The 72,089-nt window shown below is 35.6% G+C and overlaps 6 protein-coding genes across 9 annotated transcripts; 3 read left to right on the top strand and 3 right to left on the bottom strand.

The window, feature by feature from the left end:
- Positions 1-10,345: 10,345 nt before the first annotated feature.
- Positions 10,346-12,412, bottom strand: LOC110800931 (glucan endo-1,3-beta-glucosidase-like). The gene is made up of 2 exons (XM_056843211.1): positions 12,166-12,412; positions 10,346-11,638 (listed from the first exon to the last, which is right to left on the bottom strand). Exons 1-2 carry the CDS (start codon positions 12,251-12,253, stop codon positions 10,683-10,685), a joined length of 1,044 nt encoding a protein of 347 aa, XP_056699189.1. The 5' UTR covers positions 12,254-12,412; the 3' UTR covers positions 10,346-10,682.
- Positions 12,413-14,284: 1,872 nt separating this feature from the next.
- On the bottom strand, positions 14,285-16,702 carry LOC130472408 (glucan endo-1,3-beta-glucosidase-like). Its single transcript, XM_056843213.1, has 2 exons — positions 16,538-16,702; positions 14,285-15,709 (listed from the first exon to the last, which is right to left on the bottom strand). The coding sequence occupies exons 1-2, from the start codon at positions 16,596-16,598 to the stop codon at positions 14,634-14,636; spliced, it is 1,137 nt and encodes a 378-aa protein (XP_056699191.1). The 5' UTR covers positions 16,599-16,702; the 3' UTR covers positions 14,285-14,633.
- A 7,952-nt stretch (positions 16,703-24,654) lies between these two features.
- LOC110801100 (glucan endo-1,3-beta-glucosidase) lies at positions 24,655-30,539 on the top strand. 2 transcript variants are annotated; one of them, XM_022006421.2, is made up of 4 exons: positions 24,683-24,808; positions 28,838-28,888; positions 29,028-29,399; positions 29,846-30,539. In XM_022006421.2, the coding sequence occupies exons 1-4, from the start codon at positions 24,712-24,714 to the stop codon at positions 30,421-30,423; spliced, it is 1,098 nt and encodes a 365-aa protein (XP_021862113.2). In that variant the 5' UTR covers positions 24,683-24,711; the 3' UTR covers positions 30,424-30,539. The 2 variants fall into 2 exon arrangements, with proteins under 2 accessions (XP_056699916.1, XP_021862113.2); XM_056843938.1 differs by lacking the exon at positions 28,838-28,888 and having other exon boundaries at positions 24,655-24,808.
- A 5,009-nt stretch (positions 30,540-35,548) lies between these two features.
- LOC110801112 (glucan endo-1,3-beta-glucosidase-like) lies at positions 35,549-39,757 on the top strand. Of its 2 annotated transcripts, none has more exons than XM_022006435.2 (4): positions 35,549-35,697; positions 36,769-36,909; positions 37,623-37,864; positions 38,773-39,757. In XM_022006435.2, exons 1-4 carry the CDS (start codon positions 35,610-35,612, stop codon positions 39,454-39,456), a joined length of 1,155 nt encoding a protein of 384 aa, XP_021862127.2. In that variant the 5' UTR covers positions 35,549-35,609; the 3' UTR covers positions 39,457-39,757. The 2 variants fall into 2 exon arrangements, with proteins under 2 accessions (XP_021862127.2, XP_021862121.2); XM_022006429.2 differs by having other exon boundaries at positions 36,760-36,909.
- A 14,757-nt stretch (positions 39,758-54,514) lies between these two features.
- Positions 54,515-56,424, top strand: LOC110800785 (glucan endo-1,3-beta-glucosidase-like). The gene is made up of 2 exons (XM_022006113.2): positions 54,515-54,663; positions 55,257-56,424. The coding sequence occupies exons 1-2, from the start codon at positions 54,579-54,581 to the stop codon at positions 56,210-56,212; spliced, it is 1,041 nt and encodes a 346-aa protein (XP_021861805.2). The 5' UTR covers positions 54,515-54,578; the 3' UTR covers positions 56,213-56,424.
- Positions 56,425-58,047: 1,623 nt separating this feature from the next.
- On the bottom strand, positions 58,048-60,054 carry LOC110800791 (uncharacterized). Of its 2 annotated transcripts, XM_056843749.1 has the most exons (4): positions 59,165-60,043; positions 58,684-58,707; positions 58,547-58,607; positions 58,048-58,430 (listed from the first exon to the last, which is right to left on the bottom strand). In XM_056843749.1, exons 1-4 carry the CDS (start codon positions 59,210-59,212, stop codon positions 58,243-58,245), a joined length of 321 nt encoding a protein of 106 aa, XP_056699727.1. In that variant the 5' UTR covers positions 59,213-60,043; the 3' UTR covers positions 58,048-58,242. The 2 variants fall into 2 exon arrangements, with proteins under 2 accessions (XP_056699727.1, XP_056699728.1); XM_056843750.1 differs by lacking the exon at positions 58,684-58,707 and having other exon boundaries at positions 59,165-60,054.
- Positions 60,055-72,089: the final 12,035 nt, after the last annotated feature.

Genomic DNA, 72,089 nt, shown 5'->3' with positions numbered 1-72,089 from the left:
CCAAAAAATTGTTCCCAACCCCGCTATTTCGGGCCTAAAATATCGGGTTTTTCGGACCAATTTCAGGGCCGAGCCAAATTTATAACTAAAAAGTGTAGTTTTATGTTCCCCAAATCCGCCTTAAAAAGTTAAAAATTCGGGCCGGCCCGACAGGCCGGGCTCATCTTAATCAGGTCTAAGTCGACCAAAATCATGAGTAAAATTAGTACAAATCAACAAAAACCTCTAAGTTTAGTAAAAATCAAATGAAGAAAACATAGTCCAATTAACATTTGCAAGTTGTTATATTTAGGTCCACTTATAAGTCTAACACAACTTTCACGCTAAAATCACTTGACAATTGTAGATTTGTAGGGGTAAGTGAATAACTGCTTAAGCTTATAATTAGGGCATTACTATTCGACGCCCATTTTTACGCAAAACGCCCATCTTTATTTAAGGAAATGTCCCTTTTGTCCCTCTCACCCCACCCCCCCACCCTCACTCACCCCCACTTCTCCACTCACTTACCCCACTTTCTCTCACTAGAACCACCACCAAATTCCGGCAACCACTATTTTTGTCGGTCCCACCTTAGCCACCGCCATCATTGGCCCGCCAACCACCACCTCAATTCATATCATTGTCACTCCCTCCACTCCGTAAGCTCAACCACCGGCACCTCCACCGTCGCCGCCACCACCACCACCACCTTTTATCGTCATCATCGTGATTGAAGTAAAATTTTGGCCGAGAACATAAATGAATTTTTATTATGTTTGTTTATATGTTGACTAGAACTAAGTTTGTTTGTTGACTATAATTAAGTTAATAATCAGTTAAGAAAAAAAATCGATTGTGTTTATTTGGTAAATGACCCTAAAAAAAGAATCTATTTAATAATACAAAACATAATAAAAAATAATAATTAAATAATAATTACAAATGTAATAAATTTTTGATGAAGAATTAATTCAGGAAAATTGACGTATTAACAAAAAATTACAGAATAGGGCTGACATCCCTATCTTGTCCTAGGGGGGGAATTGGGGTGGGAGCCCTATTCCGTGTTTTATAATGGCGACAAAATAGAAAAAACACGGAATAGGGCTGAGATCCCTATCTTGTCTTAGGGCGTGAATTGGGATAGGAGCCCTATTCGGTGTTTTGTAATGACATACAAGAATGACAAAAAAAACATGGAATAGGGTTGAGATTCCTATTTCGGCCTAGGGCGGGAATAGGGATGAGGTCCCGATTTTGTCCTAGGGCGGTAATAGGGGTGGGAGCCCTACTCCATATAAACGGACAAAAAAAAACATGCAACATATACACGGAATAGGGTTGAGATCCCTATTCCATTCCTAGGCTGGAATAGGGCCAATATTCCTATTCCTACCTAGGAATGGAATAGGGTTCTTAGCCCTATTCCATGTAAAACACGGAATAAGTTCAAGATCCCTATTCCATGTTTTACATGGAATAGGGTTGAAATTCCTATTCCATACCTAGGTAAGAATAGGGCCAATATTCCTATTCCTACCTAGGAATGGAATAGGGTTCTTAGCCCTATTCCATGTAAAACATGGAATAAGGTCAAGATCCCTATTCCGTGTTTTACATGGAATAGGGTTGAAATTCCTATTCCATACCTAGGTAAGAATAAGGATTTCTGGCCCTATTCCGTTAAAAAAAATCTAACATGTAATTCGGCCGTCGACGATGGTGGAGGCGGCATCCCTTCAACTTGACCCGACGAGCTAGCCTTTAACTTTTTCTTGGGACCCTTTTCAAACTCGTTCATGGTGGTGCACCGACGTTGGTGGGTGGAAGTGGTGGATGACGGTGGTGGGTGCCGGTAGTGGTGTCGCCGGTGGAAAAGAGATGGAGATATTATGAAAAGAGAAAGTGATGTATGAGTTGGGGTGGGGTTTGGGGGTGGGGGGTGTATAAGGGTAATATTGGATTTTCATCATTAAAAAAGCAGGCAACATGTATAAAAGCGGGCGACGAATAGCGTGGCATTATAATTAAGTTGATATTTTCTTTTATTTTTTCAACGTGGGATAACTCAGTACAGGTGCGTATACTCGTATAGCCGTGTAACATTGCCCATGTGGTCAGTAGTCAAGCACAAAAAAAAAATATATATATATATATATATTTCCAAGAGAAAATTAATAAATGGATGAGATTACTTATGCCATCAAATCATCAATTTCAATTTCATTGCCAAACAGTATTCCGTACTACGTATTTAATTGGCTGGTGATGCAAATGGGATGACGTCTAATGGGATGACGTCAGTCTATGAGCCATTGAGCCAACATAAAATAGTCTTAACTCTTAAGTTCATTAATTAGTCGCGTAAATGGACTTTTGTTTTTCAATTATATAAGCATGATAACGTACATTGAGAATTAACAAACAAGTTATACATGAAATGTCTCTTATATATGTCACAAAAATTAAAGATTGTCTAACAATAATAAGTTCGTAGTAACGATATATAATTATACGCGTACGCATTCACGCACACGTACATCGATCATAAAGATTATTAAAACATGTCTACTAAGAAGAGGAACGTTCGATAATATTGCTCCATATATATACATATTGCGAACGTGTTGCCCTACGCAATATTATCGACCTCATGTTCTAGTTGGTTTTTTGTCATTGTCGATCACTTTTTGTTGTTGTTTTAATTTCGTTCATGCATGATGTGTACCGTGTACGGAGTATTTCAATATTGATCGGCTAGTTTCCTATAAGACCGTCTTATTACATTTATTTAAGTATCAGACTATGCAAGGTGCGTTGAAAATTAGTGGCATACTGGCATGACATGTGATCTGACGGAATAAATAAGTGTCAGACAGTCTTTTACAAAAATTTGCATTTAATATTTTCTGCGCAAGGACATGGCATGGCATGACATGTGATCTAATCTGCGAGAGTTGAATAATGAGAAATGTCTTCTTTTCCGGTTGATGCAACGTAACTAACTCAAATCAGATTTAGTTATATGGATTGTGATTTACTTTCGCCCTATTTGGTTAGATACTAAAAGGCGAATATCAACTCATCATGTTTGATTAGATATTCAAAGGCGAAAACAGGTCATCCTTCTTGTTTTAATATTCACGCAATCACGCCCTCCTTGCTCTTTATTTTTGTAGTTGGAGTACAAAACTAACTCAAATTAGCTTTAGTTATATGACGGATAAATAATGGTTATGTATTTGTTCTCCATACCTACAAAAATACTTTCTCAAGTCAATTACCATAGTCGTCGGGTAAAGGCGTAAGTACGTACACATTAAAATGACAATTAACGGGATCTTTTACCAAACTAGCTACTTTTACAATTTTATTTACCAAAATGGCTACTTTTAAAATCTATTTACCAAATTAGCTACTACGTATAATTTATTTACCAAAATGACTATTTTCATTTTGTGGCAAAAACAATTAAACTGGTTTTGTTTGGTGCATTTTTTTAGTATAGTTAACCGGCTTTTTGGGGGTTTAGTTATCTTTTATTTTTGTTTACTTTATAATCCCAATTAATCTTTCTTTTGAATTTGCCCATAAATAATATAAAATGTTGCTTTTGATGGTTTAATTTTGATACATACACGATACAGCATAGTAATACTTTAAGTTCATTTTTTTTTACCCATTTTAATATTTTAATTATGTTTACTTTTTGACAATATAAACTTCAATGGTCGGAATTTTTTTTATTATGCATGCTTGTTATGACGCATTATCTTCTCAAGTTACACACTTGCTACATATTTCTTGCTCCAATGATAAGTTAATTATTAATTAATTATTTTAATTAATTTTTATTCAATTCATAGTTTCAACTTAATAATGAGAAATTACAGTAATTTAAAAAATAAAAAATTACAATTGAGTATAGTAAGATAGTGGTCCGACTTGTAGGGATAATAGACGCAAAAATTTGCATTGTTAGACGCATTTATTGCACGCGTTACTTTTCTCCTTCATGTCACTTTCACGCACACGGTTTTAGAGTATGTTAAATTCTTGGTTGATCGAGTTTGCCAAGCAAATTCGTTTAACACAACGAATTCGCGTAGCTAAGAGATCGGATTAACAATATCTGCAACAAGGTTCAACTAATTTCTTTATATTTGTAATATTTGCGAGCAAGTCTTTTAAAAACTTTGAAGTTGCTAAGAGGCTAAAAATATAAGTAAATTGTCAATCGCTTCATTAATAAAAAAAATCATATCGGTTCACTGTGTAAAAAAATTAAACCGGTTAATTGGTTTTAAAAAAACTCAAACCGGTTTATTGGTTTTTAATTGAAAGTAAAAAATTAGCTACTTTTTTTTTGAAACTAATTAAAGAATAGCTACTTTGGAAAATACAATTTAAAACTAGCCGTTTTGGTAAATAAAATTTTAAAAGTAGCTAGTTTGGTAAAAGATCCCAATTAACGTGTATATATATATATGTTCGTTAATTGTCATTTTAAAAATTGGAAACCACATTATACCTCCCAAAATCATGGAGTTGATCCATCTAGATAATTGGCAGACAAGTAATTAATACTTCACTCAACTCTGCTTCGGATCGTGGAGTTTCTAAGTTACTTTGTGTGTTTGTAATTACCTCATTTTTTAGTTTTTTGTAGTTTTTAGTGTACTTTCTTTGTTAGCTGTGCAGTTAGTTTTTTTTTTTTTTTAAATTTTTTAATTTTTTTTTATTAGTGTAAATGTAGTGTCGGGCTTCGGGTTTGTATTCTTCCGGAGGATGGAGCGTCATCATATACCGTTCGGCTAATCGTGTATCTTTGAAGTCTATTCACCAAGTTTTCTTGGAACTGGGGCTGGGGTAGTACGAGGCTAGAGCGTATTTTCATTGTACGTTCGATTTTACAAGAAGTATGTTATTAGCTCGAAGTCATTGTAATTCACCCATTCGAAGGGATGGTGTCAGGTAGTCCGCCTGGGTTTTCTTTCCTTTTAAATACATATATATATATATATATATATATATATATATATATATATATATATATATATATATATATATATATATATATATATATATATATATATATATATATATATATAGGGGAGAGATCCGGTAAGAACACCTCCTTAGGTAAGAACACTTCTTACGGTAAGAACAATTTTACACTCTCCATGTTCTAAATTTGTTCAACCATGTTCAAAATTTGTTCAACCATGTTCAACATTTTTTCAACCATGTTCTAAATTTGTTCAATCATGTTCTAAATTTATTCAACCATGTTCTAAATTTATTTAACAATGTTCTAAAATTTCAAGCTCATGTTCTAAATTTATTCAAGCATGTTATAAATTTATTTAACGATGTTCTAAATTTGTTCAGGCATGTTCTAAATTTATTCAACCATGTTCTAAATTTATTCAAACATGTTCTAAATTTTCAAAATCATGTTCTAAATTTATTCAAGCATGTTCTAAATTTGTTCAACCATATTCTAAATTTATTCAAACATGTTCTAAATTTATTCAACCATGTTCTAAATTTTCAAGCTCGTGTTTTAAATTAATTCAAACATTTTCTAAATTTATTCAATGATATTCTAAATTTATTCAATGATTTTCTAAATTTATTCAATGATATTCGTCAATCTTGAATTGAAAATATAAGGAGGTTCTGGGACTGTTGGCCCGTTGTAAAGGGAAACAAGAAAGATTACGAATAACGTAAAACAAAAACAAGAAATGAAAGATTTTACAGACGGAAGAAAGGAAAGTTTTATTAATCTTGACTGGCCGGATCTTGAGGAGTACATATTACAAAAATACAATTAGGTTATACTCCCTCCGTCCCATAATATAGTGCCTGTTTTCCTAAAATGGTGTCCCTAAATGATGTGCCTATTTCTATTTTAAACCATTAATTTTTACTTTGAAAATTGTATTTTTTGACTTTTATTCAACCCATGTGCTTGATTTTTGTCTTTTTTAGGCCTATTTATTATGTACACACCTTTAATCTCTAATTTCTCTCTCCATAAAAGCCAACTAACATGTACTTTATCTTGAAAGAACAAATAATTATTGTTTTTATTATCAATGTTATACTTTACCTTAATAACCGTGATTTTGGTCAAACGGGCACTATATTATGGGACGGAGAGAGTATGATTAATAGTCTATGTACGATGATTGATAGGTCACAAGTTCAGATCTTTCATCCTTCTACTGGTAATTTTTAATGCCTTATAGCTCATTCACTGAAATATATAAATAAATATTGATTTGGAAATAAAAAGAATCTCGATTTCATTATTGAATCACTACATAAATGTAATTGAATTCTTAAAAACAATGGGTACATCCACTATGAAAAAAAACCTATTACTGAATTTGTACTTTGTAATTAGTCTCTTTATCAATCACACGCACTATTGGTACAAAATTCACGTGAATTTGGAAATTATAAACTCCTTAAAATAAAATAAAATAAAAAGTCACTACTCACTTGTCAATAGCGATAGTGAGATAATTTGAGGATATTTATTTCTTGCATTTGTTATTTTCCTCCTTGTCCTCGAATTATATTTGTCCAATATAATAATAGAAAATGGTTTGATGTGTTTTTTTTTCATGGATGTATAGTAAAAGTACAAAAAATAAAAACAAAACAAAAAAACCTAGTCGGGTTCCAGTGCATGTATAGCGAAGGTTGCGCCTCCATTGTTTGTCATCAGTGCCAAGTTGCCAACGCATGGGCTCCATACTCTGTATTATCTAATCCCTCCATTCCGAACTAGGGATGGAAATATCCAGTGGATGATCCATTAACCCGCGCGGTCACCCGCTATAATTAAATGGGTGAAAACCCGAATTAAATGGATGAAAAGCGGGTGATGGGTGAAGCGGGTGATGGATGCGGGTCGGATGCGGGTGATGTTTTTTTATCCATCACTCGATCCATCACCCGTTTATCACCCGATCCGTCACCCATTTATTTTAAATATATTATTTATATTAATATTTAAACATAAAATGTGTATAAATCCATTATGTATTAATGTTAGTGCTTATTTAATTTTCTTTTTTGGTTATAAGTTATGCGTGATAAGAACTAATTATATGTTTTAGAAATAAGTGAAGGTATGTAACCTTTTTCTTTTCGTAAATTATTATGCATATTATTAGATGGTGAATTTTTAATAGTTAATAATTTTCACCCGAATATCACCCGATCCACCCGGTTCACCCGCGGGTGATGGATGGACGGAATGCGGGTGATGAGTAAAGCGGGTGACGGATGGACCGGGTGGAGCGGATGGAAGCGGATGATGAATGCGGGTGATGCTCCACCCGACCCAAATCCCACCCATTTCCATCCCTATTCCGAACTAGCACAATGTTTCTTTTTCTTTCAAGTAATGGTTGTGATTAATTAAGGATAAAAATATAAAATGGATATCCAATTATCTGATCTATTCGTTATTGATAAATGGTCGAAAATTTGAATAAATGGATAAGAAGCAGGTGATATACAAATAGGAGGAGGAAATTAATTGACTGATGATACAAAGTGGATGACGTCATTATGGTACGACGTCAATGTGTACATTATTTTTTGCTACAATATATCATTCTCCTTATATTTGAAAAAAAAAAAAAAAAAAAAAACCACTATGCTTACGAAAACATAACACTTTGTAAATTTAATAATTGCGGCTCATATTGCAACTTACGTACCTCCTTCACGATCCTCAAGTGGTCGGGCAGTGGGGCCGGTGAGGCGAGGATTTCGCCTTTTAAAATATTATTAGACTAATTACGTAATCAACAAACCGTCATAACTTAGTCGTATGTGTAATTTGTTTAATTCATTTAGCATCGCGATGCTCAAGTGGTAGGGCGGTGACCCTGAGGACGAGAATTTCGCCTTTTGAAATACCATTACACCAATAACGTACGTAACTGTCATAACAGACGCACTTAGAGCAACTCCAATGGTTGGCTAAATCATTTTATAACTTGGAATGCCACATCAACTTTTTAAGCTATACAATTTTCAGCCACTTGTTAATCCATTGGTTAGATACTTCTAAATTATTATTTTTTTGTATTTTATTTACGTTTTCAAGAAAAATATGTGTCTGACATATTTTCAAGCTAATTATCTCTACAAAGCTAATTGGCCAAACAAAGCTAATTTAGAAAATGTACAACAATGGTCGGTCTAGCTACTAGCTTAACATTTTAATATTTGCAAGCTAGTCCTTTTTCTCAACCATTGGAGTTGCTCTTACACGAACATGTAATTGGTCACCAGGGAGATATGCATGTAATTGGTCTATTAATTTAGCATGACAAGGTCGAGTACATCCGGGTTACACACTTACACGAACATACGCACGTACATGCACACCCATCATGAAAACTAAAGCCTGTCTAACGAGATTAGTAACAACAATAATTTTGTTGAACGAGCCTGATCCCCAGTAGTTTATTGAGAGTCTCGATTCATTAATTCACCTCTCTAAATATATATTGTTTCTCATTCTCATCAAACATTGCGAACAAGTACGACTCAATTGGCACCCCTGGCCTCAAAGGACTACCTCCTTTCACATGCTTGATCAAATTGGTGTAGAACGTCTTCGCATTTTCCACCGTCGTAACACCTCCACCGTCCGAAGCACCCGCCGGAAAATCCACTGGACGGTGGTGAAATCCGCCACCCGAAGGGTATCCTCTTTTTGACGACACAATTTTGACCGGACGCTTAACAATTTTGGTGTAATTCATATCATGCGTGATTTGAAATTGTTGTTTGTAATTTACATTTTTTGGCGATTAGTTTTATTTTTGTAGGAATATATGCAACTAAATTTAACTAGTAAACCAAAAACGAAAATAATCGTTAAATAATAAAGTTATCTAATTAAACTAGATTAATTTTTATGTTTTAAATTAATTTGATATGGAGATTATAATGGATAATTTATTTTATTTTTTTGGTAAATAGTAAGGTGGTAGACTAAAGTTTAATATTAAGCAATTAAATATTCTCCATAGCTAATTAAAGTTAGATTTTTAGCCCACTTATATTTTTATTAATTTGTTCCCTAATTATACTACTATTTTATTTTCTTCCCTTTCTTTTACATATATTGTACTACTACGTTGATTCTTTACCCACTATAGATGTTTCCTTAAAAAAATGCCCACCAAAATGATAGTCCTCATATATATATATATATAGGTTCACATGAGAACCACCCTATGGTGAGAACCACTCTTATGGTGAGAACTCTCATCCTCACCATTCATTATCATATATAAGGGAAATATATATATATATATATATATATATATATATATATATATATTTCCCTTATATATGCCGGAATTAAAGTACATGATATAATTGTTCATTATTATTTTCTTTACGTATGAGTTTTTTTTTATATATATATATTTGAAATGATCCGATGATCTTGATATGCTGAATAGTTGTATAACGTTATCAATCAACATCTTTCAGTAACATATGAAACAAAATCATCATCATTTTCACTAATAAAAGATGTCTAGTACGCATCAAAAAATAATATCTAGAATTTTGAATTATTGTAAATAAATTTATGTGAATGTCTGTCTTAGAAAGTCCATAGCAAAGTGATAAGTTGATAACCTACGACCCACTCTCATATTTTAGTCCACAAAATTATGCTAAAAACAAAATTAATACGATGATGTTTGTCTTTACAAAGATTCTTTACAAAGATTCTTGCATTTACTAAGTAAATGACAAAGATGTACTACGTATATAGTAATAATTATTTTTTTAACTATCTGGTTCACCCTTAGGGTTAATTCGGATTCGGGGGGAGTTTTAGGTGGATAGCTAGGTTGCAGACTTGCAGTCCCCTCCCAATTGTTGCGGGGACCGAACACGCGGTTCGCCCTATTAAATTCAGCCTCAATCACTACTGAATTAACAGACAATTGGTTACGTATGGAGTAATAACGGAAGTACTTATTACATAATAGATGGATCACACATTCAAATTCTCCTCCTATATTTGTATGAACTTCTATAACATAGTTACTATGTACGAAGTATAAAGCTGTGTTTAGTATAACTGAACTTGTATGAAATTAACTTAATTATTCGAACTTATTTTTGCAGAAAAGAACTATTTATATGCGTGTTTAATAATATGGAAAAAGCCTTGTTTTTGCTGAACGTATCTGAACTAAATAAGTCAAAATACGTTGAAACAAATAGGGTAGCCCCTAAAAATGCCTCGTTTCATTGGTGATAAAACATATATAGATATTAAAATGAATCCAACAAAAAAAAAAAAGGGGAAACATAACATTTTATATCTCATACTTCAATCTTAAACTTCATTGTGAAATACAAATACATACGTAAAATGTTCATCATAACCGGCAAACGTGTTATACCAATTGATTGTTGGTTCAGTGGTGATTGAGGCTGAACTTGGTAGGGAGGACCCGTGTTCGATCCCCCGCAACAACAATTGGGAGGGGAATGAAACATATCCACTCAGAACTCGCCCCGAATCCGGATTAGCCATAAAGGTGAACCGGGTGGTACACACACAAAAAAAACATTTAATTTTTATAACAAAAGAAAAGAAAGTTGGAATAATTGGGGAAAAAAAAGAGTTCTTATCAACTAAAGTTGAGTTGGCCATATTTAGGATGCTTAGTGGGAGTAAAAAGTCCAAAATTGCGCTCAGTATTAGCCCCAATTTTCTTATCCTCATCAAACATTGCAAACAAGTATGTCTCAATAGCCTGCCCTGGTCTTAAAGGAGTCCCTTGCTCCACATGATTAATCAAGTTCCTATAATAAGTCCCCGCATTATTCACCGTAGCCGCGTCACCGCCGTCCGACGGCCATCCGGTTTCTGACACCACGACGGCCGTGTTCGGCGCACCGGCCTTCGCCAGCGCCGCGTACACCGAGTCTACCATTGCATCGAACAAGTTTTTGTAATTCTTGTTGTTATTAGGGTCGGTAACCACGGTCCCGGGGGAGGTAAATAACGCGTAATTAAGGCTAATATCGCGCTGGTTACTAACGTAAGCAAAATAAGTGTACACGTTCACTAACAAGGGGGATTTATTAGTGGATAAAAACTTTATTATCGGGGCGGTATACGACGACGACGTGTCGTTAAATTGACCGTCGGATGGCGGGTACGAGTTTACGATTAGGGTTGTATCAATTGACGTAGAAACCTTAATTAGGTCTCCTAATTTGTTTTGTTTGAGTGCATTTAGAACATTTTGCATGGCGGGTAAGACCGAGGAGGCTTGTTTATCGGACGGGTGAATCTCGTTCCCTACGACGATGTATTTAATCGACGATGCAAAGGGGACGACATAAGTCGTGACCCATTGCATCGCCGATGATGGATCGGATGACGCGAGGGATGGGACCGTTTCGTTCGGTACATCTAGCATGAGTTTAATGCCCGAGCCTTGTAGGGCTTGGAGAGTTGCTAAGTTAGGACTATAGAGTCTCATTGCCCTTATGCCGTTGGATTTGTAGAGGTGCACTACATCTTTTTCGGTAGGTAAGTTGTCTCCAAGCATTCCATAGCATACTCCAACTTGTGCATCTACAATAAATTGTCAATAGGAATTAGTACAAGCTTTGCAGTACATAAGCAAAGATGCCTCTGGGCCGAGGTACGGCACGATACGGAAACGAAAAGCACGGTCGGATACGGATACGAAAAACACGGCCGGAAATGACATAAATAAAAAAGCACGGTCACAAAGTCGTAGATCGGGCTTAGGTAGACCACATATTTTTTTTTTTTTTGGAAAAAATATGATAAGACATGCATGACACGACAAGCACAATAAATTTAGTGAAATGCACCTCATCTGGTCCAAAACTCTATTTTAAAGGGATTTGGACCGGACTTGGCCGGAAAATAATATTTTTCTCAATCCTGACCGGTTATTAACACCTTATTAGTTATTACCTCTCGCATTTTTATAATATCTTTAATTAATACGAAGTCCTAAAATAATACGGAGTAATACGTAATATGACTTAGCTTGCTTCAACTAAAATTCACAAAACCAGGGTTCATCTCGTGAAAATAGTGATAAGGGATAGGGATAGGGAAAAAGATACCTGTAAAGTGCAGACTAAGCGATACGAATGCCACGATGAACAATGTCGCGGCAATAGCCTTGTGAGGATTGTTGCTTAGGACAGCCATGGAAAAATATCGAAAATTTTGAAGTATTGATTTACTTGATAGCTTAATGTCCTTTGTATATGGCTCTTTATATAGAAGCAATAGCAGTGTGAGAACATAAGCTTGAATTATCAGGTCAACTACCAAGTCAATGGTTCCAAAACACAAATAATACTCATGGACGTACATGGATTGTGATTAATTCTTTTAATTTCCACAAAAATGTTTTAGCAATATTGATCCAACACAACAAGAATTAATATCACTAATGACAACCCAATAACGACAGGTCAAAAATCACGTCGTAAAAGTCTTTTGCGGCGGGAATAACAACCAAATAAAGACGGGAACAACCATCGCAAATGCCTTTTACGATGGGCTAATGACGTGATTTTCCATCAATGGCGGCCCCTTTTTATGACGGGTTCGGGATAGCAAATACCACTATTATTGGCCTTTAGCGACGGGATTTCCAAATCCCGTCGTTAATGGTATAATTTCTTGTAGTGCAAATGTGCAATTTCTTGTAGTTTGCGACGGGATTTTTGACCATTAATGACAACCCAATAATGAAGGGTTAAAAATCTCGTCCTAAAAGTCATTTTGCGACGGGGCTAACAACCAAATAAGGACAGGAGCAGTAGTCGTTTATGCCTTTTACAACGAGCTAACGACGGGATTTTCGATCAATGACAGACCCTTTTATAACAGGTTCGCGTCAGAAAATCCAATTTTAGCGATGAGGTTTCCCGTCGTTAATAGTACAATTTCTTGTAATAGTTATGTACTCCTTACTCCGAAGTGTTGAACAAGTTCTTCAACAAGTAGTGGAAAATGTGTGGAACCTTGTATTGCCCTCCACTTGAAGATCGATGGCTTCCTACCACTTGCATAATTTTGTGGGTTGTGTTTACTGTGTACTTGGGAGTTGGGACCAATATGTCTACTAAACGTCGACGTATAGTACGTGAATGCAATTGAGTTTTTACATACTCCCTCTGTATTTATTTAAGAGATACACTTGTTTTTTCCGGCCGTATAGTATTTATTTAGGATATACACTTGTCATTTTTAGTAACTTATCAACCCCACCATCTAATTAAATAATCTATCTACACCCCAACCCACCCCTCACCCCTAAAATGACATGGTCCCCACTTGTTTTACGTATTAAAATATCTACTCAATCCCACTTGTTTAATTACTTTATTTCATTCAATTTTTTTTCTTAATACCCGTGTCCAACCAAGTGTATCTCTTAAATAAATACGGAAGAAGTATCTTACAATTAATCACAGATCGAACTGAATGTAGTATGAGTTTTAATTTCCTACGTGTTTATATATAACAAGAAGTTTGGTAAGGCATTATTGAAAAGTTAATTAAATAGAAGTATTTGATCTCTTTCAAAATCAAATTTAATCACGTCCAAAGACTACATTCATAAACTTATTCGATCTCCTGCATAAAAATAGGATTTTGTCTTGAAAGAAGACTAACCAGTAACCTAGCCTTGTTTCATTTTATTCTCTAGGTATAGAAGCTTTATAAATTCATAATAGATCAAAGATATCGAAAAATGATAAAGGTCGTAACATGCGACCTTTAAAGCCGTGTCATAATGATGACATGACATGTTTATGTGTCATGATTTAAATTGGAAACTAAAATATTTAACTTATATAATCTATTATATATGTTTCAAAAAAGGTAGAAAAATCTTAATATTATAATTTGTTTCCTTCTTTATATCGACTACCTTATTTACATATTTTTATAGTAAAAATATTGAATTGATAGTAAAAATATTGTGATGACACATAGTCTATGCATGTGGCACCTATATGTACCAATTAAACTGCGACACGTATGATTGTGACAACTAAATGTTGTCGCAACTTGCCACCTTTATCATCACCCCAAAGATATATGTCAAGATGAACGCTATTATAATAAGGTTAAGTTTTCAATAAAGATGAACGCTATTATAATAAGGTTAAGTTTTCAACAAAGATGAACGCTATTATAATAAGGTTAAGTTTACAACAAAGATGAAAATCATAATTTTTTATTTAATTCATCCCTCAACAAAGTTCCACTCCAACAAACATGAAAAGATGTTCTATATATAATACTTATTACATCATATGTCCAATTTCACATACAACACGCACACACGAACACACGCACACATCATAAGTGACATGTTTAGTAAGAATAATGGACTCGCCACATATATGGGGAAACTGTTGGAAACTCACCTTGTGATCCGAAAACAAACCCAACCGAACTCGACTTGTACCCAAATAATAAAGTGACCCGACTCGACATGATCATGACCTGAGATGACCCGGTCCGCATCCAACCTGATAACCTGTTTTGACAGCTCTACTAGCTACTATCAGCTAAAATCAAGTTTTCCATACTTAGGGTGTCCATCATTAGTAAAAAGCCCATAAAACCGCTCCGATTCATCCCCGGGTTTCTTATCCTCATCAAACATTGCAAATAAGTATGTCTCAATTGCCCCTGGTCTCAAAGGAGTACCTTCTTTTTTCACATGCTTGATCAAATTCTTGTAGTATGTCTTTGCATTTTCCACCGTCGTCACAACATCGCCGTCGCCATTTGCCGGAAAGTTCGCCGGAAAGTTTACCGGAAACCTATGATGCTTCTTGAATTTACCGGATGATTGTCCACTTTCGGAAACCGCCTGTTGAACCGGTTTATAATTACTCATGCTCTTTTTATCTTGACAGAGTGTCTTATTGCTATTATTATGACACTCACAAACTTTTTGTGTCGCTATATACATCGCATCATACATCGCATCAAATAAGTTCTTGTAACATAAATTAACCCCATTATAAGTATCATTAAGCACACAATGAGTTTCCCTAAATAGTAAGTAATCAAGTGGAATACTACCTTTTGGGGCATTCATATAAGCAATGTAAGGTTGAATGTTTACTAATAATGGAAAGTCATTCACTCTTAAGAAATTTATGATTGGAGTAATGTAAGTTAAGTTACTAAATTCGGCATTAGACGGCGGATACGAGTTTTTTATTAAGCCCGTATCAATCGCCGTGGATACCTTAATTTCGGTTCCTAACCCGTTTGCATTTAGTGTACGTAGAATATTTTGCATCGCTGGTTCGACCCACGGGGCTTCCGTACTGTTCGGTTTGATCTCGTTTCCGACCGCGATGTACTTGATCGTTGTAGCGTAAGGGAGGACGTTAGTCTCGACCCAATCGTCGGCGTTCGATTGGTCCGACCCGATACACGAAATGTCTTGGTTTCGGACCCCTAACATGAGTTGGATGTTGGTTCCTTGTAGGGCTTCGAGTGTCGGTAAATCGGGTTCGTAGAGTCTCATTGCCCCTATGTTGTAGTATTCGTAGAGGTTAACCACTTCTTCTGCGCATGGTAGGTTATCTCCCAACCTTCCGTAACATACTCCAATTTGTGCCTCTGCATCGGTTAAATTATCGTCATTTGAAGTTAGTCTCTGTTATGTTCACCTTATTTCAGGGAAAATAAGTTCAGTTCAATCACTACAATAATTTGTATCATTAATGACTAAGCCCTTATTATCTTTAACTTATAGGACCTTATTTTCAGATCCTATAAGTTGAGATAAGTTCTGATAAGTTCCAATAAATTTTAATAAGGTGTTATAAGTTCCAATAAGGTGCCATAAGGTCCTATAAGTTCTAATAAGGTCCTATAAATTTAGATAAGTTCAGAAAAGTTCATATAAGATAAGTTCATACCTTATAAGTTGAAGAATGAAGAGAACACACCCTAACCAATAACCACGGGGTAAAAATCCCGTCGCAAAATCCTTTTACGACAGGGCTAACAACCAAATAAAGAGAGGAACAACCGTCGCAAATTCCTTTTACGACGGGTTAACGACGAGATTTTCCATCAATGACGGGCCCCTTTTATGACGAGTTCGCGACAAGAAATCTCATCACTATTGTCCCTAGCGAGGGGATATTCTGTCGTTAATGGTACAATTTCTTGTAGTGAATTCAGATGAGATATGTTTAGGAAAAATAAGGGTTGATCAAGTACAATTTGTAACTAAAATAAGTTTTGTTAAGTTCATATAAGATAAGTTCCTGAAAAATAAGTGAAAATCAGGTGAATAAAATTCACCCTTAATAGAGGATACTAAGGGTATTCTCATAGTTATTGTAAATTGTACACATTATATATGTATATATGAGACCAGACACCCGCATTAATTAGAATGGTCGGCCTTAGACGGAGGATGGAGGAAGAGATATATACCTGTGGAGTGTATGCCAAGCAATAAAAACGCGACGATCAACCATGAGGCAGCGACCGCCATGGGAGGTTTCCTATGGGTGGCCTTAGAAAAGAAATAGATGGAGTATATTTGGTAAAAAGGAAAACAAATACTATTTACTTCTTTGATGCTTGTAAGTTGTAACTCCTACCTTATATGTCCCTTTATATAGAGGGAGCTTTAAACTTTTGGGGGGGTCATTATAAGAAATTGTACTTCGTATTATTAATGATGGGAAATTTCGTCGTTAAAGGTTAATGGTGGCTGAATTTTCTGACATGGATCAATCCGTCATAAAAGGGGCATCGTTGATGTAAAATCTCGTCATTATTCCGTCGTAAAAAGACATTTGCGACAGTTATTTCTGTCTTATTTGATTGTTAGTCCCGTCTTTTACCGTTATTATTGTATTGTCATTAATGATCAAATTTCTAGAAGTGATCAAATTTCTAGTAGTGGACGAATGAGCTAGAAAGGCAATAGTTTGAAGCATATTAGTCATTTAGTAGTCTAGTCAGTATGGCACTTTTACGTACAATTAGTTTTTTTAAATAGGAAGATTCAACAATGCTTAGATGTGACATCCTAACAAAATAATTAAACTCTATCTAGTTGACGAAATAATTAATGTGATGGTCGTCTATGTCTGAGAAAAAAGTTGGGAATTATCTTCTTATACAATGTTCTTTTTTTTGGTCAGAATTCTTTTACATGTATTGTTGCACACTTGCGCACCAAATTAGTTACAATAGGCCAATCTTGAATTGAAAATATAAGGAGTTAAATACAGAACATGGAGATTGAATATGGTTCACTGACAATGTATTAACGCGCTATGTCTATATGTAGAGGAGATAAAAGTTGATTTTGAGAAGTATAGATTACAGAATACAACTAAGCTATAATCTAGAGTGTTTAAATAGTACTCCAAAACAGATAGATGTGAAAAAGTCCAGAAAATAGGCTCCAAAACAGATAACCCTAATTATGTGGTGTTGCACTAAGGCGAATTTGTATCTTTAATGACAATCTAATTATGACGGGTCAAAAATCTCGTGGCAAAAGCCTTTTAAGACGGGGCTAACAACCAAACACAGACGAGAACAACCGTCGCAAATGTCTTTTTACGACGGGTTAACGACGGTATTTTCCATTAACGAAGACCCCTTTTATGACGGGTTCACGACGGAAAATCGCGTCATTAATCAACAATTATTGGCCTTTAACGACGGGATTTCTCGTCGTTAATGGTACAATTTTTCCAAGCCGTCATACCGATTGTTTTTCAAATTCTATCATTATTGAATCACTACATAGAGTATTATTGTTTGATCAATCGATGAAATTGAATTCTTAAAAACAATGGGTACAACCATTATGAAAGAAAACCTTTTACTTTGTTAGTTTGTACTCCACATTGTAATTAGTCTATTTTATTAAGTAGTGGCCTCCTCCCACTATTGCAATTACATCCATTGTGCGCACTATCGGTACAAATTCACGTGAATTTGGAAATAAGTTGAAATAAACAGACCCTAAAAATACCTCGTTTAATTGATTATTAAACATTTATGGACATTAAAATGAATCATATTAGAAAAAAGAAATATAGAATTTTATATCCCATACTTAAATCTGAAACTTCATTGTCAACATACAAATACATATATAGAGAAATGTTCATCATAATTACCAGCAATATTTGTACAAAAAAAACGAAATTATTAGGTTGTGCTCCTCTCACCCAAGTCATAGTTGGTGTTGTTGAGGCCAATTATGAAAATCAGTTTGGATAAATGCATAAATTAAAACATTTTTCAATCAATAATTCAGGATTACTCCGTAAAAAATACACCGATGGATTCGACCTAGACCTGATCAAATGGCAGTGGGGACCGAGTTTGGGCCGGGCCGTGGCATAAAAATCATCCTGTTATGTCAGATCGGGCCAAGATTCGGGCCAAAAAATTGTTCCCAACCCCGCTATTTCGGGCCTAAAATATCGGGTTTTTCGGACCAATTTCAGGGCCGAGCCAAATTTATAACTAAAAAGTGTAGTTTTATGTTCTCCAAATCCGCCTTAAAAAGTTAAAAATTCGGGCCGGCCCGACAGGCCGGGCTCATCTTAATCAGGTCTAAGTCGACCAAAATCATGAGTAAAATTAGTACAAATCAACAAAAACCTCTAAGTTTAGTAAAAATCAAATGAAGAAAACATAGTCCAATTAACATTTGCAAGTTGTTATATTTAGGTCCACTTATAAGTCTAACACAACTTTCACCCTAAAATCACTTGACAATTGTAGATTTGTAGGGGTAAGTGAATAACTGCTTAAGCTTATAATTAGGGTATTACTATTCGACGCCCATTTTTACGCAAAACGCCCATCTTTATTTAAGGAAATGTCCCTTTTGTCCCTCTCACCCCACCCCCCCACCCTCACTCACCCCCACTTCTCCACTCACTTACCCCACTTTCTCTCACTAGAACCACCACCAAATTCCGGCAACCACTATTTTTGTCGGCCCCACCTTAGCCACCGCCATCATTGGCCCGCCAACCACCACCTCAATTCATATCATTGTCACTCCCTCCACTCCGTAAGCTCAACCACCGGCACCTCCACCGTCACCGCCACCACCACCACCACCACCTTTTATCGTCATCATCGTGATTGAAGTAAAATTTTGGCCGAGAACATAAATGAATTTTTATTATGTTTGTTTATATGTTGACTAGAACTAAGTTTGTTTGTTGACTATAATTAAGTTAATAATCAGTTAAGAAAAAAAATCGATTGTGTTTATTTGGTAAATGACCCTAAAAAAAGAATCTATTTAATAATACAAAACATAATAAAAAATAATAATTAAATAATAATTACAAATGTAATAAATTTTTGATGAAGAATTAATTCAGGAAAATTGACGTATTAACAAAAAATTACAGAATAGGGCTGACATCCCTATCTTGTCCTAGGGCGGGAATTGGGGTGGGAGCCCTATTCCGTGTTTTATAATGGCGACAAAATAGAAAAAACACGGAATAGGGCTGAGATCCCTATCTTGTCTTAGGGCGTGAATTGGGATAGGAGCCCTATTCGGTGTTTTGTAATGACATACAAGAATGACAAAAAAAACATGGAATAGGGTTGAGATTCCTATTTCGGCCTAGGGCGGGAATAGGGATGAGGTCCCGATTTTGTCCTAGGGCGGTAATAGGGGTGGGAGCCCTACTCCATATAAACGGACAAAAAAAAACATGCAACATATACACGGAATAGGGTTGAGATCCCTATTCCATTCCTAGGCTGGAATAGGGCCAATATTCCTATTCCTACCTAGGAATGGAATAGGTTCTTAGCCCTATTCCATGTAAAACACGGAATAAGTTCAAGAGCCCTATTCCATGTTTTACATGGAATAGGGTATGTTTTACATGGAATAGGGTTGAAATTCCTATTCCATACCTAGGTAAGAATAGGGCCAATATTCCTATTCCTACCTAGGAATGGAATAGGGTTCTTAGCCCTATTCCATGTAAAACATGGAATAAGGTCAAGATCCCTATTCCGTGTTTTACATGGAATAGGGTTGAAATTCCTATTCCATACCTAGGTAAGAATAAGGATTTCTGGCCCTATTCCGTTAAAAAAAATCTAACATGTAATTCGGCCGTCGACGATGGTGGAGGCGGCATCCCTTCAACTTTTTCTTGGGACCCTTTTCAAACTCGTTCATGGTGGTGCACCGACGTTGGTGGGTGGAAGTGGTGGATGACGGTGGTGGGTGCCGGTAGTGGTGTCGCCGGTGGAAAAGAGATGGAGATATTATGAAAAGAGAAAGTGATGTATGAGTTGGGGTGGGGTTTGGGGGTGGGGGGTGTATAAGGGTAATATTGGATTTTCACCATTAAAAAAGCAGGCAACATGTATAAAAGCGGGCGACGAATAGCGTGGCATTATAATTAAGTTGATATTTTCTTTTATTTTTTCAACGTGGGATAACTCAGTACAGGTGCGTATACTCGTATAGCCGTGTAACATTGCCCATGTGGTCAGTAGTCAAGCACAAAAAAAATAAAAAAAATATATATATTTCCAAGAGAAAATTAATAAATGGATGAGATTACTTATGCCATCAAATCATCAATTTCAATTTCAATTTCATTGCCAAACAGTATTCCGTACTACGTATTTAATTGGCTGGTGATGCAAATGGGATGACGTCTAATGGGATGACGTCAGTCTATGAGCCATTGAGCCAACATAAAATAGTCTTAACTCTTAAGTTCATTAATTAGTCGCGTAAATGGACTTTTGTTTTTCAATTATATAAGCATGATAACGTACATTGAGAATTAACAAACAAGTTATACATGAAATGTCTCTTATATATGTCACAAAAATTAAAACATGTCTAACAATAATAAGTTCGTAGTAACGATATATAATTAACGCGTACGCATTCACGCACACGTACATCGATCATAAAGATTATTAAAACATGTCTACTAAGAAGAGGAACGTTCGATAATATTGCTCCATATATATACATATTGCGAACGTGTTGCCCTACGCAATATTATCGACCTCATGTTCTATTTGTTTTTTTGTCATTGTCGATCACTTTTTGTTGTTGTTTTAATTTCGTTCATGCATGATGTGTACCGTGTACGGAGTATTTCAATATTGATCAGCTAGTTTCCTATAAGACCATCTTATTACATTTATTTAATTATCAGACTATGCAAGGTGCGTTGAAAATTAGTGGCATACTGGCATGACATGTGATCTGACGGAATAAATAAGTGTCAGACAGTCTTTTACAAAAATTTGCATTTAATATTTTCTGCGCAAGGACATGGCATGGCATGACATGTGATCTAATCTGCGAGAGTTGAATAATGAGAAATGTCTTCTTTTCCGGTTGATGCAACGTAACTAACTCAAATCAGATTTAGTTATATGGATTGTGATTTACTTTCGCCCTATTTGGTTAGATACTAAAAGGCGAATATCAACTCATCCTGTTTGATTAGATATTCAAAGGCGAAAATAGGTCATCCTTCTTGTTTTAATATTCACGCCCTCCTTGCTCTTTAATTTTGTAGTTGGAGTACAAAACTAACTCAAATTAGCTTTAGTTATATGACGAATAAATAATGGTTATGTATTTGTTCTCCATACCTACAAAAATACTTTCTCAAGTCAATTACCATAGTCGTCGGGTAAAGGCGTAAGAACGTACACTTTAAAATGACAATTAACGAACATATATATATGTTCGTTAATTTTCATTTTAAAAATTGGAAACCACATTTATTTTAATATATATTTTTTAATTTAGAAAATTTAGGGGAGGGATCCGGTAAGAACACTTCTTATGGTAAGAACAATTTTACACTCTCCATGTTCTAAATTTGTTCAACCATGTTCAAAATTTGTTCAACCATGTTCAAAATTTGTTCAACCATGTTCTAAATTTGTTCAATCATGTTCTAAATTTATTCAACCATGTTCTAAATTTATTTAACAATGTTCTAAAATTTCAAGCTCATGTTCTAAATTTATTCAAGCATGTTCTAAATTTATTTAACGATGTTCTAAATTTGTTCAAACATGTTCTAAATTTATTCAACCATGTTCTAAATTTATTCAAACATGTTCTAAATTTTCAAACTCATGTTCTAAATTTATTTAAGCATGTTCTAAATTTGTTCAACCATATTCTAAATTTATTCAAACATGTTCTAAATTTATTCAACCATGTTCTAAATTTTCAAGCTCGTGTTTTAAATTAATTCAAGCATGTTCTAAATTTATTCAATGATATTCTAAATTTCTTCAAGCATGTTCTAAATTTATTCAAGCATGTTCTAAATTTATTCAACCATGTTCTAAATTTTCAAGCATGTTCTAAATTTGTTCAACCATGTTCTAAATTTTCAAGCTCGTGTTTTAAATTAATTCAAGTATGTTCAAAATTTATTCAATGATATTCTAAATTTGTTCAAGCATGTTCTAAATTTATTCAAGCATGTTCTATATTTATTCAAGCATGTTCTAAATTTTCAAGCATGCTCTAAATTTGTTCAACCTTGTTCTAAATTTACTCAACAATGTTCTAAATTTAGAACATGAGAACCTCGTCCACACATATACATATATACATGTTCTAAAATTTCAAGCTCACGTTCTAAAATGTACAGTATTCAAGAATATATACATCATACGGATAGCTTATTTTTAATTAATCTATATATGTTTGTACGGCTGTGATGTATCTGTTCTAGTATATCCAACCGCCTCCAAAAACCAAACAGAGAAGACAGCAACACAACAATTCGAGGACTCGAAGTCATAAACGAATGAAAAAGAACAAAAAAATTAATTAAATTAATTGAATCTGATTTGAGGAATTGGAATTGGAAATTAGAACATGAATCTGGATAAATTTGGAATTGGAGGAGGAAGGAGGAGACTTCGACGTCGTCGGCGATCTATCAGCGGCGTTGACTTGCTGCGAGCGGCGAGATTGAGAATCCGATTTCGATTTCGAAGAATTGATTGAAATCGGTTTAAATATTGGAATTGAGAAATAGATTGAAATTGATTTTAATTTGTGAAATGAGAAATCAATTGAAATCGATTACGATTTCGAAGAATTGAATGAGAATTGTTGAATTGAATTTGTGTTCACCTGATTCGCGACGAACCACAACCACCTCCACCGCCATTTTTTGTTCGATTTCAGATTCAGCGATTAATGCGAGCAGCGGCGAGTGTCGAGCAACGGCGAGCGGCGACGCGTGGAGAGTGGCGAGCAGCGGCGAGAAGCGAGAAGCGAGAGACGAGAAGCGGCGGCGGCGACGTCGATCAGCGGCGACGATCAGCGGCAGAAATTTTCGAAAAGGAGAGAGAGGGGGGGATGAAGAGAGCGAAAGAGCGTCGGACATATGAAAAAAAATCGTGAAAGAATAATTAAATTTGGAATATTTAATCATAATAATTACGAAAATGCCATTATCAAAAGTGTTCTTACCGTAAGAAAGTTTTCTTACCATAATTTTCATCATATCAGTCTCGTGAAGACTAAAAGACAGCTCGAATTGATCAAGTTGGACTTGTTCAATCATGTCAAGCCTGCTCACTATGTTGAACGAATTATTGCCGTTTCACTCACTTTACGATCGATGCAACCTTCTCGATCACAGACCGCGAAGTTTCCTACAAGCTACGATCGTACGAACCATTTTACGTCAACTTTGACTTTAGTGTGCAATATTTATCGTACGACCCGTGTAAATAAGAATTTGTGAAAACACAAAATCAAAGTCCTAATTCCACGACATTGCTAAAAGAAAGACCAATAATAGTTGACGAGAGATTAAAGTAGAGGACAGTACCGGGGCCATAGTGACCCCATGGCGTACTTTGGAGTTCTATGTAATTGCTCCAAATAAGGCCAAAAGAAAGACTTGTTAATATATAGTCAATCCCAAGACTCTTTAGATTACACAACACCTTAATCACACACAATAGTTTTTTATATATATATATTTAGGAAACTAATTAAACGTACTACGTACTATCTTTGTTTCTGAAAATTCTTTATGCTTTTGGAATATGTGTTCAAAATATGAAAATTTTAATCGTAAATTCTCACTATCATATACGGAGTACATTAAAACGTTACCTGTAAGATCTTGTTAGATTGATATCGGTATATATATTTTCAGAACATTAACTTTTTATAATTTTTTCACACATGAAAATTGATATATTAGTAGCTAAATATTGCATTGGAATTCGTACAAATAATAACTGTAAAGAACCTTCAGAAACAGATATTATATCTCCAAATTTCAGGGTCATGTTTTGTCGCTCACTCTGCACCTTCCCAGAAGGCCAGAACAACCAATGAACCAATAACAAGTGTACCATATGCCTTGAATAATACGGGGTATACATAAGGAAATTGGAAGACTAAACGTCCTAAACAAACAAAAAAAGAGTAAGTTTTGTGGACTAATAATGGACCTTTATGTAAGTAGTCCAAGTTTTTTTTTATCTATATATAAGAACATTATGGAAGGACTTAAAATCTTATCCCAAGTGGTTGATTATATCCTTCATCACTTTCCTCTTTTTCCATGGCTAACCTTAGCAACCGTCCCACGGCTGCCGCCGCCGCCACGGCCTGGTTGTTCATCGTAGCGACCTTATTGCTTAGCTGCCAACGCTTTACTGGTATATCTAATATCTCTATCTACTTTAATTATACTTCCTCCGATTTATACGTAATATAAAACATGGTCTTGTGGGATCTTGTTAGATTCGTCATTAAGTGTATTTTTAAAATATTACTCCGTAACTTTTTATAATTTTTGCTTAAAGAGAATTAAAGATATTAATGATCAAAGTTGTGCATTGACATGCGTGAAAATTACAAACGCTACGAGTAGAAACAAGCGGAAGAAGTATAACTTTTCTTAATTGGTTCTTTTATCTTTAGTACGTATATAATTCAACATTTCTCTAGGTTCCACAACTTATATAAGTTTAGTTAAGTATATGCATTGTACGGCATTTGTAGTTTCTTTGTAAATGTTTCCTTTGTTTTCCTGGTGTACCGTAATATTGACTTTGTGCGTTATTCACATTCTTATATGTGAGAATGTGACCCATTTTTCTATGTACGAGGTATATCTAAAGTAAAAATATAACTATGTGGCATGTTAGTAAATTTATCTCAAGTGATGTTCCATCCTAAAATCAATTGGTTTATAGGAGGAGTAGCCCAAACGAAATCGACAGGTTATCATGACACGTTTAATTGTACATGTCAGGTTGGTGTTCAAATTCTTAACACGAAATCGACACCACTCAAACCCGTAAAAAAAATTAACCAATAATTTAATGTTTTATTTAGTGATAAACCTGTAGTATGAAGCCAACTTTACGGAACAAACACGACAACACAAAAAAATCGAATAAGAAAGTGAAATGCATGAATAAAAATATAAATTAATTACTCCCTTTGTTTGTAAGTACTTTGTTCTTGACAATGCACAAGCTAAGTTTGATCATAAATAATAATGCATGCAAAAATGCACTCATGTATGAGTAAAAACTAATGAAACTGATATTTTTAAACATACATTGAGACTAATTAATCCAACAACATATTACTCCGTACACGTACAATAACATTTTTTAATTTTTACTTGTACGCATGCGTAGAATAATAGTAAGAAAATGTAGCCAGAATTCAAGTATAAATAACGTAAATGTCAAAGTGTTGCAAGTATATTGTTCGAACTAATTTGTCGGTAAGATGAAGAGGATAAGTAGAGGAATAATGCATTCATCTAAGAAAAGATAAGAACAAATTAATCAAACATCTTAATTAAAGACCTAACAAGAAGGGATCAAGAGGACCATGACTCCATTTAATTTAGACAAATTGGTCGTACGGAGTATGTAGTCAGTTTCAACAAGTCAAGAGCAAAACAAAAAATTGTGGAAATTCTCCATCAGACTAACTAAATTAGCTAGATTTGCAATAAATTATAAGTCAACTTTGTAGACTTTTCAAATTTGGAGTGTTCAAGCTAAGGAATACACATTTACACATGGCCACTGGCCACATCTTACAACAAGACGCGTTTAAGGGTGCAAATGAGTCGAGACTCTTAATAAGCTACTCGGGTTTGGGCTCAGTTTATTGCATAAATGAGCTGAGCTTGAACAACTTTTGAAGCTCGTTTAATAAACGAACTTGAACATGAACATAGTACGTATGCTAGTTCATTTATGATCATGAACAAGCCCATCTATATGTATTCTTCATCAAATTTTCTGTACATAATTGTATGATCACAGGTAAAAATCGTATGTTGACTTTAATTTTAAATGTATGATCATAGAATAAAAGTATTTTGAATTTAAATGGCTAAATTAGTGCACATTAAAATTATGTTTTCAAATGGTTAAAGTTTAAAGTGCAAAGCTCGTTTAAGAAAAAAAAGCTCGTTTATGAACTCAACTCGTTTAATAAACGAGACGTTCATGAACCGTTCACGAACACAAATCTCTTAAACGAACCGAGCTTGAACATATTTTTGAACTCGGTTAAAACACTACAAGAAATTGTACTATTAACGACGGGAAATCCCGTCGCGAAAGGACAATAATTGTTGATTAACGACGAGATTTCCTGACGCGAACCCGTCATAAAAGGGGGCCGTCGTTAATAGAAAATCCCGTCGTAAACCCGTCATAAAAGACATTTGCGACGGTTATTCCCGTCATTGTTTGGTTGTTAGCCCCGTCGCAAAAGCCTTTTGCGACGGGATTTTTGACCCGTCGTAATTAGGTTGTCGTTAAAGATACAAATTTTTATAGTGAAAGCTCGGGCATGGGCTTGGGATCGAGCTCGCCTAGCTAAATTAAATGAACATAAACAAAAAACAGTACTCGGCTCGACTCGCCTCGTTTACACCCCTATACTTGCTATAAAATTTCATGCCTTTTTAACATGAAAAACCACAAAAACATCAAAAAATAAAAACTTTAATAAAATCACTTATAGCATCATAATTCATACATTATGAACAATGGGGATTGACCACGTATATTCGTATCAATCCACGTATTGCCAAATATGATCAAAATCAAATTAATTAACCTCCTAGCAATTCATGACTCAAATGGAGTAAAATATAATTAGAGTCATCGAGTATGAAATGACTTCCTCAACCTAATCTAAGCATCCGTCAATTTTCTAATCTTGTGTATAATGATCTTAAATTCTTAATCTTCCTAATCTGCCTACCTTGACTTACACCTCATTGTTAAAGATTTCGACAATTAAAAATGATACTAAGAAGTACGTAGTAGTATATATCGAGTCGAAATCCTCTATCACACAATTTGTGTATCAATTTTTTTGATTGGTTGATATGTGTAATTACATTACAAGAAATTGTATCATTAACGACGGAAAATTTCGTCGCTAAAGGTCAAAGATGGTGGAATTTTCTGTCGTGAACCTGTCATAAAAGGGGTTGTCATTGATGGAAAATCTCGTCGTTAGTTCGTCGTAAAAGTTGATTTGCGATGATTGTTCCCGTTTTTATTTGGTTTTTATTTGGTTGTTACCCCCGACGAGATTTTTGACCCATTATTGTTGGGTTGTCATTAATGATATAGTGTGTTAGTAGATAATTTTATTTTCATATCTAAAATTACATTAATATCTAGTGGCGGATTTTCATTTAGGCCTGAGTGGGCCCGGCCCCAAACAATAAATTATGTAGTGTATTTTATGTTCCGGTCTCCCCTTTTGAATATAATTGTAAAATTTACTGGACTCCTTATAAAGTTGTTCAAGGTCCGTCACCGTTAATATCACTAATGTGATTAAATTAATGGTGGATAAAATTATGAGACAGAAGATTCAATTAATTAAGCTCGTATACTCTCACATATAAACAAATCTATAATATTATTAAAACTCCGAGGTAAGACATGACATACCGACATGTGTCTCATTTTACTCAACATGACATGGCACCACATACGCAAATATGTAGCAATGTGCTTTTAGCTGAATTCCAATTACCCATTCACTTAAAAAAAATGTCTCTAACAAGATTTGAACCCATGATCATCTCTCATAATTAATGTGAAAGAATTACCATCTAAGCAACATATTTATTATGTTAACGTTATCATCTCTACCTTTAATATATTGCATTTCAAAGTTACAAAACAAATAAAGACTAAAATTATGAATCTAAACAATTTGTAAAATATAAACAAACCAATCAATACATTAAATTTTTTGTCACAAAACTATACTTTTAATATTTCAATAATTATGTATGTTTAAAAGTATTAATATCATATTACCAGCAATGACCAATGTTCCGGGGCATCGCCCGGGACAATAATGCTAGTTTTCTAACCCATAACACAAGCTAAAGGGGCTGCTATACGCAAAACATGTTCAACCTTATCATTATTTCTTTTTTAATGCAAATTGAAATTATTGTAGACAATATGACGTCGAGTGTTTGAAATTATGCTACGTATATACCAAGCAGCCATATTAATGGACTTGTTCATAATTGTTTTGATATTTTTGAACTATATTTGTAGACTTTTCAACTATAAAAATTCCTATAAATATTGGCCTTTGAATAATCGTCATTTAATCTACACAAACACTAATCTTAAGTTTCCAAATGGTGTTAATAAGCAAACCTTTTGCAGTGGCTACTTTGCTCCTTCTTGCAATGATCCTACCTAGTTTTCGAGTAACAGGTACAGCTAGCTAGTCTCTTATCATAGCGTCTTATAATTACTTAATTGTCATATCATGTATAAAAATATGCTAGTTGATTAGGAGATGGGTGATATGTTTTGTGGTCTGACAGTTAGTAATCTGCTTCATGTAATGCAGAAGCGCAAATTGGTGTATGTTATGGAAGAAATGGCAACAACTTACCCTCCCCACAAGACGTGATAAACCTGTATAAATCTCGAGGAATAACAAGGATGAGAATGTATGATCCCGGTCCAAATTCCCTCCAAGCCCTTAGAGGAACGAACATAGGGCTAATCCTCGATGTCCCTAGGACCGATCTCAGGTCACTCGGCTCAGATGCGGGAGCTGCAACCCGTTGGGTCCAAAAAAATGTAGTCGCTTACGCGTCTAATGTAAATTTCCGTTACATTGCGGTCGGTAACGAAATCATGCCTGGTGATGCTGAGGCAGGGTCAATACTCCCCGCCATGCAAAATGTCCAAAATGCCCTTCGTTCAGCTAACTTAGGTAGGTATTGATTACTAGCTTCACCTGAATTTCGCTTATATTATCATATCTTATCAAATGGACCTAGAAATTTTGTGAGAAAAACCTTTTGTGTGTTTTTTCTTCTTCAAAATACACCTTATATGCTTTTCAATAAACACACCTTGAGGGGGATTCGAACAAAAAGTCAAGTTTTTGTGCGCTGATTAGCTCCCACATTTTATAGTTGGGGGAAAATGTAAGTCACCGCCGAAAATTTTGATTTTTTTGGCACTAATTTGTTTTTAAGGTGCATTATTAAAAATTATTCACATGTATATAATTAAGGTTTCCTTATAAAACAAAGTTTTAAAAAGTATTTTCTCACAAAACTTGTAAAAGTATTTAATTTCTAACCTGCATTTTATTTATATTATTATCTTATCGTATCGACTATAAACTTATTATCTTATTTTATCTTATTTTAGCCGACAGGATCAAAGTCTCCACGGCGGTAAAAAGTAGCATCGTCGACGGCTTCCCGCCGTCTAAAGGTTTTTTCACATCTTCATCATACATGAACCCAATCGTTAACTTCCTTAGAAACAACAACTCACCATTGTTAGCCAACATCTACCCTTACTTTGCCTACCTCGGTACCGGATCCATTCGCCTAGATTACGCCCTCTTTACGTCACCTAACGCCCAAGTTAACGACGATAACGGTTTACAATACAAAAACCTCTTTGATGCCCTGGTTGACACAATGTATGCCGCTTTGGCTCGGGCCGGGGGCCCGAACATACCAATCGTGGTGTCCGAGAGCGGATGGCCGTCGGCCGGCGGTGATAGCCGTGGTGCCGCTACTCCCGGTAACGCGGCGACGTATTATGCGAACCTGATTGGCCACGTGAGGCAGGGGACGCCTAGGAAGAACGGGCAGGCGATTGAGACGTACTTGTTTGCCATGTTTGATGAGAATCAAAAGGGTGGTGGTACTGAGAATAATTTTGGTGTGTTTAGTCCTAATCAACAGCCAAAGTATAACCTTAATTTCAGAGGATGAATTGTGTTTTTTATAATTTGCTTGTATTATGAAATCTGATTATGTACTAATATGATACACATGAATAAATGAAATGAAATGAAACACCTAATAAATTATGAGTATTTACTTCTTAATTGTATAATGATCTTGTTTAATAAATATTTTTTTTTAAATGATACTTCGTACTATGTATATATCATGATCATAAGTTCATAACCAAGATCTAGAATGCTAGATGAAAATTATGGTGACGGATTAATGATCATTTAATGATCAATGCAAGATATGGCCGGAGTATTTGTTGGAGATTGCCCTCTTGCATATGAAGATGCAAGTCAATGATTGACTAGGTTGTTCTATACTTTCCTTAGTACAAGAAAAGTTTGTTATATTTGTTAGTAGCTTGTATATATACAACACTCCATTTGTATTCATCAGTTAGTTGAAAAATAATAAAACAACACATTTTATTTAGCTCTCTCTCTTCCTCACGTAGTCAAGCCTTCTTCAATGGCTTCCCTACTCTTTCTCCAGGATTTTCTTCCACCTTAGATCATGAAATCTAACATGGTATCAGAGCGGGAACGATCCCGGCTCTTCAATTCCGCATAATATTTTCGTTCAAATCAACTCATCAATTTCTTTTTCCCCAAAATTTGCTGCTCTGAAATTCTGCTCGAATTGGGTCAAAATTCGACGAATTAGGGTTTTAATTCTCCCTAATATCTCATAATTTCTCTCGTAAATTTTCTTTAAAGCCTTGAATCAAATGATTTTTGATTCTTGAGTTTTCCCCAAATTTTAGGGTTCTTGAAGATTTTGTGTGTTTGCAAGAATCTGAAAAATTGTTGATAGATTCTTGATGTGTTTCTGCGTTCTTTGACGTTTTTTATCGAAGGATTTATCGGCTTCTCATTGTGGCATTTTTTGTTAGTGTTTTCCGGTGGTTTTATGGGTGGTTCTCAAAGATTTTCGATCAATTTCATGTGTTTGCAATGGCGTCAGCAGATCTAGCACCACCATCACACCCACCGCGTTCACACACCGACCTCTTCGGTGCCCCAATCGGTGATTCATTACTCTCTCCTGATTTCGAATTCGAGTCCTACATTTCGATATAATTGCCGAATACACACTTCAAATTAGTGATTCAATCCCGAAATATTCGCCGTCGGCGTTATAATATATCGCCGGGAGGTTTTCCAGCAACAGGGATTTCTAATCACATTACTGTTGTTGCGATTACTGTAGTTGTTCTGCCTCAACCCTCTGTATTTGCTTCTGCCCAGAAATAGCTCACACTTGTTGGCGCAGCACCATTGGTTGTAGCACGCAACGGATTCTCAGTAAGATTTACCTGTTTCGATTCAGTATGTGTGGTGTTTGTTCCTAATTCTTGAATGTTGTTCTAAGATGTTGTTGTAGTTTAAGATTCTGGTTAATCTTGGATTTGGGTAGTTCTTGATTAAACATTGAATTGAAGTATGAGTGTTTTGTTGAATGATGGAGGTTGGTTGTTGAATGATGGAGGTTGGTTTATTGTGGCTCATTCTTTCAGACCCATAGAGGTCATTTTCAGACCCACGGTGGTCCTCTTTCCGACCCATAGTGGTCAGTTTCAACCCAAAGTGGTCAATTCTCAAAAGACCCAAAGGGTCAAATTGTTTCTTTTTTTGATCAATTTCTTCCTTCAGCTTTCTTTTTCATAGCTGAATTTCTCACTCTTTTCCTCTTAAACACATTATCCTTCATTTAGAGGTTATTCTTTGTGACCCATAGAGGTCTTTTTGTGACCCAACAGAGGTTGAGGTCTGTTCTGTGGCCCAATAGAGGTTGAGGTCTTCTTTTTGTTCTGAATTGTTTCTCTGAACCCCCTTTTTTTTTGTTCTGAACCTAGATCAGTTAGATCGATTCGCTTTCTGATCGTTTCTCTGAACCTATTTTCTCTGAATTGTTTCTCTGAAGTTGATTTGACTCTTTTCTCTGAACCTTTACATATCCTCTCTAAATTTTTGATCATGAATTCTATGATCCTTAAACATTTTAAAGACATTTTCGAAATTCTTTTCATATCATCCCTAGGCATACTAAACAAACATCTAGCCATCATGGAACTTTGCTTTGTTAACTGAACCAAGTGATCCTCTCCAAGAAAGTTTTCTTCACTGAAGTTCTCATTAGGGACTTTATCGAAAGGAAAACTCCATGATCATTCAGTTCAAGACCAGCCAAATATACTACTGGACCAGTGAATTCGTTGTTTTGCAAAAACAGTACGGTCACATCAGGAATCATATTCAACAGGTTCATGCCAAGATGGACCTTGATGCTGATGATTTTGTTGCCGTTACTGTGGGAAGTCAGTTTGTGTGCATAGGTTTATGGGTGGAGCAGGGTTTGTGTAATGCTAAGTAAAATTTGTTTCAAGACCAGTTCAAATGAAATGGGCCACATTAGGGGTAAGCCGTCTGGGTTTACACATGATGAATGAGCATTCAACTCCAGTCCAGGGCTGCTCACAAGGATTGGTACACTGCAGTTTGCAAAGGTGCCTTTTCACAATTTTAGTTCAAACTGAAAATGTTTTTCAACCATTTTCAGTTTGAGGGGGGATGTTGGAGATTGCCCTCTTGCATATGAAGATGCAAGTCAATGATTGACTAGGTTGTTCTATACTTTCCTTAGTACAAGAAAAGTTTGTTATATTTGTTAGTAGCTTGTATATATACAACACTCCATTTGTATTCATCAGTTAGTTGAAAAATAATAAAACAACACATTTTATTTAGCTCTCTCTCTTCCTCACGTAGTCAAGCCTTCTTCAATGGCTTCCCTACTCTTTCTCCAGGATTTTCTTCCACCTTAGATCATGAAATCTAACAGTATTCTTCGTCACAAAATGTTTTGGGTCGGCTAATATACACCGCCGTAATTAATGAACCGTCTGCAAAACGTAACGTAAGAAAAGTAAAAATTATGTTAAAGAGAGTAATTAAAACGGGAAAAAAGAAAAGGTAAGTGAGGGTAATGAGGCATGAAAAATAGAAAATAAGAAAACATTCAAAAAGAAAAATCGGTACGTTCGTAATTCAAGATATGCAAAAAATATAGGACTATAATTTTTGGACGCCTGTACGAAAAACAAGACTATAATTATGCAACGGAGGGAGTAAAACATGAAGAGGTATTTTCATTAATTTGATCAAACATAATGCTTTGTTAAACCGCGAAAGTAGCATGTGCACAATTAATGTTAACCTTAACCCATTAAACAATACTGCGAGGATACCTTAATTATTTTTTTTTTGTTGTTAACACCCGTTTCATCCTCAGAAGTAATCCGGATTCGGGGCGAGTTCTGGGTGGATAGGTTCTAGTCCCGTCCCAATTGTTGTTGCGAGGAATCGAACACGGGTCATCCCTACCAAGTTCAGTCCCAATAACCACTGAACCAACAGACAATTAAAGAGGATAACTTAATTCATCACGAAAACTTCTAAATACATAATTAAAGTTATCAATGATCAAAATTATTATTTTTTATAAGTATCCATGCACAATTCCACAAACACTTTGATATAGACAAGCATCACGACGTGGATTACCTTATAAAGCGGGCTGGGCCACGACTAAAAATTATCCAATCTTCTTGGGCCGGATGAAACTTTGGGCTAATTGTTTTTTTATTTTATTTTTGGCAGTAGAGGGCCAATTATTTGTGGCTGTACAAATTCGCTATTTTGGACAAAAAACAGCAGACTTTTGTGTCTGATCAAATTTATAACTAAATTTTCAATTTTGAGTTGCGCATAATAAGTCCATACAATTAAAATCAAGCCGGTCTCGAAAATGGGCCTACCAAACTGTCAAAAAAACGTCATTTTTGAGTCGTCGGGCTCAAGATAATCAACTCTAATCAAACCCTAGGCTATAGCATTATTCAATATTTATATAATAACTTCATTATATTGGAAACCAAACATCAATAAAATTATGGATTAAATTACTACATCTTTCAACTTATAATGCTATTGACTTGAATTTAAAATAAATTTATAGTAGCACACAAGATATAATAAACTTCAGTTGAGTTATTGCTAAACTTGATTTTAGATATGATTTTATAGCATAATGTGCTAATAAAACCAACCTTAAACTATTGTTGTGGCCTTTGTGGGAGTATTCGACGTACATTTCCACTACTCTCTTCGAACATGTCTACTTGCAAAAAAGTGCTAGCTAACGCCATAGTTCACTAGTTCACCAAATTTGCGAACAACTATGTTAAACTATGGGGTGATGATAAAAGTCGCAAGTTGTAGTCACAAGTTGCGAAAACATTTAATTGTCGCAAGTTGCGAAAACATTTAGTTGTCGCAATTTTACGTGTCGGAGTTTATTTGGTACATATAGGCGCCACGTAGGCTATAAGTCATCAGGATACTTTTACCGTCAATGCAATATTTTTTACTATGAAATATGTAAATAAGATAGTCGATATAAAGAGGCAAGTAAACAAATTAGAATATTAAGATTTTCCTACATTTTTTTTGTAACATATATAATAAGTTATATAAGTTAAATATTTTAGTTTCCCATTCAAATCATGACACATAAGCATGCTATGTCATCATTGTGACACGGCTTAAAGATCGCATGTTGTGACCTTTATCATTTTTGTAAACTATGTTTTGTGTTAGAAACACTACCACTTGGCGGTTTAATTTCTCATTTTACGAATCATATATCTTTTTCGTTTCTTAACCGTTTTAAGTGATACAAAACTCAAACTACAATAATTTGTATCTTTGACGACAACTTAATTACGACGGGTCAAAAATCCCGTCGTAAAAGGCTTTAGCGACGGGGCTAACTACCAAACAAAGACGGGAACAACCGTCGCAAATGTCTTTTACGACGGGTTAACGACGGGATTTTTCATTAACGACGGCCCCCTTTTATGACGGGTTCGCGACAAGAAATCCCGTCATTAATCAACGATTATTGGCCTTTAACGACGGGATTTCCCGTCGTTAATAGTGCAATTTCTTGTAGTGTCATTTTTTATTCTTTCTATTGTACAGTTTTAATATAGACACTTGTATTATCTTTAATTTTCTATATAAACTGGCATATAAAAAGACTTACCACTATCAATGAATTGATCGAAACTATAACTAGAAATTGCAAGTTGGATATATGCCATGGCAGCTTCCCTTATCATTCCTCCAATGGCTACAGCTTCTTTGATGTTCATCGTAGCATTTGTCTTGCTTAGCCTACAGCACACAGGTATGTCTCTCACTCTAATAATCATTCTGTGAAATATGCTATAAAATCTAGGTTGATTATCCGAACTTATCAGAATCTATTTTCCTGAAATAAGTGAAAATAAGGTAATCCGAACAAACTCTTAATTGGTTTATAATCCATTGGTATTGTGCCAAGTGATCTCTTGGTGTATTTCATGTTAGGCTCAAGTCAAGATGATTGAGGGTTGGTTCGGCCATTGTGTCGAGCCCACGAACATTGGGCCTAAACAACCCCTTGCCCATGCCACACTCACTAGTTTCCTATCAAGTCGGGCTAATGTTAATAGGATGCCCAGACACGGCCCAAGCCCATATACCCTCGTGTCTTTGTTTTTTTTTTTTTTTTGGTTCTACTACGAGGAGTTCCCACCGCCTTTGGCGAGTGGACTAATCTCCCGCGGGAGTTTGCATGGGTACCTCGATGGGAAGTATCCCTCCCTGTTGAGATTTTTTCCATTACCAAGGCTCGAACCCGAAACCTTGGTTAAGGAGCAAGAGGCCCTTAACCACTCATGCCAACCTCAATTGGTTAAGGAGCAAGAGGCCCTTACCCTCGTGTCTTTGTGCCTAAGCCTAATTTCACTCGGTTAATATGCTTTATCGTGTCATGTTTGTCTTGCTTTTCCAAGACCTCGAGCCCTACCCAGTACCCACGGCCCCAAACTTTGTGCTCGTGTTGGGCCGTGCTTTTCCTGTGCCTGTGTTGGATTGTACGTTTTCGTGTTGGGTAATGTCATGCCATGGGCCGGCTTGGCCCAGTGCGCGCCATCTTTAAGCTCTAAGCCATAAATTAAGCTGTTTAATACCAATTGTTTATTGGTTCAGTGGTGATTGGGGCTGAACTTGGTAGGGAGAACCCGTGTTCGATCCCCCACAACAACAATTGCGAGGGGACTGGAACCTAACCACCCAGAACTTACCCCGAATCCGGATTAGCCTTAAGGGTAAACCGGGAGCTAATACCAAAAAAAAATTAAGCTGTTTAATATCTCTATCTTATGACCTTAATTAGTTATTTTGCATACTAATAATGAGTTTTAAGACATTGTAGTTGCACAACTGGGAGTATGCTACGGCCGAAACGGAAACAACTTACCAAACGCACAAGCTACAACAGACCTTTACAACTACTACGGCATAGGAGCAATGCGACTCTACGCACCCGACCAATCAACCCTCCAAGCCCTACAAGGTATTAAAGATAATATTAAGGAGACTTAGAATATATTAATTGATCGATTACAATCAATCAGAATAATTTACACTACAAGAAATTGTACTATTAACGATATGAAATCCCGTCGCTAAAGGCCAATAATTGTTGATTAACGACGAGATTTTTCGTCGCGAACCCGTCATAAAAAGGAGGCCGGCATTAATGAAAAATCTCGTCATTAACCCGTCGTAAAAGACATTTTCTACGGTTGTTCCCGTCTTTGTTGGGTTGTTATCCCCGTCGCGAAAACCCTTTTGCGACGGGATTTTTACCGTCGTTATTAGGTTGTCATAAAAGATATTTTTGTAGTGTTAATTTAGTATAGATTTTATTATAGTTACACTACAAGAATTTGTATCTTTAATAAAAACCTAGTAACGACGGGTCAAAAATCCCGTCGCAAAAGTCTTTTGCGACGGGGATGACAAACAAAGACGGGAACAATCGTCGTAAATTTCTTTTACGACGGGATTTTCCATTAATGACACCCCTTTTATGACGGGTTTGCAACAGGAAATCACATCGTTAATCGACGATTGTTGGCCTTTAGCGACGGGATTTTCAATCGTTAATGGTACAATTTCTTATAATGTTAGTTGTATTTTTCTTATTTATGTTCATTATTGACTTTGCAATATTTAATTTTATAAATACTCCTTCATAACTCTACCATGATATCATAATACTAGGAACGGGCATCGAACTCACACTCGGCGTCCCTAACGAAGACATACAATGCATAGCCTGCGATCAACAAACAGCAAACGAGTGGGTCGAAACAAACATCATACCTTACGCAACATCAATCAAGTACATCGCAGTTGGAAACGAAATCCACCCCTCTGATGAACCTACAGCCTCGTCTTTACACCCTGCAATGCAGAACATACAAAACGCGATTAACTCAAACAACTTAACAGGGCAGATTAAGGTATTGATAAACTCATCGGGCCATATACATAAGCACGTATATGAGAAGAGACTGATCGACCACATATAAGTCTGACGGAGTTCCATTCTAAAAATTAATTGATGATAATTAGATCTGATTATTGGACAGGGTAGCTTAATGGGTATAAGGTTTGGGTCACGTTAATATGGTTCTTATTGAGTAGGGCTCTTACTAGACAACGTCATTATTGGACAAAGTCGGGTCAATATATGGCCAAACTTATACCCCATTAATTTTGAAAACTAAAATAGTTATGATATAGAAAATTATATAGATAGCTTCGTATTTACTTGTATTCGCGTATGACTTTTTTTTCATTTAATTTTGTTTGTTTATTGACCTGGCTACAATCGGCTCGTTATTGACCCGCGATCCGCTTTGACCAGCCCATTATTGACCTGCTAAAATTGACCCTCTTATTACCCGACTCGCTTTTGACCCACACTGATTGAGTAGGGCTCTTACTAGACAACGTCTTTATTGGACAAAGTCAAGGGTCAATATAGGGTCAAACTTATACCCCATTAATTTTGAAAACTAAAATAGTTATGATATAGAAAATGATATAGATAGCTTCATATTTACTTGTATTCGCATATGACTCTCTTTTTTTTCATTTAATTTTGTTCGTTTATTGACCCGGCTACAATCGGCTCACCGTTGACCCGCGATCCGCTTTGACCAGCCCATTATTGACCCGCTAAAATTGACCCTCTTATTACCCGACTCACTTTTGACCCACACCGACCCTGACCTTACCCGTCCAATAACCAGGCCTAGTGATAGGTGGAGTAACCTACAATCTTACATGTTAGTTAATCTTTCTCCATTTATTTTAATATAGGATAACTTGTCTAATACTCACATGTGGATCATACTCTTAACAGGTCTCTACTGCAATTGACACGAGCTTGATTGTGAACTCTTATCCACCATCTAAAGCGGAGTTTGGGAACTTATCGTTTATTACACCAATAATTGATTTCTTAACGAGTAACAATTCGCCATTGTTGGTAAACATTCAGCCTTATACTTCTTATGTAAATAATCAAAAGGATATTACCCTTGATTTTGCGTTATTTACTGCGTGCGGAACTGTTTTTACTGATGGTGAAACCGGCAAAGAGTACCAGAATTTGTTTGACGCGATTTACGATGCGGTTTTTGTTGCGGTGGGGAAAGTTGTTGGATCCCCGTCTCAGAACGGGAAGTACCGGAAACCTCCGCCTAGGGTGGTGGCTTCGGAAAGTGGGTGGCCGTCTAAAGGTGGGTTTTCTAAAAAAGGGAGAAGGCACCACCGCTACCACCGCCACCACCGCCAGGTGAATGGTGGGTTGGAGTGTGGAGGGGCAAGTGGTGAGGCGGCGACGCCGGAAAATGCGAAGATGTATTACACGAATTTGATTAAGCATGTGAAGAAGGGGACACCGTTGACGGAAGGTGAAGAAATTGAGACGTATTTGTTTGCGATGTTTGATGAGGATGAGAAACCCGGGGATGAATCGGAGCGGTTTTACGGGCTTTTTACGCCCGATCAACAACCCAAGTACGGCATACTCGACATCTGTTGACCGATTTACGATAGTATTAAGTTGTGTTACCTGGACTCGGGTACCGATGTCGGATAGGTGTGCGTGTTAGGTGTCTAACTCAGCTATTTTCGAAGAAAAAACATGATTTTGGTCTAAAATAAAGTGTACAGTGTCCATACTCATGTACAAGTGTCGAGGATTCGGCACGGATACTTGAAGTAAATGAAAAGTCCAAATAACATAAGTATTTATATAAGAAAAGTGTTTCCATATTGTATAACTAAAAGATAATCGTTATGTACTTGTTTTCTGTAAAATAAAGAATGGAGCATGTTTTATACTTTGCACATGTAAGAACTACAAGAATTAAACCCATTGAATTTTTACCGGCACCGCCACTAAGACCCTTGGTTACACAAGTCTTGTAAAACCAAAATATGCGAGTGAATTTGAATTGTACAAATGTGTTAGAACATTGACATTATATTCTCACTAAAGTGTCCCATTTAAATTCTTAAAGATGTCCGGAACACAACATAACTTAACATTTGAGACTGTTTCTTTTCTCCGTTGTTATTAGAGAAAAATAAGGTATCGAATTCATGGCTTACAATAGCCATAGTTACTTCGACAAATTTTTAATCGGTTCGCTTATGGTAATGATTGTTTTCTTCTATCGTCTAAAAAGATGAGTTAAGTTGGTCTTATATTCGGCTTGCCAACTCAAAAAAAAATGCCACTTAATTAACAAAAATTCATGAACTTATATACGTAGTACAATTGAATTTAAATTATCAGTCTTCAATTTTTACACATCAATTGATAAAATTCAAGCATTTATAGTCAATATTGAAGTATTATCTTTAACTTATGCAAGAATTTCATATCATTGATTAGTCCAATAGAGTAACATTATAGCAAGAATCAAAAAAAAAACTTCTTCCTCCTTATAATGCTAAATATTTTCATCTTAGGCATACATACTAGATTTAACTAACATATCTATAGCTAATCCAACTAGGAGCCGCCTCTTCTTTTCCTCCTCCCTTTATCTGGATCGCGAAGCCTAACCTCTGTTCAGGTGCATTCTATCACCTGATTTTTACTTATTATTTTTAAACATATCTTATTATCTGAACTTACTGAATTTATTAGAGCCTATTCACATTCATTTTAATTATAAATTGTACTTAGTAACCCTTACCTCTTTGTTATTTTGTGGTTTTAGATGTCACATATGAAGGAAATAATGCCCTTGGTCCAAGTATGCATTCTATGTTAAGTCTAATAAATGCGGTTCAGTATTAATTAACAAGTTAATAATTCAGTGAGATCAAGTGAGCTGAATGCCTAGCTAGAGGCCGCTTCAGTTCAAGTGGAATTAATGATATTAATCCACAGCTTACTCTTGACTGAACCCGTAGGGTCACACAAATAGTACGTAAACGGATCAAGTATTTAATGGCATTAAATACTCCATCTATGAATATTCGGAACCGACGGATCTTGGTTTCAGTGGGAGCTAAGATCGTCACAGGCAAGAAATGAATACTCCGGAAACGATGATATTGCCGGAAACGGAAATATGGATCGTATCGGAAATATGAATATTATCCAAGTCGTAGATGTTGCCGGAAACGGAAACATGGTACGTGTCGGAAAATATTATTGGAAATGGAAATATTACCAGAATCGGAAATATTGCCGGAAACGGAAATATTGTCAGAATCGGAAATATTAAATATTGTTCGTATCGGAAATAGATTCCGGAAATGGAAATTTAATCGGAAGCGTATCGTACGAATTAGCATCGAACGAGGCTTGCCGGACGAAGGCCCAGCACGAAGCCGGGGCCAATCGCCCAGCAAGCATGCGCGCCACAAGCCCAGCCAAGGCAGCGCCCAGGCCTACCGCAAGGCAGGCCCAGCGCGCGCCAAGGGCCACGGCTGCGTGGGCCGTGCTGCGCGGGCTGCTGCACGCACGCGCATGGGCAGCCCTTGTGGCTGCCGTGTGTGTGTGAGTTTGTGCTCATGCGTGATTCCTGAATCTACAAGAGTCAGTGTATGATTAAATTTCTATTCCTAATTGGATAAATTAATTAAATAGAATTCATGTAGGATTCTAATTTCAATTAATTCGTATCCTACTAGGATTACGATTCCTTTTCCATAACTCTATAAATAAAGGCCTAGGGGTCATAATTTATACACAAGTTTCAAAGTATTCAAAAGTGAGTTTTTTGAGAGAAAATTAAAACACACATCTTGCTCAAAAGTGCCGAAATTTTCTAGTACCTTAAGGGCGATTCTAGTTGGTCAATCTTAAGGCGGATCCGGACGTGCTGTGGACTATCTACGGAGGGACGACACTTGGAGTCCTAAAAGACTTGTTCTTGTTCGGTTCGGGCGCAGCTAGGGAGGGCACGCAACAAAGAGTATGCATCTAAATTATGCTATATGATTATGTGTAAATAATATGTTGTCCTGGGTTAATGGTTGTTTCCGCATGATCTATGTAATGTCATATGTATCATAACCTAACAGTGGTATCACGAGCCCCTTATTATTTTCATAATCTAAATTGCATGAACATGGTTAAATATTACAAATTTGCAAGAATTAAAAGGGGTGATTAATTTTCGTAATTGTTAATTAATTGCAAATTGCGTTTATTTAATTATATGTACGCAGTTTTTCGGCAGTTTCTTCGTTACTCATCCGAATTGAGTGATTTTTGTGTCAATTCCGCATGTAAAAGGCATTCTAAAATTTTGACAAAAATAGTATTTTTCTGCCGAACCCAGAATTCTCAAATTCGAAGCCTAACTATGACTTTTCGAAGGTTTTAGTTTTTCGAATGCAAAATTTCGTAAATTTAAAATGTTAAATTAAATATTTGCGATTCCTGTTGATAAATCTTGAATTTTTGATTGACCTACTGCATATGTTTAACAAGTTTGAATGCCTAGTCTTGTTAATTATGCAATCTAATTTGTAATTATGATTAATTTGTTGAAAATTAGAATAATTTAGAATTAATTTGATTTTCATAATTAATTGTAATTTAATTAGAAACCTATGATTAAAAACCACCATAAAAATTGTAAATTTACGATAAATTTTAAATTTTTATGACCTAGACTTGAATCCATATCAATCGGAAATCAATTGGATAATAAATTTTCGATTTTTTCGCCCTAAAATTATGAAATTAATAATATTTATTAATTTGTCATTAATTTTAAATATAAATTTTAAATTTTTATGCGATTCGTTCAAATAACTTGCACGCACGAAGCAATGGACGCTTCGTGTTACCCTTAAGGGGTGTTGTATAATGCGGGCGTGCGACGACGAGCAAGGGAGCTCGTCGCCCGTGCGGCACGAATGCAATGAGCAAGGGCGTAGTGCACGAGCACAAGGCAGCAGCCCTGCCTTGTGTCGTGTGCCACGAGCAATGAACGAATGGGCATGGGCGAAGGGCGAGCCAAGACAGTCGCGTGTGGGCAGCAAGCGAGCTGCGCCACAACGCGCGCTGCCTCGCACAAGTGCGCGCAGCCTCGCGCGCAGCGAGCGCAAGCTCGCGTGCCACGAGCGCTGCGCCCAGCACTGCTCGCGCGCGCAGCGCGCGATGTCGCTCGCCCAGCGAGCGATGTCGCGCCCCAGCGAGCGATGGCTCGCGCGCGCAGCGCGCAATGTCGCTCGCTCAGCGAGCGATGTCGCGCCCCAGCGAGCGATGGCTCGCGCGCACAGCGAGCGAGCCAGCGCGCCCAGCGAGCGATCTCGCGCGCGCGCACTGCGAGCGATAGCTCGCGTGCGATGGGGCGCTGTGCGGAGGCTTGCGATAGGACAGCAGCAGCTATGCGACGAGCGCATGGGCTGCGCGCACATGGCCAGCAATGGCTGTGTGCGTGCGGCCCATGGGCGTGCAACGCATAGGGTGTTTGCGTTACGATTAGATCGTTTTGAATGTTTAATTTGAAAATTTCAGTTCACGTAATTTTAATTAATTTTAAAATTAATAATTTGAATTAATTTCTTGGATTTTAATTTTGAATATTATAATTATAATAAATGGAATTTATTCTAATTATTTTACTAAAATTAAAATCATGAATTAATTTAAATACGACTGAAATTAAATTAAATTTTTGGATTCAATTATAAATTTATATGAGCTTTAAATTTTAATTAAATTTGTATGTTTCCGGTTAGACTAGAAATACAATTTTATGTTTAAAATTAGTAAAGCATATGAATTTATTGGTTTGAGTGGGAGCGCTTTTTAGTCATAAACTCTTGATTAGGTCTACAAATCCTTAAGGTTAAAACAACTCGATTAGAATTAATAAGGACTGAATAATTGGTAGATTATTGGTGCCCTTGATTAATTGCTGCAAATGTTTACGTGATGCATAATGTGTTTTACTAACCAGCTATGTGGGCCATTCATGATAATGAATGGGTGAATGGTATATATTGTATATGTACTGTTTTGCAGGTTATGAAGTGACTAGTATGGCCCAAATAGGATAGAAAATATGGTCTGCGTACCATTAATTTGAATGTAATTGGTCTAAAGCACCAAAGTTATTTTTCAATTCAAATATGGTCTGCGTACCATCAAATAGTTGTAATTAGTTATAGCTTATCCTATTTGAAGAAAATGGTGCCTCCCACGGAGATTTTCAAGACGGACTTTGAAGTCAAAGCTTCAAGATGAAGTCGGGCCATACTAGATCACAAATATCTTATGCATGTTTTAAGTTATTTATTGCTTTAAATATGTCTTAAAATGCATGAGATCAAAAGCTTGATTATGTTGCATGATTAAGGATTTTAGTTCACTTAAAATCTAACCAACATAGTAAGAGCCTTAAGTTCCAAACTTAAAAATTGAGTTAAAAGGTGCCATGCCAAAATATACACTTGCTTGGATATCCTTTACATCAATCTAGTAATAGTTTTCGCTCAGCGAGGTGTTACTTATTGGTCCTAAAGGGGCAAGGTACACAAATAATTGTGAGTACATGTTAGTTTTGGTGAAACTCAACGATATAAGTAAGGAGTCCTTTTATGTCGTGGCAAATTCGATAGGTTTACCTAATAAGTTCTTAGACGTACCTATCAACCAAGAATAGTTTCTAGACTATTAGCAAAAGGCTTTTGCTTACCTAAGATGTTCTAGGATTAAGTCGACAAACTGTGCTTAGTTCTTCAATGATTTTAGGATCTTGGAATCATTTTATTCACACCTGCCGGAACACATAACTTGAATAAAATGCTTAATAAACATTGAATTATGCATGTATGCTAGAATTTAAGTTTATTAAGAGAAACTGTGAATGGTTATTTATTTGTTTATTCTTTTCAATTGTAGTTTTTAATATGGCAAACAACAATTCATTCAACATTCGATCAATTCTCGAAAAGGAGAAGTTGAACGGGAAAAACTTCCTTGACTGGCAAAGGAACTTGCAAATAGTTCTTATGCAGGAAGAAAAGGAGTATGTCCTGGATGAGGCGATGCCCGAAGCTCCTGGCGACGGGGTCACTCAGGCTGCCCTCAATCGTTGGATTGATGCCAACAAGGATGTGAAATGTCTAATGCTCGCCACCATGAGTGCGGATCTGCAGAAAACGTTCATCAACTCAGATGCTTTCACAATCATCAGTGAGTTGAAGAACATGTTCCAAGATCTGGCTCGAGTCAAAAGATTCGAGACTCATAGGCAAATTCTTGAGACCAAGCTTAAGAAAGGCGAGCCCGTAAGTCCACATGTTCTCAAAATGATTGGACTCATTGAGAATATGAGTCGGCTGGATCAGCAATTTTCTCAGGAAATGGCTATAGACACCATCCTCCATTCTCTTCATAGCGGGTATGATCAGTTCAAACTGAACTACAGTATGAATAGTCTGGACAAAACGCTCACTGAGCTTCACGGTATGCTGAAAACCGCTGAAAAGACGCTCAAAAGTGATAAGCAGGATGTGCTTATGGTGCGTGGGGGCAAGTTCAAGAAATCTGGAAAGAAGAGGAATGCTAAGAAAGGTGGCAACAAGGCCAGCCCAACTAAGCAAACTGGCGCCAAATCTGCAAAGAGGAAGGTCAGTCAACCCACTTCTGAATCCGAATGCTTCTACTGCAAGAAGAAGGGGCATTGGAAGAGAGATTGCTTGAAGCTAAAGGAAGATCAGAAGAACAGAACAGTCGTTCCATCTTCAGGTATTTTCGTTATAGACTGTATACTTGCTAATTCAACTTCTTGGGTATTAGATACAGGTTGTGGCTCACACTTATGTTCCAATCCACAGGGACTAAGAAGAAGTAGAAAGTTAAGCAAGGGTGAAGTCGACCTACGAGTGGGAAATGGAGCACGGATTGCTGCATTAGCTGTAGGAACTTACTATTTGTCGTTGCCCTCCGGGCTAGTTTTGGAACTGGAAGAATGTTTCCATGTTCCAAGTCTTACTAAAAACATCATTTCAGTTTCTTGCTTAGATGCTAAGGGATTTTCCTTTATAATAAAAGACAATAGTTGTTCGTTTTATTTTAAAGAGATGTTTTATGGATCTGCTAGATTAGTCAATGGACTTTATTTATTAGATCACGACAAACAATTATATAACATAAATACCAAAAAGGCCAAAAAGGATGATTCAGATCTCACCTATCTGTGGCATTGTCGATTAGGCCATATAAACTTGAAACGCTTAGAAAGACTTCAAAGGGAAGGAATTCTAGAACCATTTGACTTAGAGGATTATGGTAAATGCGAATCATGTTTACTTGGCAAAATGACAAAGCAACCTTTCTCTAAAGTTGGAGAAAGAGCAAATGAACTATTGGGTTTAATCCATACAGATGTATGTGGACCAATGAGTACAAATGCTAGAGGTGGTTTCAGCTACTTTATCACTTTCACTGATGACTTCAGTAGGTATGGTTATGTCTACCTAATGAAGCATAAGTCTGAATCCTTTGACAAATTCAAGGAATTTCAGAGTGAAGTAGAGAATCAATTAGGCAAGAAGATTAAGGCACTGCGGTCTGATAGAGGCGGTGAATATCTGAGCTATGAATTTGATGACCATCTGAAAGAATGTGGAATTCTATCAGAATTGACTCCTCCTGGAACACCACAATGGAACGGTGTGTCAGAACGGAGGAACAGAACCTTGCTAGACATGGTCAGGTCAATGATGGGTCAGGCCGAACTTCCATTAGAATTTTGGGGACATGCACTAAATACAGCTGCACTCACTATAAATAGAGCTCCGTCTAAAGCTGTCGAAAAGACTCCATACGAATTATGGTTTGGAAAGCCTCCAAATGTGTCTTTTCTTAAGATTTGGGGATGTGAAGTATACGTCAAACGATTAATTTCAGACAAACTTCATCCAAAATCTGACAAATGTATCCTTGTGGGCTATCCAAAGGAAACAAAGGGGTATTACTTCTACAATACATCTGAGAACAAAGTGTTTGTTGCTCGAGATGGTGTCTTTTTGGAGAAGGATCACATTTCCAAAATGACAAGTGGGAGAAAAGTAGACCTCGAAGAAATTCGAGTCGAACAACAAACTCTAGAGAATGCTCAAGATGACATTCAGGATGAAACTCAGAGATCTTTAGAAGAATCTGGTGAGAATCATGGTCAATCTAGAAATATTACCCCGCGTAGATCGCAAAGATATAGATCTCAACCGGAAAGGTACTTAGGTATTTTGACGAACGAGAGCTATGACGTTCTATTACTTGAAAGTGATGAACCTGCGACTTACAAGCAAGCTATGACGAGCCCTAGCTCCAAGCAGTGGCAAGAAGCCATGCAATCTGAATTAGACTCCATGTCTGAAAACCAAGTATGGGATTTGGTCGATTTGCCAGATGGCTACCAAGCCATTGGAAGCAAATGGGTTTTCAAACTGAAAAAGGACAAGGATGGGAAACTTGAAGTCTTCAAAGCTAGATTGGTTGCAAAAGGTTACAGGCAAGTCCACGGTGTGGATTACGATGAAACCTTTTCACCAGTTGCAATGCTAAAGTCTATTCGAATAATGTTAGCAATCGCTGCATATTACGATTACGAAATATGGCAGATGGATGTCAAAACTGCTTTCTTAAACGGCGTTTTAACAGAAACTGTGTTTATGACACAGCCTGAAGGTTTTGAGGATCCAAAGAATGCTAAAAAGGTATGCAAGCTAAAGAAGTCAATCTACGGATTGAAGCAGGCATCCAGGAGCTGGAATATACGTTTTGATGAAGCAGTCAGTGACTTTGGTTTCATCAAGAACGCAGACGAATCTTGTGTATACAAGAAGGTCAGTGGGAGCAAAATTGCTTTCCTAGTATTATATGTCGACGACATATTGCTTATCGGAAATGACATTCCTATGTTGAACTCTGTCAAGATTTGGCTTGGGAAATGTTTTTCGATGAAGGATCTAGGAGAAGCACAGTACATATTGGGCATCAAGATTTACAGAGATAGATCTAAAAAGATGATTGGACTTAGTCAAAGCACTTATATCAATAAGGTGCTTGATAGGTTCAAGATGGCGGACTCCAAGCGAGGCTACCTACCCATGTCTCATGGAATGACTCTAAGCAAGACTCAGTGCCCAAAAACACTTGATGAGCGTAGACGAATGAATGGGATTCCATATGCATCATTGATTGGTTCAATAATGTATGCTATGATATGTACACGCCCGGATGTTGCGTACGCACTCAGTGCTACGAGCAGATACCAGTCAGACCCAGGAGAGGCGCATTGGACTGCTGCCAAGAATATTCTGAAGTACCTGAAAGGGCACAAAGATGACTTCCTGGTCTATGGTGGAGATGATGAATTAATTGTTAAAGGGTATACGGACGCAAGTTTCCAAACCGACAAAGATGATTTCAGATCACAGTCTGGGTTTGTCTTCTGCCTCAACGGAGGAGCAGTAAGCTGGAAAAGTGCTAAGCAAAGCACCATTGCGGATTCTACAACTGAAGCGGAGTACATTGCTGCACATGAAGCAGCAAAGGAAGCTATATGGCTAAGGAAGTTCATAGGAGAACTTGGTGTAGTCCCCTCCATTAAAGGACCAATAGCCCTGTATTGTGATAATAACGGAGCTATTGCACAGGCAAAAGAGCCTAGACACCACCAGAGAGTCAAGCATGTACTTCGTAGATTTCACCTTCTACGAGAGTTCGTTGAAAGAAAAGAAGTCGAGATAAGCAAAATTGGAACTGATGACAACATATCAGATCCATTAACTAAACCTCTGCCGCAAGCGAAGCACAACTCGCACACTGCAGCTATGGGAATCAAGCATATTGGAGAATGGCTTTGATGTCTCTGTTTAATGTTTTAAAGTTTTAGAGTTTAAATCTTTGTAAAACATTATTGGTTAATCATTCACAATAAATGAAAGAAATTCATTTTTCCATTTAATTTGTGGTTTATTAAATGATGAGTCCCTTCAACTTGACGATATATTCAAGATAGACTGTCAGGACCAGTCCTGTGACTAAGAAATGTCTATCAAGTGAACTTGAATGTCAAAGGTTGAAAATGGTCCCTAATCGGAGTTTTCTATAAAATTGGACGCATAGAAAACGTTAGACGATTAGAATGCAAGATGACTAGTAGTTCTGTTTCTTGAACTATGTGGACATGGCAATGTCATAATCATTTGCATAGATACTTACTTTGGGAAGACTAGTATCGGACAAGACCTATGAAACTTTACTGTAAGAGATGAAAGTCTGTCATAAGTAAATTTCATTAAATTATTAGACACTAAATCCTCAATACCTGAGTGATTTGAGATTACTTGTTTGAGAACTGGTTGCTTTGACGTTGACCAACCGTCGCACCGTAAAAGGAGGCTATAAAGGCAACGCTCAGGTAATCACCTATCAAACGAAGTCTAATCTCAAGATCGCAAGATTGGGATTGTCCTCCCATAAATCGGGATGAGATGCTTAAAAGTTGTACAAGGCCACTCGGAGAGCTAGAAACTGTGAAATGCATGGCCGTGCTCGGATGAATCATAGGCTATGATTATCTGTTTATTTGATCAGTTGAACTCTGAAACCGAGGAACACCTCTGGACATAATAAGGATGACAACTCTTACCTTATGTTCAAGAGCAAGCATCGAGCGACAAAGGAATTAGGAAATGCACACTTGTCCCTAAGGACAAGTGGGAGACTGAAGGAAATAATGCCCTTGGTCCAAGTATGCATTCTATGTTAAGTCTAATAAATGCGGTTCAGTATTAATTAACAAGTTAATAATTCAGTGAGATCAAGTGAGCTGAATGCCTAGCTAGAGGCCGCTTCAGTTCAAGTGGAATTAATGATATTAATCCACAGCTTACTCTTGACTGAACCCGTAGGGTCACACAAATAGTACGTAAACGGATCAAGTATTTAATGGCATTAAATACTCCATCTATGAATATTCGGAACCGACGGATCTTGGTTTCAGTGGGAGCTAAGATCGTCACAGGCAAGAAATGAATACTCCGGAAACGATGATATTGCCGGAAACGGAAATATGGATCGTATCGGAAATATGAATATTATCCAAGTCGTAGATGTTGCCGGAAACGGAAACATGGTACGTGTCGGAAAATATTATTGGAAATGGAAATATTACCAGAATCGGAAATATTGCCGGAAACGGAAATATTGTCAGAATCGGAAATATTAAATATTGTTCGTATCGGAAATAGATTCCGGAAATGGAAATTTAATCGGAAGCGTATCGTACGAATTAGCATCGAACGAGGCTTGCCGGACGAAGGCCCAGCACGAAGCCGGGGCCAATCGCCCAGCAAGCATGCGCGCCACAAGCCCAGCCAAGGCAGCGCCCAGGCCTACCGCAAGGCAGGCCCAGCGCGCGCCAAGGGCCACGGCTGCGTGGGCCGTGCTGCGCGGGCTGCTGCTCGCACGCGCATGGGCAGCCCTTGTGGCTGCCGTGTGTGTGTGAGTTTGTGCTCATGCGTGATTCCTGAATCTACAAGAGTCAGTGTATGATTAAATTTCTATTCCTAATTGGATAAATTAATTAAATAGAATTCATGTAGGATTCTAATTTCAATTAATTCGTATCCTACTAGGATTACGATTCCTTTTCCATAACTCTATAAATAAAGGCCTAGGGGTCATAATTTATACACAAGTTTCAAAGTATTCAAAAGTGAGTTTTTTGAGAGAAAATTAAAACACACATCTTGCTCAAAAGTGCCGAAATTTTCTAGTACCTTAAGGGCGATTCTAGTTGGTCAATCTTAAGGCGGATCCGGACGTGCTGTGGACTATCTACGGAGGGACGACACTTGGAGTCCTAAAAGACTTGTTCTTGTTCGGTTCGGGCGCAGCTAGGGAGGGCACGCAACAAAGAGTATGCATCTAAATTATGCTATATGATTATGTGTAAATAATATGTTGTCCTGGGTTAATGGTTGTTTCCGCATGATCTATGTAATGTCATATGTATCATAACCTAACAACATAGTGCAAGATCTACCCAACGATTTTAGTTTTGATCAATTAAAAAATAATTTTGTTATTTGCTTTGTAATGTTGTATGAGTTTTTATTAATGAATTGATTTTATCTTGAAAATAAACTAGAACTATACTTATATATTAAAAGGTCGGCATTCTTAAGAACGCATATATGTCACGTATATTTCTCCTTATTACGTCACGTTACCACTAATCAACATCATGACATGTCATTTACAACAACAAAATAAACGTGTAGCAAGGATCGAACACCAAACCTCGATTTGTTAAAAATTACACTTCCTACCATCTTAACCAACTACAATTAACTTATGTTGTGACTTTACATATAAATATACGAAGTATATATTCTTTTTACAATAAATAATAAACTTTTTTTTTGGTGTTAGCACCCGGTTCACCCTTAGGGCTAACCCGGATTCGGGGCGAGTTCTGGGTGGATAGGTTCTAGTCCCCTCCCAATTGTTGTTGTGGGAGATTGAACACGGGTCCTACCTACCAAGTTCAGCCCCAATCACCACTGAACCAACAGACACTTGGTACAATAAATAATATAGTAGTTGTAGTGTAAATGGTGTATGACATTACAATTAGCTTGTTTATGAGAAATTAGATATGATATTTTTTTGAGCATGCACATGATCAACAAGGCAACAACCTTATAAACCACTTAATTAAGGAGTTGTTAAATTGGACATGATCGATTTAGGGCACTGAAGACTTATTGCGTGCTCCCGATTGCTCCCACTTAAGAATGATCGAAGACCAATATTCCTAGGTTCAAGTGGGATTAATTCCACCAACATTATTTCAACAATGTGTACTTGCTAAGTGCTAACACCATTATACACACTTCACACTTTCCTTCCTAAAATAATACGAAGTACTAACACTACCGTCAGTCCCAGAGGCGGATCTTAAACAGTTTCATGAGAGGGGTCGGTAGAAAAAAAAAAAAAAGCAATGTACTATGTAGTTATACATACACAAATTTAGGAGGCCGTAACTAAAAATACACTATAAAATTTTCCGGCCGGGAGGTCAGGTCCACCCCAACCCAAACAAAGATCCGCCATTGGTCAGTCCGTCACTACTTAAATCTTTACTGTGGTAGCTAATCACAAGCTCGATCACGTAGAAGAAAGTCTGATCACATGCAAGTCTTTTATTGTTTTTGTTAGACACAATTATATGTTAATATTATTGTTCCTTATATAGCATTGTAAATATAGTAGTTGTAAACCCTAGTTGACTTTGTAAACTATATATACGTTAATGTCCCCTCTGCATTCCAATATGCGGATATCTTCACTAAGGGTCTTCCCTCACCCTTGTTCGTTGATTTTTGCTCCAGTCTAAGCATTCGCCCTCCTCCTGCTCCGATTGAGGGGGTGTGCTAGACACAATAATATGTTAATATTATTGTTCCATATATAGCATTGTAAATATAGTAGTTGTAATACTTGTAAACCCTAGTTGACTTTGTAAACTACTTGAGGGAGAATTCATCACAGTTTACAGTTTCATCATGAAATCAATTGAGAATGTGTGGTCGATCATGTAGAGTATTTCATTCGGCCTATAATAAGTCATTATCTCTTTTTTTCACCGCGAAACAAATTATCTCAACTCGTATGGGGATTTTCTTATAACATAATACTTGGAATAATGTGAGTTATATCACATCGTTACACTTGGGTACATTTACCTCAATTATAGGGCAAGTTGCTATTTAATTATTGAGTGAATTATTTTAGTTATGGGCTCAATATAGAAAAAGGGACACAAGGCGTCAAGATAGGAGATAAGTAGATAACATATACTATAGGGGCAATATTAGCATTGCGTCCATTTTGATTTGATGCAAATTAAATACAAAATATTCTCTATTGGTACAAATTTAATACGTGATTGCTATAAAAAAAAGGGGTTTTATTCGACGTCCTATTTCGCTAAAAATGCCCTCATTTTAATGATGAAAATACGTTATTACCCTTATGAAAATTAACTCCCTCCCTCTCCTTCCCCTCTCACCTCAACCCTTCACCCTCACCCTCCCTCTCCTGCCATCATTCCGTCAACCACCATTCACGTCCACCGCCACCGTGAATTTATTTTTTAAACATCATATTCATAATTTGACAAATGCCATGAAATTTAAATAATAAAATCACCAATTAAATTATATAATTACAACGTAGTTCATAACTTATTTTTTACTCGACAATAAGAACAAATATGTGTTTTGAACTTATTTATATCATTTGATAACATTAAATAAACAAATATATGCTTAAAAATTAAAAATATTTCATAAAGTCATTTTATAAAAAAATTATAAAGGCAATATTTTTTTTAATCGACATTAATAAATAATCAAAATTTGTTTTTTTAATTATCTTAAAATTCGGAAATTAGAAACAAAATACAAAAAAAAAGTTCAAATTTTTTTTGGGCCGCCATCACTGAGCTGCCCGTACATGGTTTGGGCCGCCATCTCTGGGCGGCCCGTACATGGTTTGGGTCGCCATCTCTGAGCGGCCCGAACCATGTATGGGCCGCCCAGAGATGGTGGCCGTGATATGGTTCCGGCCGCCATCTTTGGGCGGCCCGTACATGGTTCTGGCCGCCATCTTTGGGCGGCCCGTACATGGTTCTGGTCGCCATCTTTGGGCGGCCCGTACATGGTTCGGACCGCCATCTCTGGGCGGCCCAAAAAATTAAAAAAAAATTCAAACCTCCGGCGACGTTGTGTCCATCATGATCGACGACTACGACGTTGAAGGAGTGATTTCGTCCATGATGCAGGTGAGGTGGTGGTGGTCAGCTCAAGCGGTGAGGTGGTGGTGGTCATATCAAGCCGGTGAGGTGGTGGTGGACAGCAGGGAGCTCGAGCTAAGTGGTGGTCAACAGGATGCGGGTGGTGGTGGTCAGCAAGGAGCTCCTACGTAATCCCCCCAGATACTCACCGGAAAATTTGAGTGGGGTTGCCGGAAATTTTGTGGGGGTTGCCGGAAAATTGAGAGTGAAAACTTGAGGTAAAAGTGAAAGAAATGGAATTCTCTTTTATAAGGGTAACATCGTACTTTTACATTAAATTTTGCGGGCGATTTTAGCGTATGCAGACGTCGAATAGCGATACACAAAAAAAATTAGTATGTTATTAGTCTATCAGTAAACTAATAATCAGTACCGATTAGACTTTTACTTTATCGGTACTAACAAATCCAATAACAAATTAAGTAATCAGGGCTAATAAGAGTCACTTGCGTCTATTTTAAACTCCAGTGGTTCTTGTCCAACACTTCCTCATACTATAGTGCATGTCTTCTCATCAACCTTAGACTACAAATGACGATAATTACCATAATAACCAATAGTTGTGCATGCAAGTGTAATTAAACAAGTTCAAATCATTATATACTTATATTTGTTTCCTTCAATTTGATAATATTTAACTAAAATAAGTACAACCTTTTTGTTGCAAATATTCTCATTCTCCACTAGTTGACGTAGTAGTACAAGTTTTTTATTTCAAATATTCCCCCTATATAAAGTGGCAAATAAAAGAAATAAAACTATCAAAGAAATAATACAGCATTAATTAGTAATTTTGAATGCCATGGCTTCCCTTAACACTCCAAAAATGGCTGCCACCACCTCGCTGTTCGTAGCAGCATTCTTATTACTTAGCCTATACCGTACAGGTATCTCTCACGCTCTCTCGTAAATTGTTGTTAATTAGAGTTATGATATATTTAGGGATTTAATAGTATACGGATTATATGTTTAGAAAACGAGAATACTTGAAGTACTATGTAGTATGTACGTAGTATCTAATAATCCTACATACGTAGTATGTATTAGTTAAGCAAAAGTGATTATGTTTGTGTTTAGTCTTGTGTCAATATTGGGTTCGTTCTTCTATAATTAGAAGAACGTTACCAACTCATGCTTCTATCGCGATGAGTAGCTAGATTTCACGGGGGCAGAGTTACGGGGGTTGGCGGGCAATTGGTCTCCCTTGTGGTATCATTAAAAATTAAATATGCATTATAAAATCACATATCTAATATAGCTCTGATACCATGTCAGGTGACCAACTCAACCAAAGGTTTAAGCTAATGGTTGAAAGTCCAAGATTAGTTTATACTCTATTAGTATAGAGACAAGTCGTTGGGTACAGGGTTTGAATCATATCCTATCGCCCTTGATGTTTTTATTTTATTTTTGTTTTACATCGTTGTAAAAAACGTATGTTAATTTTTGATATGTATAATTTGTGGTTTCGTCCCTGCAGAGGCACAAACTGGAGTAAGTTATGGGAAAATAGCTAACAACTTACCATCCCCACAAGATGTGGTGAACCTCTACAAATCCAACGGCATAAAATCAATGAGACTATACTTTCCCGATCAAGCCACTCTCCAAGCCCTACAAGGAACAGACATCAAACTCATGCTCGGAGTCGCGAACGAGCACATTCAATCGATAGCGTCTTGCAAATGCGCCGCAATACGGTGGGTTCGAAACAACATAACCCCGTATCGATCATCGATCAAGTACATTGTGGTGGGGAACGAAATCGAACCGTCTAGTAAACGAGCCTCGTCGGTCGCACAGGCTATGCAAAATATTCTATCTGCACTAAATGCGCCGAACTTGAACAACCCCTCAAACGACGAAATTAAAGTTTCCACGGCGATTAACGCCGATTTATTAACAAACACGTACCCACCGTCTAACGGCCAATTTAAGGACACGTCGTATATGACCCCAATAACCAACTTTTTAGATAGTCACGGGTCACCCTTGTTGGTTAACATTTACCCTTATTTTGCGTACACTGCTGACCCGAAAGACATTTCACTTGACTACGCCTTATTTAACTCCCGTGGGGCCGTTTTTACGGACCCTAACAACGGGTTAGCCTACCAAAATCTTTTTGACGCTATGGTGGATTCGGTGTACGCGGCTCTTCGGAGAGCCGGCGTACGTCACCCGCGTGTCGTCGCGTCCGAGAGTGGATGGCCGTCGAACGGCGGATTTGCGGCCACGTTCGACAACGCAAAAAACTACAACAAAAACTTGGTCAATCATGTGAAGCAAGGGACACCTTTGACACCAGGACAACCTATTGAGACATACTTGTTCGCAATGTTTGATGAGAATGAAAAGCAAGGGGCTGATACTGAACGTAATTTCGGGCTTTTTTATCCTAATCAACAACCTAAGTATGGCCAACTTAGCTTCTAAATGTTATCAATTGGCATGTACATAGGGAATGTGTGTGTACGACTGTACGTGTGTTTAGACTGTTTTAAGTACTACACTAAATAAGACATTTTTCTTTAAATAACTTTCTTACTAAGGATTATGAACTTTTTTATGTAACTTGTATGGTAAAATGTATGATCTTGTTAAAAGAAGTTGAAGTATGCATGCCATTGGAACTTGGAAGTGAAAAATGATCTTCTTGTGTATGAAGTATAACACTACCGCTAAACAAGCCCTTTAGATGAATTTGATTTTATAAATTTACTATACCTGATTAAAAGGCAAGGTCAGGTCAGGTCAGGCCGTGGCCATAAAAAATCTACCCATTATGCCGGGACGGGTCAAGCTTCAGGCCAATTTTGTGTTCCCAAAACCCGCTATTTCGGGCCATAAATAGCGGATTGTTCGGGTCATTTTCAGGCCTGGTCAAATTTATAACTAACATTGTAGTTTTACGTTTTTCAAAGTCCGCAAATTTTTCGGGCTGAAAAATTCTACCCAAGACCCGGTATTTTTCGAGCCGGGCCATGTTGATCACCTCTAAAATTTACTTAAAAACTTTATCACAAGCATTCATACTAATGGGCCTAACACCAAAAAAAATGCATAGGCCAATATGCCAACGATCCACTACTATGGGCCTGTACTGAAACCCATAGGCCATATCTAATGAATTTTAGCTTCTAAAGGCCCATAACAGAAGCCCAAGTTACACTCATTGCAAATTTTGACCTTGAATTCCAATTGAGACAATTAAAACATCCTATATGAACTCCGATGAAAACCATGACTAATTGTCTTGTCCAAACCCACGGACCAATTTAACTTGGATCGTGTTTGAATCTACACATTTGTGAAGGACTCGTAGTAGATTAAGATTGGATCGATTAGGTTTAGAATCGAAACCATTGGGTCAATTTCACTTGAATCGTGTTTGAATCTACACATTTGTGAAGGACTCGTAGTAGATTAAGACTGTATCGATTAGGTTTAGAATCGAACCCATCGGGTCAATTTCACTTGAATCGTGTTTGAATCTACGCATTTGAGAAGGACGTATGACTGTACACTATGCACCACCATCTAAATTACATCTATTAATCACTTAACAATCTTTTATTACACTTACTCCGAAATAGAATATATGCTTTATTATTTTCACGCTAAGAAGTACGTACTACGTAGTACAACTTTGTTTCTACACATAGCCTTGAACACGTCAATAACTTCTTTAGCAATCTCATTCTCTCCCATTACTTCAAAACCTAAATAGGTCGAGATGATATAGGAGAAGACTATATGTACACTGAGTACCTCCCAATGTCATTTCAACCAATGAGAAACGTGGTGTATAAGATCCTTTGCATACAGAGAGTACATCTAGCACACCCCGATGATATAAGAGTAAAAGGAATTACTCCAACAAATCCATGCAATTTATTTAGCAAGCATTAGCCATAGATTCACTAATTATAAGCATTGTGACTGATGAGGTCAAAATCTAGTGGTTAAGACTGAAACGTGTGTACGATATGTCTCACGTCTAAATCTCCTCCCTAAACTTATTCATACCCAAAATAAATAAATAATTTTTTTTTAAAAAAAATGTGCACCACAAAAAAATATTCTTTTTCAACAAAAGTGAACTTTCCATAATCAAACAATCTAGCTAGAAATACCCAAATAACTCAATTAATACTAAATTGTATATCAATAATTTAGTAGATAATTAAGCATTGATATTACTAACTACTACTAATAAGCTTAAACATACATAAACCTTAATTAGCTAGTATTTTAATTACTACTTAATCTAGTGATAAAATAAGTTTATTAATTAATCCACATTCCTCATTGAATCATTGATATTACTAACTACTACTCTACTAGTAGAAAGCTTAAAGATAAACCTAGTTTTAACAACCCCTTAATCCTTAATTAGCTAGCATTTGACTACTTAATCTTAATCTTAATCTAAGTTTATTAATTAATCCACATTTCTCATTGAATCACATATTATCAAACTCTTGCCTCAACTGGTTATAACTCTGAGTAAGTCCCTTGAAGCTTTCCCTTCTCTTGCCATCTTCTTCCTTCTTGTTCTTCTCTAATTCGCGCTTTGCGTCTTTGATTTGGCTCTTTAGTTGCTTAATCCTTTCAGTTTTCTCTTCATGTTCTTTCTGCAACCTCTCCAACTCTACAAAAAAAAAAAAAAAAAAATACATATCATACAAAATGTTAATCTCAAAATTAAAGTTAACTAATTAAATTTATTTTCCAAGTTCATGAACCAAAATATATAAGATGTCTAACCTCTTGGTTGTTGGGAAAAACTTTCAAACTCCATAAGAACTCTTAATTGTTTCCTTAATTCCTACAACAAGAATTTGGAGATGATCAACAATAATATCTCACAAAATTAATAATCTCGCAACAACAACAACACGTACCTTAGTTCCAGAATGATTTGGGATCTGCTAACAATTTAATAAAAATAATATAAGTATAAAACTAGCTAGAGTATATGACATTCATAATTTATTGTAACAAAATCAGCATGGAAATTCATTAAATGTTGCATTTGCATTGTTTTGCTTAATTAACATGCAGACAATGAACTACTTGCAAATGCATTGACCATGCATTGAAAATTTTAACCTAACTCCAACCCTAAGTCCAACAACAAAATTCAGAAAAGAAAAAATAAAAGTTAGAGATAATATGAGATAAATTAAACTAGAGGCCCTAGCTACTAGCTAGCATGTAAAACACGACATGAATAAATATAGTACCTTCGAACATCTTTAACTGTTAAATAAATTAAAATCAGATTTTATCTTGAGAAAAGTCAAACTTACGATCGATGTATTATTATATTTTAATAAATCAAAGAAGAAGAAAAAAGAAGAGAGAATTTGAAAAAGGTGTTACCTTTACTATATCTTCCTTGACTATAGTGAAATAATCCGTACTATGCATTATTTAGTTTGAACATTTAAATATATAGACAAAATAATAATCAAGAAATTTTGTGTATTTTATTATGTGGGGTTTGGATAATTTACTTCCTTGTGTTATGACTTATGTCTGATTGTCTGGTAAAGGATTTGGTCATGCAAAATTAATTTTTTTGGTATGAGAAGTAATTAAGCAAATAGCAAAAAGAGTACTATGATAGTACAGTAACTTCTCTGACAAGTTTTAATTAGTTTTTGGTCATCGTAATTTATTGCTATATGCATTTATTATCATGATTTTTTGGCAGATTTTTTAGGTCAATATGTAGATCTACTGAATTTTATGTGATCCATACATTTCTGGTCTTGAATCGATTGATTATGGAGTAGTATGTATTTGGGTTGGTTTTCCATTCGTCTTGTGTCAGACAGTCTAACCAATTCGATTTTTACCTTCACCTTTATAACCTAGCTAACTATGCTTTTATTATTGTTTTTGTTTTTTTTTTCTTGCGACAAATGGCAATAGAAACTACAAATAGGGGAGGGGGATGTGAACTTAATATCTAATGTACGCAAGCCATAATTAAGAAAATTCCTCAAGCTCCAAAAACCGTCACCCTCATTCTTATCAACCAGGTCAAGACGTCATTAGCATCTATGCTTTTGTTTAACTAAATCTTTGATCTAACAAATAAAAAGTTGTGTAACCTTCTTTTATAAGAATTTGTCATGATCATATGATATGTAACATACTAACATACGAACATCATAAACAAAGAAAACCAAATGCACTGTATATATTATGTAATTTACCCCCCTCTAAAACTAAAATCTTAATTAATGAAGTTTTAGATACCCTAATAGAAATCCCTCAAAAAAAAAATATACCCTAATAGAAAGAAGCTCGTATACATTGGTTATCTACCGTCGCATATCAGAACGACACATAACCGAAGAAATTAAAATATGGAAAAAAACAATTGAGAAAACGACTAACTTACCTTGTAAGTTTCTTCTCTTGTACGATACACGCGTGTATTCACACTAGTTTTATTTGAGTCTTGACTATCAAGATGGATTAATATCAATGATTTTTTTATAAGCTCATCATATACTTCAAGTACAATAATGAAAACTAACCCTAGAAATGCATTTATAAGCTATAGGGTTTGAAGCAAAGAGTACAATTTGTTTGACTAAATATAAGCACCAAAACAAAAAACAATAGAAAAGAAGCATCTTTTCTATTGATGTGAAAATCATTCAATTAAAAGATTTTGTTACACATTTGTGTATGGTCATCAATTGTGCCCCTATCGATGTAAAATTAATCAATTATGTTACGAAGTACTTGTTGATATGATCATCGATGTTTACTAACTTGTCTCTCTATTATGGTACTATGAGAATCAGAATAGTGTGCTTTAATTTGCTATGATCGAACACGTACTTGTATAGTTGTGATACCCCCCATGTGAAGAAAACCCCCACCTTTTCTATAATGGTCATTTTCTTAGTTTTCTTGATGATGGAGGTAAATCTACTTGGATTTGGGACATTACTTAGGATGTGTTCTCTTCATCGGATGAAATATGAACTTATTTGAACTGATTTAACCTGGTTGATATGATAGGATCTGGTTGAAATTTATTGGACATGATCATACATGATTATAAGAGAGTTAACTTATAATTAAGACAGGATTGAAACTTATAGAATCTGATTGAAACTTACTAATCTGATAGGACTTGATTAGTTTATTTGTGCTAAGGGTGATGATAAAGGTAGCAAGTTGCGACAACATTAATTTAGTTGTCGCAATCTTAGTGTCAGAGTTTAATTGGTACATATAGGCGTTACGTAGGCTATGAGTCATCATAATATTTTTACCATCAGTGCAATATTTTTGATGCAAATATGTAAATAATGTAGTCGATATAAAGAATAAAACAAGTTAGAATATTAAGATTTTCCTATCTTTTTTTTAAACATGTATAATAGGATATACAAGTTAAATATTCTAGTTTCCAATTTAAATAATGACACAAATGTTAGATAATAGTCTTTCAATTTTTACTTGTGGGAGTATTCTCCCACGTGGAAGAAATATGTTATTTTGTATATCCTTAAATATACCCATGTGCATCATATATTGAATAAGTGATGGCTTGAGTTATTGGGCCAAGTGGCTCTTTGGGCTTGGTGTGCTAGTATTGGGTTAATAATATGGCTATATATTAATCAAGACTTAGCACTTAGCGGATTTAAGGATGTAATTAACGTTTAATCTTTTGCGGTTATTAATATTTTAATTAATTAAAATATTAATTATTTATTTGTTTTAATAGGATAATATCAGAGGTGGTTAATTATTTTGGTAACTGCCTATTATTTTCCTATTTAACCTAAGGCATGAGATTATCAAACCTATAGCTACGCATATTTTCGCTTGAATCAAGTCACAAGATGAATTTCTCACCAACTCTCCCGGTTAGGTTTAATCACTTCCTTGTGTAGCATATAGATAACTAGATTAGATCCCGTGCATGCACGGATTATGATAATTATTTTTAAAAAAAATATTTAACTGAATATTCTCAAACTACTGCATAATTATATGAAGTAAATTTTTTAACATACTCATTTAAATTTATTCATCTAATATGTATATTATATATGTGTAATATGCTAATCTGATCGACATATCGAGTGAATATATTTTTCATTATTATAGTACCGATTTGACTAACATATTATCAAAAAATATGTAGCAAAATTATTATTACACGATATCCATTATTGCCATAATTTATAACCTTTTTCTTCCAATAAAAAGATAGTGTACAAAAAGGTAGAGAATAAAGATAAAATAAAAAAATAAAAAAATTGGAAAATATTTTAGGCGGGAAAATTTTACACCAGGAAGTGACATGTGTCATTCCTGATGACTGTTTTAGTATATAGTAATAGATAGAATTGACATTAATGAGAATACTCCATATGACTGGACCTTTCAGCTCAATAACAATTTGCAACTTTGCTATTTTTGGGTTAAATTTTTGTTGTTAAGACAGGGTGGTCCACTTTCCAAAATTAGGTGGTTGTCAATTTAATTAGTATCAATACAAAGGTAATTAAATTCCACCTAAACCCTAGTACTCTACTATAACTATTCTGAACGTTAATTAAACTCTGAATGTTACATTACATTAGATGACATTTCATGTCCTCGATCTGTTTTTGCATGCGAATCAGTGAATGGATATGGATCAAACGAGAGGCTAGTTTCATCCCAATCATCTATGACAAGTATTATACATGTTACTCGGATTGAACACTACAAGAAGGGGTCGGGTTAATTGTATTAAGAATCTATAGTCAAAATAAATGCCGATTTAAAACAAAAGTCGTAGGAACAAAATGCACAAGAGAGATTTTCACAAGTAAACTCTTTATGACCCAACTGGAAACAAAACCTCGACCAATTCGACATTTGTTCTACAACTCTTCACTATAATAGGGCCAGTGGCGAAGACAAGCTAGTGGTGTCAAGGGTGGACTGTCGACCACCCACTTTTGTAAAAAAAACGTTAAACCTGACATTAATAAAAGTAAATTATTACGGACTAAATAACTGTTTTACTAACATGTCGATGAACCAATTCAAAAATGTTAACACCCTGATTCAAAAATCTTAGTTCCGCCACATAGGCAATAACACCCGAGTGCATCTAAGTTAGTTGTAAATTCGACCCTTCTTATTTTCCTACTCACATGTTCTTCACATGAAATGAACGTCGGTGAATGGATCAAACGGACTTAAAATGTTAAGAATAATAATCCACGTGTAAGTTAAGACAAATTGTCTTATGTTGAAAAAGAAAGGGATGATGACTAACATTAGTGAGCTACTCTGCCTCTCACCAATTAATTTTAGACTTTTAGGATGAAGCCTATAAGTCTTATATGAGACCAGACTCTCCTCGAAAGTTGAACTTAACTTGGGCCAGTAAGATTTATCAAATATACTTTATTTTTAAAAAAAAATTAGAACGTCTATCATTCACCGGTCGGTTATTAATATATTTTTAATGTTTGTTTTTCTTAAAAGTGGGTTTGGGCCCATTACTCATCCGGGTAGTCAATAAGATTAGTGGGCTCAAGTCACAGATAACATAAATCTACCATATAATACGTGCGTTATTATATATCATCTATGATAATTACGTTATTTTCAACAATACTGCATCCATAACTCGGAATGAAATCGCGTGTTCATATTTTTTCCCTTTAAGAATCTCTCCATCCACACAAACAAAAACGTCGAGAAAAAAGTTTTATGCAAGAACGCAACAAGCAAGTAGATGCTTCAAGTACAACGGAGAATATATGCCAGAAATGGCACAATTGATGGACCGTAAAATACAAAAGAGAGACAGCTTTTAGGCCGTATATAGCCAACTTGTCGGTTAAGCCCAAAACCAAATAAATCCAACCACAAAACCCACCTCCATATCACCTAACATTACGTCATCAACTTCTCGAATAGGCCCAAAGCCCAAATTATTCTAAAATGTCATTTGATTTTTCTAATAAATGTAACCATATTATTAGCTTATAGTATGATAGTCTCAAAACTCATAAGTAATTAAGTATGTAGATGATGAAGGATGATACAATTAAAAAGTTGTATTCATTTGTTGAAATTCACACCTAGAAAAAAGCGGTGAGAAGAAATACCCTATCAACTCGGAAAAATACTCTCGGACTAACGTAATCAGAGTTAGCAGACTAAATATTTTGAAAGGAAGGAAGAATACGTGGATATCCTCCCTAAAGTATCTCTAGTCGGATTGATACCCAAAAGGTTGGAAGGTGAAACATTTTTCACCGGAGTCAAGTTGAACTCGGTATATACAGACTATAGTCTTCGTATTATTTTGAGATAGATATATAGCACTCGGTTCTAAACTAATACGCAACAAAAGCTGGTGGAATTGGTGGATAACTTATTGTGTCATTTGAAGATCACAAAAACGAGCAAATCAACTGCGTCATATTTGGAATTGACCAAATATTTACCTGCGTATTTGGGCTGGCTAACCTGAGATATCATTTTGATCAATACGGTTCCTCTTACAACGTGCATGTTAATTTGTGTGGGTAAGAAGTCAAATGAATTAAATATTTTCAAAACCCTACATGCAAAGTGGAATTAATTATATATAAAATGCAAATGTTTGACCACCTAGCTAGCTAGCTAACTATGCCAAATTGCCAAACATTATGCATATCTTTATAAGCCAATTATAGATCGAGGCATTTCGTCGTCATGGTCCCAAAAACCATACGTTATCTTTGTGAAGTTGTGATGCAAAGATTTGCTAAATCAACAACTTCAATTGATCAACAAGATTGTCAAAGAAGTGGTCCAATTTGTTTTTTAGGGGAATCATGTTTCCTACATTGCCCATTCCGCATCTTGTTGTCAAATCGTAGGACAAGCAAAAACCTGCATCACTTTATATCGCACGAGCGAGCCACAAAATTCAAATCATGTAGACATGATTCAATCATTTTATCATTGCATGTGTTACTCTCTTTATTTCTGAAATTGTAACATTTTAATTGATATGCTTGTCAATCTAGACATATTATCATTGATATTATTAGTTAATTTAAAATTGACATTGTTCTAATAAAGAAAACCATAAAATATACCAAACTAAATATCCAACACATATTACATATACTAAACCTATGGAAAAAGTCACTAAATTTGGACAATTTGTGTTACTCATATCTATTAAAGTTAGATATGTCATTGTCGTTTTCGCCACTTTTATTTATGTAGTTTTTTTTTTCCTTTCAACATTTAGTAGAGACAATGACTTTATATGAGCTAGAAAGGGTCCCGACCTCTTGAATTTTTAGGTCATTGGTTAAAATTGTAAAAAAATCAATACGTTGTCCATAACATGCTTAAAAAAAAGTTGTACTATAGTTGGAGATCAACTTTTTAGCTAGAGGAATAGAGCTTAGTTGGAGATCAAAGTTTGACCCTAATTTAATTTTGATACAAGATCCGCGACTAAATAGAGTTTGGAATGTCCAGGTTCTTTTGAAAAATACTTTTATTACCTCTTTTATTTTTGTTTGTATTGATTTTCCTGCTTTAACTGTACACATTTAACAGTGCACGTTTTTTACCATTTAGAAACGGAGAAAGTATACATTTAGGAGCGCAAGTAGATCGATCGATGTTGATGTTGTCACACCCGTCACTATTAATTAGCCACTTTAAATATAATTTTTGTTGTTAAGTAAGTGAGTAATAAATAATGTAAAATGGATTGTCTAGTTATTGTCTTATGGAAAATGTCTGTTTTGGCTTTCCCACAACAAAAGTTTCCAATACAAGAGACATGATTAAGAAAGCTACTAACTTTAATTTAGAAAATCTAACACCTACTACTAATTAATAATGATAATCATTCTTGCATATAATTCATTAATAAAATGTGGGACCAATTACCATAATAAATCATTAAAAATGCTCCATTATTAAACATATAACATCATAATAATACTATCATAATACTCCGTATCATACAAATTCTTCTTTTTTCTTTATAGGTTCCATCATTATCATGATATATTCTTTTTAACCTTTGCTTTCTTAATTAAGTTAGGTTTTATGATTGATAAATAGCTTTAAGAATTAAGATGAACCTTTTTTGAGAGGTGGTGAATCTCGTGATATTGTTATTGACTTATTTCATTCGCCATGCTTAATTTCTCATTTATGATATATGCAATCCTGAGGTTAGAAATGAAAATATTTCCTTAAACAAAACACTAACTATACTAATTAACGCATGATTTTGACGTACATTCCTAAATCAATGTCAATTTGTAATAAATTAAACGATTATATATAACACTAAGAGTTGCATATATATATATATATATATATATATATATATATATATATATATATATATATATATATATATATATATATATATATATATATATATATATATATATATATATATATATATATATACTTCCTCCATTTTTTTTAAATGACACAATTGTACTTTTGGCACTATTCATATAATATACTTTGACCATCAATTGTGAATTTGTGATGTATACTTAACAAAAAATATAGTCATGTGAGGTCTTGTTAGAATCGTCTCATCCTATAGAATTATAATACCAAACTTTTATAATTTTTAACCATTGATAATAAAAGGTATTAATGGTTGAAATATTGCATTGGCAAACGTGACAAAAAAATTGTGTCATTTAATAAAGAATGGAGGAAGTATATATATATATATATCTTTACTCTTTTTAAGAATAAAATAAAATTTAATTATATTTCTCTTGCCGGCAGTTTGAAATAACTTACTACGTACTCCGTATAAATTTCAACTCGGGTTGATTTTTTTACTCTTCATCTTTTACCAAGAGGAAAACTATTAGCTCACTTGATTAACGTTTCTCTCCCGATTTCAGGTGATCATGGAATCGATTATCAACCCCGCCCTTGTGGCTTATTCAAAAAAAAAAAAAAATTGTTTGTAACAAATGAAAAAAGTTAAAAAAAGAATTAAAAAAAAAAAACTTTGTATTTTTGTGCGAAATTAACTTTAGTGGGCAATTTAGTGACAAATAGTCAAACGAGTAACTCGTGGGAAAAGAAAGAACGTGGCCGTCGCAATTTAGTATTTCGGCTCTTGGCAATTGGTGATGTATTCATACTCTTCCAAGTTTTTTTAAAATAAAATAAAAATAAAGGATCTCCTTCATTAAAACGCGTCTAATAAGAATTGAATCACCAACCTTAAAGTAAAAACGTTAAGTTCATTATATTAGGCTGTATTGAATCTCCAACCTTGAAGTAAAAACGTTAAGTTCATTATATTAGGTTAAACTTAATTAACTTGGTATCATAGACTTCACGATGGTATAGTAAACTAGCAACTTGCAAGTGAAGAAAGTGGTTAAAATGTTGGATACTTAAATAGTTCATAGAAGTCAAATAAGGCTATGTTCTTTTTAATCTGATTTGGTCTAATTTTTCTACTTTAGGTTTTGGTCTAGTCTGATTATGTCTGGTTTGATCTGTTTTTTCTGTTCTAATCTGATCTTAATGTCTGTCAATCAGTTTATCTGGTTTAGAATAAAATGAACAGAAAAGAGACTAAGGCAAACACAATTTATAATATGATACTTCCTCGGTAAATTAGACTTGATCTAGTGGTAAAATTTGCATCCTCACACCTCACAACCTTGAGATTGTGAGATCAAATCCAACAAAAACTTAAACGAGTACTCCCTCTGTATTTATTCAAGGGATACAATTATGGAAATTGAAATGTCAAGCTTAATGCTCTCCTTCAAGGCTGCCAGTCTCTTTCACTTGGCAAAATTGAATTATACTCCCGGATATAGGATGTTCATTATGCACCCTGAGCACCTAATGAACATAGAGAATGATTTCAACGTACGTGTACAAGTGAAATATTTTAATACTTCCTCCGTTCCGGAAATATTCCACCTGTTCATTAATAGTGTAAAGATCAATATGGTGCGATATTTATGAAACGGAGGGCTGGACGACGGTCACATGGAGAAGAAAGCCCCCCATCCCGAAATATTAAACTATATACTCCGTATTAATTTACTGCGAATTATATTTTATTTGGGCGTAAACAATATATTATTTATATTTGAACTAAATGTTCATTTATAAACAGGGTGCTCTACTACTTACTACTCCCTCCGTATTTATTTAAGGGATACACTTGCCTTTTCCGACCGTATTTATTTAAGAGATACACTTGCCATTTTTAGTAACTTATCAACCCCACCATCTAATTAAATAATACATCTAATTTACCCTATGACCCACCATCCTATTAAACAAATAATTTCATAAGCCCACCACAACTCCCACCCCCCAAATGACATGGTCCCCACTTGTTTACTTATTAAAATATCTACCCAACCCCACTTGGTTTATTATTTTATTTCATTCAATCTTTTTCTAATACCCGTGCCCGGCCAAATGTATCCCTTAAATAAATACGGAGGGAGTAGTACTTTGTATATAATTATATGTACGTACCACAAATCGAGTCTCTGTTTAATTACAGTGTATGGGAGTATAAGTATGGGACCTGATTTTAACTACTCTCTCCACAAATCTTTACCACCAATTGATTAAAAAAAAACAATTGAAAATCTAAAGTAAAGTCGTTTTAATAGCAGTAAAAATAAAGAATAAAATCAGTACCAATGGATTAATAGCATGGATTAAATAGCAGTATGCACGGCATTGACCAAGCTAAGGTAGCAGGAAATCAGGGTATTTGGTTGCATGATCTTCTGAGTTTTTTTTTACCCACTCTCTCCACAAATCTTTACCACCAATTACAAATTTACAATCATAACTAACCAACCTTGCTTTTCTGCTATAGCTTTTGGATTTTAGGTAATGTTTACCATACAATACATACACTAGTACACTATTTTATTTACTGTTTTGTAATTCTACTTTTACCTTTTTATCCCTTTGCCATTATGGCATATTCACTGATAGAAATTTGAGGACGATGAATCTTAATTATATAATAAAATTGCATTTTTATCAATTTAATTAAGAGATACACTTGGTCGGACACGGGTATGAAGAAAAAAATTGAATTAAACAAAGTAATAAAACAAGTGGGGTTGAGTAGATATTTTAATAAGAAAAACAAGTGAGGATCATTTCATTTTAGGGAGTGGGGGGTGGGAGTAGGGTGTATATATATTATTTAATTAGATGGTGGGGTTGATAAGTTACTAAAAATGGCAAGTGTATCTCTTAAATAAATACAGCCGGAAAAGGCAAGTGTATCCCTTAAATAAATACAGATGGAGTATATTAATAAGAATTGTACAACAATATTTGCGAGAGCTCATGTCTCTCACTTGTCTATTTGGTAGAACTTTTGTTTGTACCTCTCACTCATATTTTTTTTGTGGGAGCTCTATTGATTAGCTCATCCTAAACTTATGCAAATACCACCTTTTATAGTTGTTGTTTTATGGTTTCTAGATTCTTCTACTCCCCTCGTCATCTAGATTTTTCTCTTAGGATAATTCTAGACATTTTAGTTACTAGATTTTTCTAGGCTAGCTCCTAGATATTTCCTAAGATTATTCTAGATTATAATTTACAATCATATATTTTTAGATTGTTCTACATCAATACATTTCACTACTAGATTTTTACAATCACATTATCTAGATTTTTCTAGACTAATATTTCAACATTCTCCTGCTCATCCAAAAGTGTCTAACACGCTAATCCGACCTGGATTGATCGGTATGAGATTTCGAAAAGATGGCATTGGATCAAGCCGACATATTCCCTGGTGGTCTTAACTCTTAAGGCATCTACTGTTTACTATTGTCTAGCACGCTAATCCGATCTGAATTGATCAGTGTGAGGTTCCGGAGAAGTAAAGATGGAATGGATTTTAGGTTATGGTTAATTGGTTACCAACTTACCATACACTAGTGCACTGTCCAATTTACTGTTTTGTAATTCTCCTTTTACCTCTTTTATCCCTTGTCATTCTGGCATATTCCTCGTGCTCCGTCGAAATCATCTAGCATGCTAACTCGATCTGGGTGATCCGTGTAAGGGTCTAGCCAAGTAAAGATGGGATTGGATTTTAGGTTATGGTTAATTGGTTGCCATGCATCTATTTATTGTTTCGTAATTCAAATTTTACCTCTTTTATCCCTTACCATTCTGGCATATTCCTCGTACTCAATCAAAATTGTCTAGCACGCTAACTCGGTTTGGGTTGATCCATGTAAGGTTCCAGACTACGGAGTAGTATGTAACGTATCATCATCAATATGACAATATGACTTTGACTTTTCAGTTAAGAAAACTGTATTAAGTTTAGAAGGTGGAAGAAGTACATGAAAATAGGAACATTAATTTGGGGATGTTTGTACATTTGTACTAGACACCTAAACTCCAAACAAGTCTCACATTTGCATTTGTTCACCTCTAGAGGCGTATGGAGTATATGGTCACACTCACATGGGGGCTTGCTACTTCCTTAGTCATAAAGTAAAGACGGCAATAGGTCGGGCCGACTCGAGGCTCGACACGAGCACAAAGATTTAGGTTGTGGGCTTCTGGCTTGGTCTTGGGTTAGGATTTCTAGCAAAATAACAAGTTAAATTGAGTGGAATTAAGGTAAAATACGATCTGAAAACCTGGCCCTGTATAAAAACACGTGGTTTTGGGCCATGCATGGGCCGCCGATTGATAAGTCTGGGACGACCGGCTTGAAACAAGTGGGCTTGTCATGGTCCTATATATTGGATCGATGCAAAACAAGATTTACCCGTGCGGTCAGGCCCATAACCATCTTTGTCGTAAAATAGTACGAAGCATAGGCTAAAAGAATACATTGGTAAGTTCATTTTCTTCTTTTTAATCTTCGAATATAAAAACTTCGGAATACTATGGATAGAGGGAGTAATTTTTAACGGGGGCAGAAGAGATGACGTCGTTTACACCCGGGTATTCGGGCCGCCGGCCACGGGACCCAAAGCTAACTACACTAAGCAAAACTCACGCATCTCTTGATAGCCGTAGAGGTGCGGTAAATTGTACGTAATTGAACTGCCCTAGATTAATAAATAAAGATAATAGCCTTTTACCACACCTCAAAGCTTCACACGAACTATAAAGAAGAGGAATCTAAAGTCACACGAAGCTTCACTAATTATTTCAATAATTTCACAAGATTAAAAAAAATACTAAAATTTATATATGATGTCAACAAATTAGTTACACATTGCGATCAAATAGTTTACCTGGTGTTAATTAAAATCAATCAAATAGTTATATGATAGTACTGCTTGAAATAGTTATAGTTTATCATCAAAATAGTTATAGTTTATCATCAAAATAGTTACTTCGTATATTCTTAATAATGACATCAACGGTCGTATGCGTATACCCGTCTACTCAATATAAAAATACAAAAATTATTTCCCTACTAAATAGTAAATGACGAGGGGTAAAGACTAAAGAGGAAGCTTGTACACGAGTTAACAAAGTAATTCCCTTTTTCTCACTCTTTTAATTAAAAAAAAGGAAAAAAAAGTTTGGAAAAAGTTGGAATTTCTATTTAACATTTAGAATAGAATTTTATAAAAAAAAAGTAGATTTGAAAGTGATTTGAGATCCACCACTTTGAGAAGGGATCCAAGAAACTCAACTCATATTAACACCATTCCTTAAACCTCATTTCCATTAAAGACACCCTATCAACTTTCACCCAATAGACTTGATTCTATTGAAAGACTAGTGTCCTTGACTCGGCGCATTTTTTTAAGTTTTGATAAGTTCAGGTAAATCCAGATAAAAGTAATTTTAGAGAAAATAACTGAAAATTTAGGCCGACCTACTATTCAACCAATTCCATTTATCATTAGATCTACCGTCTCACATAAGAATTAACCATTTTCTAGAAAAAACTTCAGAGAAAATAAATTAAAATAGAACGCACTAAAAAAATATAGGTCTATGGTCTACCTATTCAACGAATTTCATTTATCTTTAAATGTTTGTTTAACCGCCTCATGCAAGAATTAGCCATTTCCTATAAATATTTAAGAGAAAATAAGTGAAAATCAGTAAGACCTTATTCTCTTCACGTGATCGAGAGTTTTCTAGTTTTTGGTCTGGTTTAGTCTGATCTAATCTAAATATTTTATGTGAGTGTTTTATGCTTTTTTTCTGATCTAATCTTGTATGGAATGATCTGTTTTTTTTGTTCTGATCTAACAAACAATAAGAATAA

The sequence above is a fragment of the Spinacia oleracea genome, chromosome 4, assembly GCF_020520425.1.
Source record: "Spinacia oleracea cultivar Varoflay chromosome 4, BTI_SOV_V1, whole genome shotgun sequence".
NCBI lineage: Eukaryota > Viridiplantae > Streptophyta > Magnoliopsida > Caryophyllales > Amaranthaceae > Spinacia > Spinacia oleracea.
This window is presented reverse-complemented; position numbering and strand designations above follow the sequence as displayed.

What these genes read in the sequence shown, in the direction of transcription:
- LOC110800791 (XM_056843749.1), bottom strand. Translation starts at nt 59,212, where the DNA reads ATGCATAGTACGGATTATTTCACTATAGTCAAGGAAGATATAGTAAAG. An exon ending in CAAATCATTCTGGAACTAAG is followed by an intron (nt 58,608 to 58,683) that starts GTACGTGTTGTT and finishes TTCTTGTTGTAG; the next exon opens with GAATTAAGGAAACAATTAAG. An exon ending in TTTTTCCCAACAACCAAGAG is followed by an intron (nt 58,431 to 58,546) that starts GTTAGACATCTT and finishes TTTTTTTTGTAG; the next exon opens with AGTTGGAGAGGTTGCAGAAA.
- LOC110801100 (XM_022006421.2), top strand. Translation starts at nt 24,712, where the DNA reads ATGGCTAACCTTAGCAACCGTCCCACGGCTGCCGCCGCCGCCACGGCC. An exon ending in ACCTAGTTTTCGAGTAACAG is followed by an intron (nt 28,889 to 29,027) that starts GTACAGCTAGCT and finishes CATGTAATGCAG; the next exon opens with AAGCGCAAATTGGTGTATGT. An exon ending in CCTTCGTTCAGCTAACTTAG is followed by an intron (nt 29,400 to 29,845) that starts GTAGGTATTGAT and finishes ATCTTATTTTAG; the next exon opens with CCGACAGGATCAAAGTCTCC.
- LOC110800785 (XM_022006113.2), top strand. Translation starts at nt 54,579, where the DNA reads ATGGCTTCCCTTAACACTCCAAAAATGGCTGCCACCACCTCGCTGTTC. An exon ending in ACTTAGCCTATACCGTACAG is followed by an intron (nt 54,664 to 55,256) that starts GTATCTCTCACG and finishes TCGTCCCTGCAG; the next exon opens with AGGCACAAACTGGAGTAAGT.
- LOC110800931 (XM_056843211.1), bottom strand. Translation starts at nt 12,253, where the DNA reads ATGGCTGTCCTAAGCAACAATCCTCACAAGGCTATTGCCGCGACATTG. An exon ending in GCTTAGTCTGCACTTTACAG is followed by an intron (nt 11,639 to 12,165) that starts GTATCTTTTTCC and finishes AATTTATTGTAG; the next exon opens with ATGCACAAGTTGGAGTATGC.
- LOC110801112 (XM_022006429.2), top strand. Translation starts at nt 35,610, where the DNA reads ATGGCAGCTTCCCTTATCATTCCTCCAATGGCTACAGCTTCTTTGATG. An exon ending in AACCCTCCAAGCCCTACAAG is followed by an intron (nt 36,910 to 37,622) that starts GTATTAAAGATA and finishes TCATAATACTAG; the next exon opens with GAACGGGCATCGAACTCACA. An exon ending in ACTTAACAGGGCAGATTAAG is followed by an intron (nt 37,865 to 38,772) that starts GTATTGATAAAC and finishes TACTCTTAACAG; the next exon opens with GTCTCTACTGCAATTGACAC.
- LOC130472408 (XM_056843213.1), bottom strand. Translation starts at nt 16,598, where the DNA reads ATGGCGGTCGCTGCCTCATGGTTGATCGTCGCGTTTTTATTGCTTGGC. An exon ending in GCTTGGCATACACTCCACAG is followed by an intron (nt 15,710 to 16,537) that starts GTATATATCTCT and finishes TAACCGATGCAG; the next exon opens with AGGCACAAATTGGAGTATGT.